Genomic DNA, 72,089 nt, shown 5'->3' with positions numbered 1-72,089 from the left:
TTAAATCTGGTTTTCCTTTTTGTACCTTTTATATTATGTTTATTACTGTAGTTGGTTTTGGGTTTTGTTTTTGTTTTAAAACATGTTTACATGAATTGCAGGTTTTGTAATATTGTATTTTTAAAAATAATTAGGTTACTAGCTTTTGCATTATACAGGACTCTTAAAAACATAAGCTATGTACAAATAATACTGTATGGACCAATGACATATGAGACCTCCATGTTTTATAACCAATGTGTGACTGATAAACATAAAAATCTGTTTGCAGGGGTTTATCTCTGTTTTATACGGCCAAATGGCTTTATGATTCTCATGTTGGCCAATTTTTAGGAATGTGTCTCCAAACACAGTAAGTTGACAGGCTCTTGCTGCCCATGACAATGTTAATATCCCTACGATTTTTTTAAGCTTTTTCATCTGTCAGTCTAGTGTCTGCCCAGTGATTGACTGCTGTTAGATATAGCAATAATTCTACAAACAAACAGTGCGGGTGTCCATCTGTGTCTTACAAGCACAGTACTCATAATTCAGCAAGTGTACTTGAATGAATTTTAAAGTCCCTGTGGACCAGAATGAGAAAAGGATTGCTGGGAGAGGTTACATCCCTTATTATACTAACAGATACTGTTGGAAAAAAGCAGGCTATCAGACATGCAATTCATTCTTCAAGTCTAAAAGAGAAACAACAGGTTTCTCTTCAGGCTGGGAACAATTACTATGACTTCAAACAAAAATCTTTCAACCAGTTACAAAACCAGCCGAAGAAAAAGAAGGAGGAGGGAAAAAAAGGAGCTTGCTTACATAAAAGAGCAAAGAAGCTTATTATTAACAGGGGAAAGGGTGTGATGACCATTAGTACTTGAAGACAAGGGGAGAGAGAGAGGTCTTTCGCAGCAGGGCCCTGATAAGGGTGAGTAATTAGCTGGTGATGGCTTTGGGGAAAAATTCTAACGCATCATAAAACCAGGGGCTCTACTGAGTTGGTAATTTTCAGTCCCATAAAATTAAATATTTTATTTTTTAGTCTATATTGATGCACTGCATTCAGCTCATTGTTATAGTTCAGTGGCCCAGGACAAAAGTGTATTCCAGTACTATTTTCTTTCCAACTTGTGGGGAATAAATTACTGTTTAACTTTCCCTCATAAAAGAGATTATCTTCCACAATCACATCCAGTGAGCTGTTTTCCTTGGGTAACAGGTAACCAGAGCTTTTCCCACACCTGCCTCTTTCTTTTCTCTACACCCACGGTTTCAGTTCAGATGGAAATTTTTCAACAACCAAACCCACTGTTTTCCTCTCAGGAACATCACCGAAATCTGAACTACTCCTTATTCAGCAAAGAATGAGTAAGAGGACTGAAGACTTTACTTTGTTAAGTGTCTCGGACTAAATGCAGATCAGCTTGCTTATCTGCGCTCTCCTCAGTCATGTATATTATCACCATAATCATCACTGTTTGTTTGTGTATTTTGGACTCACTGCCACTGACAGCTGTCCACACAGAAAATGCCCAAATTCAGTGGCAATTTCTCTTTTTTAATTTGCTTTACACCATTTTCAGTCAAAGTTGCAAAGTTTTCTAATTAGCACTTATGCTCTTCAGAGTGGGTGATATGTGTAGCTCTTGCTTTTTATTGTCCCCACAGCTCATATCATTACTTGAACAACCATTTAAATAAGTTCTAATGACTTTTTTTGCAGGAGGGTAGACAATAGAGTGAATAAATAAAACTTCTTGAATAAGTAAGTAAAAGAAGTTGGAATTAAATCCTTAGCAGCACTTCATATGAGTCCTATTTCTCAAAGCTCCCTTCTTGGCAAAGGACTTAAACACATTTAAATCCTACTGGCTTCAGTGACACATTTAAGTATTTTGTTGGTGGCTGGCCACCACATTCTGTACCTTGCAGAATGTAGCTTTTAGAGAGATCTACTGGGAGAGGGGATGGGGAGGGTGGGTATTAAAATATAGGATATCATCACCCATAACATTTTTTTTCCAGATACAAAGAAGAAAAATTCAAGAAATATACTTTTGAAAGTGAATGCTAAACTTTGAAAGTTTAGAGGAAACTTTGAAAATTGGTTTCTCATATTACCACTATGAGATAGCACTGGTAGGAAAAAAATAATTATTAATCTTTTAAAAGAGTATATCACCAGATGTCTTTCTCAACTACTCAGTATCCATATGGCAGCCTTTCTTAAGTGTAAGTGTATTTGTCCATATACAAAAGCAATCTCCTTAGATATTCTGAGCTATCAAAACATGACAGAAAAATGAATGTGCCCTTTTCTGTGCTTTCTTCCCTTTAAATCTGCCTCCTCAAAATAGCAGATACTTCCAACTGTATATTCATGAACTGGCTTCGCAAGTTAATTACCAGTGTTCTGGATCATTGTATATGAAACTTAAAGGCCAGTCCAATCTATTGAGCTGCAAGGGGAGTAATTTATTTTATAATGTATGACATATCTAAATATACTGTGTAATTACAGAAAGTTTTCTGATGCAATTTAGTTTCAGCTGGCTCTGTATTTTGATGAAAAACTTAAATAATATAATGATGAAGTACATTTCATGTATGTATGTAGTTTGAAAAACTTCCAAAAGAGAAGGAGTATTTTGTATGAAGATAATAATGCCTACTACAATCATATTACACTCGGAAACATGAAAGGAATACTAGATTAAAAATAGATTACCACATACGTATATATATTTCATTGAACAGATAAAAGCAAAGAAAAGCAGTGCAAGTTTTGATATATATTCTTGCTGTGATGACTATTTATCCAAAACTCAAATGAATCTGTAGCTCTTTCCTACAGACAACCTGGTCCAGACTGTTCCTTGTACAGTTCACATTCTGCAGTCCAATGCAATTCTTAGTTGATTTATTTTCAGTTTGTTCACAGATGGAGGCAGAAGCTGATCCTCTGACTTTGAATAGTTTGATGTTCATTTGGAACGTGAGAAAAAGCTAGTGGTGCCATGATAAAGCCAAGACAAGATTTTAAAACGCTGACAGACAGCTTTTCTGACTCACTGGGAAGTCTGCAGAGCCAGGACAGACTATGCAACACGACGCTTAGTCTTAACTGTGCTTTCACCTCAAGTTGGCAAGCGATGCAAGATTAAGCAGAACAAGTGGCATCCAAAAAGAAGAACACATAGGTAATTAGGCAAAGGCAAATCTCACTCAGCAGTGGTAATACTGCTGTCCTCCAGAGATTGCTGCTTCACCGTTGTATACATAAAGGATTCAAAATAATAGCCATTCTCCAGGAACTTGCAGGCTGCAGACAGCATGAAATGCATTGTACAAACCCACAATCGAGGCAATGACTAAGGCACCTACTCAAAGGTATCTCCCCAAAAATGTCTGCTGTAATGGGTCTCACAAATACTCACAAAAAGAGATATTCCAAAATATGGAGCAGTGTTGAGCCAGTGATTACGGGCTTCTGACACCTGATCACAATGTGCAGCTGCACCGAATAATAGTGAAATTAATTTGAAGTTTATCCATGCAGTAACAATGTTTCCTGGAAAATGTATGCATATTGTTTCAGATCAAATACGTGAACAACTGGTCAGTCTCCAAATAGGCAAGTTTTACAGCAGCAGTAACAACTGTTTATACAAAGACAGCCTTAACCTCTGATAAAATATAATGTCTACTTTCAAAGAAAAGGGATACACTGATATATTCTGTTGAACAAGGTAGAGAGGCTATGGCAGCAGCGACTAAAGCAATAAAGATCAATAAAAGTGACAGTACAATTCAGAAATGAATGTGATTTTCTGGCAGAACAAAATGGTTTGCAATAGGCACTATAAAATGTAATTGAAAGTTCTGTATATGCCTACATTAGGGGCTTAATTCTTTGGAAAAGAGTATAGTTACTCTAAATGGCAATTCATGTTTCAAAGGTGCTTAAATTAATAATTGTTCCATTCTGATTATATGAAAATTCATGCTATATTTCGAAAGATTTAAGAAGTAATGAGTGTTGGTTTAAGAGAAACAGAAAGTAACAGACAGTGTTGTGGAAATCCTCATTATAGGTTAGCTTGTGTGCTGGTTTGAAAGCACGTCAGTACACACTGATTACATACAAGCCAATTTTTCTATTGTTATTAAATATACCTACTCCTACAATGTTTACTCCTACTACTCCACAACTAGTACTACCACTGATGATAATAATACAAGATGGAGAAGCACAGTTTCATTTAAGCAAACAATTTTCTGTTTTCTATCATCGTGCTTCTATCATTCTGGCAATTTACCCAAAGGAATAGCATAGCTAATTGATCCCATCACAATTCAAAGACCTATTAGCCTCTAAGCTTAATTGTATGTATTAGTACAGCAAAGAGCAGAAATCCTTTATTTGCAGTGTTGACTTCTGAGAATCCAAAGGCAGAACAAGGACTGACAAATAATGAAAATTGCTCCAAAATCTTTAGGTGTTATTATGAATGGAAATCTATTCTGTCTATTGCAATGAACTGGTCATATACAGCCTTATTTTAAATAAAATAATTGTCACACAAACAATGAATCCAGAAAGTGTGCTTTTTGTGCTATTCCTACTGTCCATAGAATTTAACAGCTGGGAACTCAAAATGAGAAAGGAGGTAATGAAAGCCTTAGTTAAAATTATGTTATTTAAATAAGGAATGAAAATGAGTTCTCTTGTGTATGGATAAAGTGTGGGAGGACATAAAAAACAAGTCCTAAAGGATCAAGCTGCCTGCCCACCTGGACTCTAATGGGGGCCAGAAGCAGGCAGCTAGAGCAGGGCATAAGAGCAGAGCCATGCAGGGATATTTTGCCAGCAGATCTGCAGGGGCTGCCCACCTCCGCCCCAGGTCAGCAGCAACACTCCTCTGTTCAACAGCCTCTGGGGGACTTAGTACTGCAGAGCACAAGATAGAAAGCAATGCAGAAAATGCCTCAGAGGCAGAAGGTGTCTGCACAAAGAAATTCTTTCTAGTGTATTTGCTTTCTTTTACTAGAAACAGAAGATTAAAGACTAGGGCTTGGATTTTGTCAATCCGATCTCTGGAAAACACATAGAATTTTATTCTCAAACTGTGGACAGGCTTGCACGCATTTTGTAGAGCTCTTTCTCCCTTTTGTACTTATTAGGAACGAACTCCTGGTCAGTTTTGGTGAGGATGGTGCTTATACCTTGCTGAGGTGCTGAGTCCTAGAAAACTTTACCCAGTGTCAGAACACCAAGGGTTTGTTCACAGATTCTCACAGCTCTTATCATTTACCCTCACATAAAGGTCCCAATCCTAGTTAATAGGGCATACCTGCAGAGATCACTAATGCAGCATCTTAATGACAATTCAATTTAAAAGGAAGCTTCGTAGGGTGTCTGCAGTATACAATTTAATTATATTAAGATCAGTTTACTGTCAGCCTCACTGATAGTACTGATAGTCTAGCTATATCAGCCTTATGTTTGAGTATCTATTTCATTTAACTTGTAGGCCCAGGCCAAAATAATCAGGAACTTTCTAAATAAATTGCATGTTCCCAGCAGAAGAATGGTCAATATATCTACTTGATAGCATAGTTCAGGAGAAATGCAGGGAAGTGGAGTTTATCTACTTTAAATCTAGACAATACAGAATTTACCTAATTTTCATCTATACTAAGTCTATGATTTACTATTGTACTTGTGCTCTTTGACACAACATTACAACCAGGCTATTATGCTGGTGGTTTCACAGTCTCTCTTCATTCCTGTTGGACAGCATTCTGCTCTAAAAACACATGCCTCCCACAGGTGTGAGGGAGAAAAGGTTTGCAGGAGGGAAGAAGAAACTCCCTTACTGCTAGTAACACAGCCAAGTAAAAGCTGGGTTAGCTGCTTGGCCCAGGAATGGAGGACAAAATCCAGTTAATGTTATGCACGAACATCTTGAATGACACAATGTATAGAGCATGATAAAAAACATATTGGGAGAAAACACCTGAAGCCATGCTGCCATCTAAGTCCTCCAACTACCTATTTCACAAGATGGCACATGTCCTCTCTTGTTTTCTGCTGCACAATGACACACCTTCAGCAGCTTTCCCACCCACCTACTCTTCTAACCACAGTAGCTTATACACAGGAAACTCTTAAGAAAGGCATAAAATGTGTGTTTATATCCTTTGAGGGGAAGAACAGAACTGAATATGAAAACAGAAGGAAACACTGTAGCTCATTTCAAAACAAGAGTGGTCTGAAATGGGCTCTGAGGAGTTGTCCTGGATTGGTCTGTAAATAACAGCACCAGGTATGTCACCTTTAGGTTCATCCAGGATCAGGCAGCAAGTTAGGATCACCTTTCAAAATCCTAGTTGTAGCTCATGACACTGAGACCTCTCCACACACTAAGTCCCACTTCAGGTGTATAAATCTTCTACCACAGGGCACAGGCATCTCAGTTCACCAGCCAGTGCTGCAAAGGGGCTAAATGGATCAGTGACTCTTCTTGGTCACAGAGAACCTGCTCACAGTGCTCTTTTGTGGAAACCTTCAAGAACGAGTGATTCATCTCCAGGTTTCATCATATGGGGCTTTGTTGCTCTGGGGGAACTATATACATTGTCAATGCCACGGTGAATTTTCTTAATGGCACAGGAACACAAGGCTGTGAGTTAAATAAAGCAACTCTTCAGCTGGAAAAGCTTATGAAAAAATACTAGTCTCTAGGCTCAGGCAAACAATTTGAAGAACTATACAACTGAGAAAGATGGAGACTTTGCTGAAGATGCAGACATTATAATTTGAGGTTAATACATTTCCCAAGAGTTTTAGAGAGTGATTCTGACATTACAGAAGTTTTCAAGCTGTTAACATAATACAGTACTTATAAGATATCTTCAAAATGTTTTAAAATGGGTGTTTGGAAACCTTGATGATTTAATATATTTGATAATGATAGTGCAGTAATTACAAATTATTTTGTTTCCACTGAAGATTATGAATGATCAAAATGAACAAATGAATGAAAAGCAATTTTACAGAATTCAAAAGGAAAAAGGAGCTATATCCAACCTGCTCTACTTCTCCTTCAGATCCTTTAAGACTAGACTTTAGTGCCTTGTGGGCACTAGAATGGAATTACAGAAATATTGTACTTCTTAAAATATATTTTCCTGCATGTTTCAGAAGCAACTTATAAAAGACATTTGGAAACTTATCTAAAGCAGTAAAGCCAAGCTGTAAAGTGCTGGGCCCAAAACCACTGCTTTGTAAAAAGCATGGTCTGAAAAGCTGGTCCTGGTCAAAGCTTCATTAAATCAGCCACTGGCTAAGACAGAGAAAACAACCACTTTATTGAACAGGCAGCAGAAGGAAGGAAAAAATTTGTTATTGCACACATCCACTTGTGTGATGTCATCCATGTACGTAAATAAAAAAATAAAGGTAAAGCAAAATACGGTGTTGGAACAATCATTGAGGTCTTGCAAAAATACTGAGAAACAGATTAAATCCAAGTTTCCAGTGGATGTTCAGGTGCTTTTGTAAATTTAACGTTATATATAAACACAAATCAGTGTTTAAGTGCCAGATGGTTAATGAAGGCCAGCCAGGCAACTTCCATAATTCACAATAATGAGTATGGTAATGAGCCTGCATTATAAACTGAACAGCCAAGTGATACATAGTGCCTACTTGAAGTAACAAAGCATTTGGAGTGTTTGATATTAGCAAAAAAATGTTGCATTTCCACAAAAAAAGACAGGGAATGTAAGTGATAAATTTGGTTAAGTTGAATGAAAGGATCCTCAAAGTTTGTTACAAATACTATAATAAATTTATCTCCATTAATAGCAAGCAACTAAAATTAAAATGAAGTGACAGAAATTTAAACATGAAATTAGTTCCACTAATGCATCCAATAATGATCAGCTTTTCCATTCCAGCATTTTCTGTTTTCATTGGCTTTGCTAGTGGCAACACAGACTCCTACTGCTTTTTTGGGGCTTCATTCTTACAAAGGTTAGGTTTAGTACAACCATGATAGCGGCACACCTAGTCCTGTCTGTGATAATGGATTGACGTAATGATCTATTTGCATGTGCAGTTACAAGATGATACCTGCAAACTACTCCTATAGTTGAAACAAACCATTCCCACCGTGGCCTCCGCACAGTTAGACTTTTTAAAAGAAAACAAGGATGAATTCTTTTGTCCATTGACAGGGACCAGTCTGGATCATAGATCGTGTCTCAAATACTTAGGAGATGGCTGGGTAAAAGGTGATGCTAAGATGCAGTTATGGGGTAAGAAAACCAAGGTCCTATGGTTCTACCTGAAAGCTGATGACTTGTGGAGGTGGTTCCACTTCTTCCATTCATGGATGGTCTCTGGTGGGAACTCTATACTCCAGCTGTCAAAATGCTGTTCCCCTTCCTTAGACACAGGGGTTTGACCTCAGACCACGGCTGAACAGCTGCTTTTATCTTCACAGCAGATGCCTTCACCTTGACCCTTTTTTTTTTTTCAGAAAGCCTTTTAGCCTTCTGAAATGCTCATGTGATCACACAACTGTTTTGCTTTTCCTTCAGAGTAATCTTCAGAGTAGCAAAACTGCAATAAAATACAGGATTCTTCTTTCTTTCCTTGTTGTCTTCAGGGTTTTAACGTCTGTTTTACCACTACTCATGTCTTCATTTTCTGGCTAGCTGTACCTCTTTATGAAGAGATAAATCACAAGGCACTGGCATTTTCATCAATCTACATCAATATGTTAATAAACATAGGCTCAGCAGATCTATACCGCTACCAGTTCTAACATCATTATTATTAAAGCATTTATTCATGGAATAGCTAAAAAGAAGTTAGAATTTGATTAAAAAAAATCTGGACACAGCCTTCTATTTGAGCCATAGGAATGGGGACTTAAGTGTAAAATTTTCACTGGATTCAGTAACCGTTTTATCATTGATTGAAATTCTCACTTTTTCACCAAAATTCTTGCCCTACATCTTCTTGACCTCTTAAAGGCATTAAAGTTTCTGTAATTAATCATTTAATCATTTTCATACCAACAACTTGTAAACTTTCAGGGTCTATTCGGTCACTTCCTTATACCTTGTACTGCCATCATTCAGCTGAGGCCTACAGATTTTTCTGGAGTCTGGGCTGGTGAGAAATATGCTTGACACCATTTTACAAGTCAGTTTGGAAATGAAACTGCTGTTGAAAACAGACTAGTGGCACTCTGCTTCTTCCAACAGCTCTGTAATCTGCCTCCTTTTACTATTCTACATCCTCCTTCCTACCCTTCTGCCTTGTCAAACAGATGCCATGACACTGCTTTATCAATAGAAAGCAGTTTAAAAGATGCCTATATAAAAATACTACACTTCTGCCAAGTGGGTGCTCTCAGAATGACAGTTCAATATTTCCTTTGGTTTCCTTTCACAGAAGGGTATCAGGGTGCAAAGAGGTTGCTTTCTTAGCCTTATGCCTTGGGTTAAACCCCTAGACAAAACCCTGCTTGTTTTAAAGAAGTGTCAAAGCAAAAACAGTGGAATGATGGGCTTTGTGCAACACATTTGCTTTAGCCATAGTGTTCTTCCAGTTCCTTGTTCCCTCTCATTATTATTTTAAGGCACTTCAGGAGCCCATTTTTCTGTCTGCCTTATTAATCTTTTTCTTGTATTTATATATCCTATTTCAGCCATTTCTGTACATTATTGTATGCTGTTTGTATTTGCTTGTTCTGCACAGCATGTCTTCCATTACCCAGTTTGTTTTTCTTTTGTTTCAAGCCATGTGGTTTCCCTGGATTCCTTTCTGGATGTTCGTTGCTTTGTTGTTTCTCAGCATTTCTACATGAGTCATTTCATTTTAGCTTTTGATTCTGTTGTTCAGGTTTGGTATATATTTTAGATATATTATATCACAAAATGTTCATAATTCTACTTTTAAACTGATGACTGCCATTATGATATTAATTTATTTACTTTTAATCTAGATGTACCAAGGAGATTTTGAATATTAGTAATATGAATTCAAGCATGATTTGATGGGGAGAGGATATTATTGTGCCGGTGTTATTAACAGACTTTGAAAATTCTTTTTCAATGTCTTCCATACACAAATGATTTAAATAGGATAAATTAAATTTGATGACTGTAAGATTTCTGTGTAAGCTAAAGAAAAATACTAATCTTCTGTGGGAGGAATAATGATTGGTTAGTAAGACATAAACCTCTGTGACAAACTTGAGATATGTTTTAAAATCCTGGCACTAACAATCTGCAAGATTTCAATAACTGCCTAGAAAAGGGTCAAATAAGAAGGATAACACCTTACTGACCAAAATAGTCTGAAAGTAACTTCAGACAGAAATCTTCACCATAAATACTGGTGGGTTGGCTTTGCTTTCTTCCTTTACTGTACATCTGTCATTCTAACTTTCTTTTCCTTTTGCTTTTTCTCACTCCTTTTCTTCCTCTCCCCCTCTTCTTTTTCTTCTGAACATTTTTCTTTATCTCAATTCACTTCTCTGTATTGATTGTTACCCGACTCTTAATACTGCATGTCTTTTATCTCATTCTGGTTTTACCATAAGGAGAAACCAAAAATGAATACATTTTACAAGCGTAGACATCTAAGACAACATCTTGAATCAATGTTTTCAGCACTCAAATTCTTAATGTTATGAACTATGTTCAGCATAATTTTTCTTCCAAGTTGTTTTTTAAATTGCCAGAATATACCTGTGTTGTTCTCTAGTATACATGCATTTTTCCATTTTAATGGAATGATAATCTGTTGCATCCTAATTCTAATGTAGGAACATATACAACTACAACTGCTGCTACTAAAGCCTTTGTCTAATACATTTGATATGTGCAGTATATGACACTTTATCAAATATAAGATATAAAATTTTAAAGAAATACAATTTACCTCATGGAATACAATATTAATGGTGCTGCTGCTGTTGTTACTACGTTTGTGTAATGAGCTAGGTGGTCCTGGTAATACTGAGCTCTGTATAGATACAGAGCAAAGAAACTGCCTGTGTTTTGAAGAATTTGAAATATATTCATTTCATGCAGGTATACACATTCCACTGTAAAGTTACAATAAGTTTATATACTCAAGATGATTTATAAATAAATAATGTCCATGCTGAACGACTCCAGAAATATAATTTTAAAAGGGAAATTCAATGGGATTTAGTCTCTCTAAATGGGATTTTAGTCTCTCAATGGGATTTAGACTCTCTTGAAATTCAAGCTTTGTGATTATAAAATCGTATTTTATTAAATGTCTCACAGTTATGAATCTAAAATGAGTTGTCATTATTGCTTTTCAGTGTTATTTGTATAATCAACTTGCTTCATTTGAGGGAAGTCAGGGATTAGCTATTTCTTCTTTAATACCTTCCTGAATATTCTGACACTTTGATTGAACACGCATGATTTTTCTTTACATTCCAGGGATTTTTGCTCAGACCTGTTTCTCTAAGAATGGAATAGGAGATAAGTACAACTGTCTTATAAAGACACCGTTATTTTTTGAAGAGCATTAATTACTGTATATATAATTTAAAACATTTAAAATTAATTGTGAAGGACATGGGAAAAATAAAAATGGATTTAGAATACAGAGGCTTTCTTATGTGTGATTTGTGAAGGAGGAAAGCAGGAAAAAAGATTGTTTTCTGTCTTATAATGATTAGATAAAAAGCAAGAATAATTACCAGCTCAGTGGGTAGGATGGTACAAAGAAAGAAACACTCATCAAGCAGTTGTTTTTTCAGCTTTGGCATATTGTGCACATAAACACACACACACAGTCCCCCTTGGTGAGTTTTGCTACCCTGTAAAATCTAATGAAATATCTTCATGGCACATTTTGATGCATATTGTTCCATATGATTGGTTGATGTCATTTCAGGTTTTGTATTGTCTAAGACTTAACTAATGGCTGCAATTCAAATTAAGGGTAACAAGGTAGGTATGGAAATGCCGACTGCATTTTCCTGTCTTTCCAGATTAAGCTTGCTACCAGCATGAAATACAATGGTGACTCTATGAATAATTCTTCATAATCTTGAGTATAAAATGTAGACCAATCTGGATAAACCCTAGTGAAATAAAGCTTATTTTTCCCCACTTGGTATTTTGGGAGTTTGTTCACGTAGGAGATTACTTCTTTTATCAACTATTCATTCAAGTAAATTTCAGAGTAGACCTAGGAGTTCTGTAAATCTGGTACTGAGTAAACACATTAATATTAAATGGTATGGTATTTTATTCAAAATTGCTCAATGTACCTTACCTTCTTTGTCAAAATGCTCTGAACGGTGTCATATGCATTGCTCACAGGATGAGGACCTTCGGAAAACCAGGTTACAGAAATCCAGACTTGGTATCCAAGAAAGGAACGACCAGACCAACACAGACCAGCACAAAACACCAAATACAGAATTAGGCTCGTCAAGTCAGATAGTTCAATGGCTACAGTTTAATTCACTAATGCATGTCTGTTGGGAGTCAAATTCTCCCATAAGTGTTGCACAGACTTCCAAGTCTGAATTCACCAAAAAACTAGGTTTCCTGTCTCCCTAACAGCGTAGTTTCTGAATTTTCAACTGGCTATAATTCTTATGTTGTGGGTATCATTAGTTTTAATGTAAGGACAGGACATTTACAGAAATTAACAATGGAAATATATCAGCAAGTACTGGAAAGGAGGAACAAGGACATTTTAAAAGTATCCATCTTCTAATCATTTCCTCCTAGCAATAGGCATGGGGGCTGGATATTCAAGGGTTAGTATCAGCAGAGAAGAAATACTTACTGAAATTCATGGTTCACATCACCCTGGTACCAAAGCATGCTTAGAAGGTGTTTGCCCCAAGTTTTCTGTTCCCTGTCACTTAAACCAATGCTTTGGAGTACTGGTTGCAACATAAACCAAAGACTGCACATACCCTTTTGTTTTCTATTTTTTTTTAGCTCCACAAAATCTTTCACATGCTGTAACGATTTAAGGAACACCACTACTTGCTCACTAAAACATACAGTGTAACACATGTTAATAGACCGTCCACGCTTCTTTCAATGAAAGACCAAAATGATGTTTCTAATTCCTTTCTCATTGGTACCGATTTTAACCCCATCATGGGAGTATTAGATGACATTTTGCTGTTATTCTAGTTTGTTATTCTCAGTGATGCATACTGCATACCTGGATTTAAAAAGATCTTAAAAGTTAGAAACACTCAGACCCAGTATTTGTTATAGGGAAACACTCATCAAGTGAATTGTTTCGAGATATTAATTTGTGTAAAAATAAAGGGTCTGTACGGTAGAGAAAAGAGATGGGTGCAAAGCATAAGCCAGTAATCCTCAAGCAGATAAGGAAAGTAAAAGACTTTCCCAAAACAGAAAGTATAATCTCTCTTCTATTGACTCACCTAATCTATGCAAATTTGCAATGTGTTCAGCAACCAGTAAATCTGGTCACAGTGAAGATGGATGTCCCATATATGGGAAAGGCAATGCTTATCCAGATGCTGCAAAGCCATCTTAATTTGTGGCTCCTTTAGACCAAGAACAAAGCAGATTGCCTGCAACCATAGCTACTAGTTCAAATGTCAAATTTCTCTCTTAAATGTACTACAGAGGCGGCAGCAGCTGACAGGCAATCCAAGTGTAGAGAATAAGTGGATAATGGATATTCCAGGAGAGATCCCTTACAACAATTGAGGAAAGCCAAAGGTGATAAGAAATGCTACAGTCACTTGGGTGTGAATGTTTGTGAATATTGCTGTTACATTCTGCTGTGAGCAGTGCAAATTCAGTATTGTTTCTGTCATCTTCCTGTTCCCCTGCCAGAATACACAACTCTTCTTCTTTTTTTGCCTTTATTACTGGAAATGCAGACTACAGCAACATCAAGTGAAAATGTGACCCACTCAGCAAAAGAGAGAAATGTAGCCAGGGATTCTCAGTTACTGCCTCACGTCTAAATGAACAGAAATTCTACTCCCCACCCAGGTAGAGCAGAAAGCTGTAAGGCTCCTTTACTTACAGTGATCCTGCAAGAACACAGTCCTTCACAAGTCAGCACCAGTGCCTAGCAGGCTTACTGGACCAGGTGGCAAAACACATAACTTCGAACAGGTTTAACTTTTGCTCTGTTTTATACTGCTTTTGGATGGGATAATACTAATGGAGGTATCTGACCCTCCCATTGCTTTGGAAGGTCATTCCTGTATCTACAACTCACCTTTGAGGGAGCAAGTGAAGATTTATTCACTTTTTCTTTTTATACAGGAGAAGTCAGACAAGAAAGCAGAGGAAAATTCCAGAGAGAAGTCCTGCTGTGAAGCATAGGGGTGGGACAGAACAGTTCAACTAGACAGTATCTTTTTTTTTTAAATGAAGTTCCTTGTTTAATGTGAGTTTTAACCATCGTCACACTGACAGCTGGGGTGCTGAATAAGCTTGTTTGGGATATGGGCTAGCATTTGCATGTGTATGTGCTTATGTGTAATTTACATAGGTTTTTTGAGATACATCACAATTTGCATCACTTTTTCTAAAGTGCTTTCAACATACCAGATGGAATAATTGTGTTTCTTTTCTGAAGGATTATTTTAAAACAAGATCCAGTGCAGTACTTTATTTATTTATAATTACACAGAAAAGTAAGTAGCAAGACATGAAGGAACTGTATGAAATACTATTTTATTTGGTCAGAGTTCTTAGATTACATTTGACCTCTGTGAACAGTTCCTGCTTATGTTCTCTCTGGACTAAAAAACTTTCTTCCATACCCCAGGTTGCATTATAACAAAGTCAAATGTCCTTTTTACACATTAAAATTTGAAATGGTCCTTTTTCACTGGAACTGCAATTCTCTGACAGTAGTACCAGTTGCTTCAAAAGAAAACACAAGTACTCCTGCAGCAAATGGCTTAAGGTGAAAAAATATAGTTCAAGAAACATCTACTTTAACTAGGAGAATGGTTTGGTGTACCACAATCTAAGTGACAGTCTTCTTGAAGGGAAAGTTAACCATATGAAGCTTGGCTTTAGCCACCTTGTTTCAGATACCCAAGCTGGCTCATACAAAGCTAGTCAGGGCACCTCTGTAAGCCACTACAGCAAAAGTATATCTTAGCTTTGCTTCAAAGGTCATACAACCTTTCAAACATAGCAAGGGTATAAAGTCAGTTTGTTTACCGACATTAAAAAAAAGAAGTATTTTTTCTCTGTTTTCAGCACCTTCAGTTTGGTTACAGATCATAAACATTTGTGAAAAACATACTTCACAACTTATCTACAAGCTGATGGGTCTGACTAGATGGTGTAACAAAAGAAGTATCATTTGAAAGACAAGCCATTTGCTCTCCAAGTTTCATTCCTATAAATTTTTGGAGTATGCTGATTTGATGTCAGACTGGTATGCTAGACACACATAAATAAAATTGACAAAGAAATCTCCCACTTGTGAAAGTAGTCAAAAGTCAAAATTTCAAGTGTTATTACCCTTTCCCCCGTATCTTCTGAAGGCCTAAATAGTGCATGCCCACCTCTTTCTGTCACATAGCTAAAATGATGACAGTACTCCATGTGTTTTATAGATTCTTTTGGCTAGGTTCTACATATTTTGAGATTTGCATAATCTTCACGAAAAGGAAAGCGAAATAATCCTTTTGAAACTATTTTGCAAGGCCACCCTGAGAAAAGGAATGGAATTACTTTAAATTGCTCTAAAAACTTTTTGGAAAGCTAAGAAACTTTGTAAAGTATGACATCACCCAGCTCCTTTGCTTGATTAAACTAACCCCTTTGCAAATAATTTTTCTTTTGTTAGAAATGGGAGCTATGAATCTTCATATAATTAAGATTTACAGTAGATTAGGGACAAGGTAACTTTTGCATTTGTTGTAGGTTTAAAAAAATTACCTTTCTATTTCTGGTAAACATACCTGTTTCACACATGCTCCTTAAAATTTTGGAGTAATTCCCTGCACTGGAATCAGTGAAAATAGTGCTGAGTCACAAGGACATTGCTATTCACGGGTACAAACACCAAAACCAAGATACTCCTTTCCAGCAGTAAATTGTAGATAATGCTTTTTTCCATCACTTCTCTCTCCTTAGTGTCTACCTATAATGCAAGCACAACTTACTTAAGAAACCAAATATGAAGTCCTGAAACAAGTCCCATTAAAAATCCTCACAATATTAAAAGATATAATGTTCACTTTGCAGAAATGATGCCAACAGCAACAGCTGTAAGAATCTATCATTCCTCATGTTTTTGTGAAGCTGAGAATATGGATAGCGTATTAGCTTGAGCGTCGTGCCACCATTCCTGAGTACAGCAGTATTGTGAGAGGGAATTAACTGTAACTATACCAGTAGGAGGGTATTTGCATGAAAGGAGTACAGATGTAAGAAAAGACCTTTTAATGTTTTGGGAACCAAGAATTTGTTAGACCAAATCTGTAGCAAAACACGTACAAGAACTGCTGCTGGTGTGCTTTCTTTCAAAGGCAGCATTGCATCTAAGATTAGGACACCATGTAGCACAAAATATCACCAAAATATAGGAAAACCTTAACTTACAATGCTATTTTACTTTAAACAGTATTGTCGTAAAGTGGTTTTCCATTTTCCAGGAAGGACATTGTTTCATTTTGTTCTTCACTAAAATGCTCAGAAAATAACTTACCCTTGAAGGATCTCTGTGGGAAACCTTGCTATGTTATCCTGAGCGGAAAGAGTCCTAGTTGGAATATAAGATCAAGAGAACAACTGGACACTAAACACCCATGGGGAAATTAGGAACAAATTATTAAGCTCTTAAGACAGCACCCTGCGGCCTTCTTGAATCTTCATAACTCCTACCCATTTGTCCCTTACTGGTAGCAGTAATTCACAGACTGTAAAGTATGACCTTTGGAATGGTGTCAGTGCTGGACACCATAGCTGTTACCTGACCCCTGCTCCCAGTAACAAGACAAGTCAACCTTTGGAAGATGTTGATGGTATGGAAGAGCTTTGATAACTATGAAATAAACATAGTACAGTGCACAGCCATCTGTCAGCCACTTCAGTAAACTGCTCCTCAGCCACAAAGCCCTGGCTGCTTGTGCTTAACATGCTTTGCCTCTCTCTCCGTTTATCATCTGTAGGGAGAAAGCACTCCACACTGAATATAGTAATGAAAGTCAGTATAAGGTATATATTGCAGAAATTATATAAAAATATAATTTAGTGAATATTCTATCAGATAGAATTGAGGGAGAAAGAGCAATTAGTGGCACTGACATGGGAAAATGAGATATGGCAAACAATGCAGTTTGAACAAAGGGGGAAGTTAGCAAGATATAGATGGCAGGAAATGCAGAGAAGAAAACATTGACATTAATGGTTTGGACAGTCTGCAAAGGGAAAAAAAAAAAAAGGAAGCAGGTTAAAAAAGAAGAAAAAAATAGAGGAAGTGATGGTGGAGAGACAAGTTAGGGGCTATATCCAAAAGGTAAACTGCAGAAAATCTGTATAGATTTTCAAACGAAAGAGACACTTTGAACTGGATTCTTAAAGGGCTGACGAGTCATTTCAAGGTGATCTGTTTCTATTCTTAGTTCAAGTGGCAAGATTGGTAGCAGAGTTCTGCAGGTAAGAAGATGACACAGGAGTTACAAGGACGACAAAAAAGAATTAAAGGGAATGTAAAGACAAACAGGCCGGAAGATTTCAACACTGTTGGACAGCATGCTCAAACAGAAATACATGCCGCCAGTGGGAAAAGAAGCATAGTTTGGGATCCAGGACTCCATTGTTCTGAGAGAAGTCGAAAACAAGTAAGCAGGCAGCAGGCTCCTCAGAATCCTCCCTACTGCTGTAATACAGCATCTTTAACATTTTCTGGTGTTATTTCCAAATTAAGCCAGTGCACCAGCCAGCAGCAGAAACCAAATACATTTTGCCAGCTATGCACACTACCTGCTAATTGAAAATGGGGCCTGTAACTGTGAGAATTGCCATTACTCAGATTCCAGTATTATTTAATAAACTCTGGGTTTGACAACCTATCTCCAGTTTAAAAATCTATTTTGAGTATTGAAACAGAGTGGCGGAGTAAAAAATTTTCTTCATACCTAATGCTAGTATGTACATTCCTGTTTTACACAGTAGCGTCCACACTTCTGAATACAGATGTTTTCACCATGTGCTTGCATCTTCCTAAGTCAAATGCTTTGGAGTATCCAGATGTCAGTAAGGTAGAAAGCTGAAAACAGTGTAAGTATTCACTGGTCTAAGGAAGAGTTAAAGTCCTACTGACACACACACGATTTCTAGCCCTTTCACTTTTTAGAAGACAAGTTGTGTTGTTGCTGTAATGACAATTACTCAGCTTAAGAATTACACACAAAGTTTGCTCTGCATTAAAAAACACCAGGCAAAAATACTTTTGAAATAAACTTCTCACCAGTCTTTCTGAAAAAGCCTTTCTCGCTTCTTGGATACACCAGATACTTATTTCCAGCTTCCTAGTTTACAGAATTCTCCGCATATTAACTTTTTGGTCTGTCAGCCCTATGTCTGTTGACCTTATGGTCTGTTGCCTTTATGGGTTTTAACCATATGTCCGGCTCTCACAGCAACTGCAGCGGTGGATTATCACAAAGGCCTTAGAGATAAGGAGTGACATCATGCACTATTGTTAGTGCCTTTGCTAGCTCAGCGATACACATATCCACACAGCCAAACATTACATGGACTTCCTCTCCATGTTGCTTTTCATTTGTTGCAGACATGACCCGTAAGATAGTCACAGAATTATCCAAACAGTTCTTCATTAGCAGTTCTAATTCTGATACAAACTGCTTGTGTTAGATATTTCTGTGGTATAAGGGCTGTAATCTGTACATGTAATCCTCTTTATGTTGTGACGTAGCACATCAGTTGTCTGTCTGATACCGTATTCCTGTCCTCTGTGGACACAAAAAGGCAGCTAGATCACTGTAGTATCATGAAATTGCAGCATATTAAGCTGTTTGTAGCACAATGCTTTGGATACTTTCCACATTCTGAAAAATATGGATTAAATTACATTTCCCAAATCTTACCCTTGAAAGAATTAAAGTGGTAAATAAGCATATAAAAAATAATCATACCAAGTTTACAGAAACCTATGTAACTGCTGCACAGCTCCCAGAGGCTCCCCACGCCTTTCGCTGCTTTTCTCCTTGTGTATAAAGTGTCCCTGGACATGGTGTCCTTTGAAGGTGAAGCCCAGGAACAGAACTTTCTTCATCAACAGCTTCGTTTTCCTGGCATCGTACCAGAGTCAGTACTTCTAAAACACAACAGGGATTGTATTATAGCAAGGGAAAATTTCACTATGACAAGAAGGAAGTGAAAGAGTTTACACATTAATGGCTCCTTATAAAAGAAAGTAAAATCCTTTATTATTTCAATACCCGAGTACTTCAGAATTCCTGAATCTTACCCTCTTCCTCTCTTTTCTTTCCTATCAAGAGTTCTGCACCTTTTAGAAAGGCTCCTTTAGTAAACGCTGCGGGCACCAGAAGCGCTGGACTGACGGGCACAGAGGTTCTTCGGCCTGCCGGTGGAGAGGCGCCGGCTCCCGCAGGCACCCGCCCGACACACAGGACCCCCGGCCCGGCCCACCGGCCGACAGCGCCGCACTCACAACATGGCGCCCCCCCGGTGCCGGGGATCGCTTCAGGGCTTTCTGGCGAGGCAGGCCCACCGTGGGTTCTTCCCGCCGCGCTTGCCGAGTGGTCGCGGCCCGGGGGCAGCGGCAGGCCGCCGCCGCCACCCCGCCCCGCCGCCGCCGCCGCCGCCGCCGCCCGCCAACGGCCGCCAACTGCCGCCGCCGCGCGCGCTCCGGCCCCACAGCGGCGGCATGTCGCCACCTGGCGGCCAGGCGGCGGGGCCGGAGCGGGGGCTGAGGGAGACGGGGGGAGCCAGGAGCCCACCCTTACCTCGGGTCAATTAAGCTCATTAACTACAGATGTAAAGCTGCTGTCCGCATTCCCAGGGGAGGCTTTCCCTTTCCTCACCGAAAGTCCCTCGCGGGGTGAAACAGGTCCCTGCCGCAGCCGGGGCCTTGGGGGCCTGGGCTTGGCCACCTCACCTGGCCAGCACAAAGGCCGCCTGTCCCTGTTAGGTGCTCTGGCAGCTCTCTGGGGCCGGGGTTTCAGGAATAGTCGACAGGACGAAGCTTGAAGGGGAATAAAACATCCTTGAAAATGGCTGCAGTGCAAGGTTGAAGCACTGAAGCCGGCTGTAAATTCGCCCATGCAGGTGCTGGCTACAGGCGCGGCGTCGAGGAGCTCAGCAGGGTTGGCTCACCTCCTCCCATGACCTACCACTGAACCCACCAGTCAGCCTCATGAAGCTGGATCCATGTGAAGCTGTCCAGGTGTGGTGGTTTTCTTCTGGAGCTGAAGATGTCAACCGTTTTACATTGGCTACAGCTGCCTCCTCTGAGAATTGATGTCAGGCGCAGCCAGGTGATGTTGCCCCGGCACCTCTGCAGCTCAAGTCCTAAGACCTAGATCTGTTACTGACCATCTTCATCTTTGACCAAAACCTCCCAGGTTTGTCTTATTTAATAGCTAGATACTTTGGAGCATTGCAATAACCTGTAGGCTATGTGAGATCCTTAGAGTTATCCTTCAGTATTAGCTTGCTTTCTTGTAAATGGCAGGGGTAAAGTGCATATGGAGACTCTGCTGGAAATCTTGACATAGCTGGCTAACAGGCCCATTAGATAGCAGTGCAGTTCACCCCTTGGTCTTCTACAGGTCTATGCTCTGAGCAAGCGGGGGGATAGTCTTTCACCATAATAATTGGCTGCAATTTGAACTGAAGTCCACAGGAGTCTAGCTGACCATTAGTGACAAGCTGTAGGAATACATTGCATACTGAATTCTTTGAAAAATATCCTTCCATTTCTAAAACTTTATATTGAGTGTATGTGGCCAGTCACCAGCTGATGTTCTTTTCTTGTACTGTGAGATTTCTCTTCGCCGGCTCAGTACCTTTACACTGTGAGCTCTTCAGGGCTGGGACAAACATTTATGTTTTGTAATAAATAATAAGTATTCACAATCCACATATTCATACAGGGTAAGGGTGTGCTCCAGGTCTGTATACAGTTGCAGATCAGATATGCTTGAAAATTATCTCTGTTTTAAAAATACCAGTTTTTCAGAATGAAAATCTCTGCAGAAATGTCTCCATTCAGAAAAAGAATCCATTTACAAATCAATAGATAACATGATGGTTTCATAAGGTGAAACTGTCAAATTACATTTTGGAAAGCAGGATTTAACTTTTTTCTGTTTCAAAAGCATATAGTATAATTTTTAAATTTTCTATAATAAAAACCCTAAAAGATGGAAATATACATTGGTTTGCAAACCATTCAGAATCTTCACTCAATTTTTTTTAGCTCTATAAAGTTTTGCTGAAAGGATTTACAGAGAGTTTTTGCAGGCAGAGGAGATCACCAGGGTTTCTTTCAGGAACGTCTGCTCAAGTGAATGACACTCCAAATTTAATTGTTGAGAACTGCAAATGTTGTGAGGTACCTAATATTATTTTATTCTGTCTTTGTAATAGTGCTGTATTTTTTCTATGTTCACTTTGAATAAAGAGCTTCTAATATCTGTAAATTATCTACATATAATATTGTTGCAATATTTTCCATCATTTATTTTAACATAAAAGGTAAGACTTGGGAGATTCTGCAAGCCAGTCTTCTATGTGGTTTGTTGGTTAGTTTGTCCCTAAAGCCTTTTTCTGAAGGCAGAGCGCCAACTAGTACCACCATCTTTATTTTCTATTCTGATTTACATATGGACAGTAGTACTGGATCTCATTCCTTAATGTTATCTCTGGGGCACACAGGACTGAATGCTATCTCTTCAAATCTGTCCTGTGGTGCAGCTTCTTAATCAGAGCTGACTGGTAGCTCTTCCATTTCTATATACACGATAGGTGGAAAATATCTGAACTTACATTTTTATAAAGGTAGAATGGTTGTTGGTAGACATTTCTCCTTTGAAATTAGATGAGATGTTGCTGTAGCAAAAACATTCTTTCACTGTTTGTTTTCTGGATGATACATTAAAATTTTGTTATTGGGAAAATCAACACATTTTATTTGAAAGTGTACAGAAGCAGTAAAAAAAGATAAGGAAAGCTGAGCATAATTTTGCATTTTACAGCAATTGTTTTAAGTGAGATGACTGTGTTTTGTGTCCTTACTAACTGGCTTAGTTTGAATAAGCTATCTGACTGGCCAGGGAAGATAGTGAACTCAATAAATAAAGAAAATTCAGACTGTATATATATTCCACTTTCTTTGCCAGGAAACAAATTAGCTTGAAGCATGTAACAGAATAAACAAAATAGACTTGGCTTTTGCAGTATGATCTCCGAGGGTTGCAGAAGTTATGCAGAACTCAGATTCTACCAACGATCTCCTGACGGTTTACACATAAAAGACATGAATACAGCCAGGAGTTTCTGGAGGATAGGGAAGTATCTAACAATCAATAGTATAGTAGATTATCAACAAATATAACAAGGTGTCTTGATTGGAAGTAGGTCAATATGTATATCCAGTTTAATATTTTCAAGTTGTCCTACACAATGACCATATAAAAATCAATCACTTTTTTCTCCAAGATTTAGCAAAATTGCCATCTGGTTTGCTAGTTACATCAATAAAATCTTACGGGTGCTGTTACTGAAACAGAATGAAGATAAGGAGCAAAATAATTCCTTTAATAACTCCTAGACAGATTGTGGTTGGTGAAAAATCAATCTCTAGCAAATGAATTATACCATCCTATTTAATTTGGAAACTTTACATTCTGAATTTTCAGCCCCTCTGTTAATTATGTTGTTTGTATCATTTTTAAATCAGTTGTTCTATGAAGAGAAAAACTGACGGGTCTGGTCTCCTGTGGAGGAAAGAACTGATGCTGAACAAATATGGGAGTGTTTCCACAAGGGGTGGATTCTGGAACACGTAGAAGCCAGAAAAACACTGAGGCAGACAGACAAATAATTGGATTAATTAGGACACCAAACTGCAGATATGACTTATTTAACCATAGAATTTGAATATTTTAACTTTCTAATAGGTAGGCAGCATCAATTTTTGGATCAGTTAACTTTTTGATGAAGCTGTATCTGAGAACTGTCACATTTTAGCCTCTTCATAAATTAGTTTTCATTACAACAATATTTGCCTTTCTTAGATTTATTTTAATTGAAGGGATGAAAATTTTGGTTTCCAAAACAGGTGCAGACTTTGTCTGTAACTTCAGCCACAGTATCCAACACATTTCTGCTATGCAGTGGCAAGGAAGGAGGACCTTGTGGTATTTTCTGTGCAACAATGTTATCATTGTTGGGCAGTTGTCCTAGTTTCTCTAGGGTGGTATGAGCAGAGGCTACATAATTACAGGATGGGTACCTATAGGGAGACATCTAAATTCCTCCTTTGCCATTCACATGAAGACTTGTTATAGCACTAACTGTGTGGAACAAATCGTAAAGATTCAGTCAGTCTTAAGTTTGAGAAGAATTGTACACTAAAACGTAAGAGAGACCAGAATCTATTAAACATAAGCTACCTATTTTGGTGATGAAGGGACTGACACACCTGTTTGAAAATCTTAACCACAATATCTACAAGTAAGATCGCCATTGGTGTAATTATCATCTAAAGTAGGCTTATCCCCTTTTGTTAAGCCAGGACCTATTTTGGTAAGTATGATTGTGGACATACTTTGAAAAGTTCTTTACAGTACCCACATTCAGTAAGGAAAAAAGTACTAGTGAAAAATAGATTCAAAGCCCTACACAGTGGTTTCACTGTACTGGCTAGGGATTCTTTAACTTCAGTAGCTGAAGATGGAAAAAAGCTCAGTCCACTTGATCACGAAAAAAAAAATCTGTCCTTTGTTGACACAAATACATACATCCTCACAAAAAGCAGTCAGTTTTCAAAATAATAGTTTTTTGTAGTAATTTCTGAACAACCATTACATACACGGGTTTGAAAGACATGCCTGCAGCAGCTACAAAACTCGTACCATTTTTTTCCCAGTTTAGGATCCAGTCTTCACCCATAGCACCTACTAAACAAAAGAGTGCCTTAATGCATTAGGTCTGCCTTCTCTCAAGTCAGACTTTTCGTTAGTTCAAGAAGGGAAAAGGAGTGCCTTGAGAAGTTGTATATTCAAGGTTGTCAATAAAAAGGCTGAAAGAATCATTTGGAACTCTGAAAAAAATACAATAGCTCAAACATATACAGCAAGCAGAATGAAGCCTCCATAATCCAGGAGGAAGCAGTTAATGACCTACTATGCCATCTGGACACTCACAAGTCTATGGGGCCAGATGGGATCCACCCGAAAGTACTGAGGGAGCTGGCAGAGGAGTTTGCCAAGCCACTCTCCATCATCTATCAGCGGTTCTGGTTAACAGGGGAGGTCCCAGATGACTGGAGGCTTGCTAATGTGACGCCTGTCTACAAGAAGGGCCGGAAGGAGGATCCAAGGAACTACAGGCCTGTCAGCCTGTCCTTGGTGCCAGGGAAGATTATGGAGCGGTTCATATTGAGTGCGCTCAACAGGCATGTGCAGGTCAACCAGGGGATCAGGCCCAGCCAGCATGGGTTCATGAAAGGCAGGTCCTGCTTGACCAACCTGATCTCCTTCTATGACCAGGTGACCTGCCTAGTGGATGAGGGAAAGGCTGTGGATGTCATCTACCTGGACTTGAGCAAAGCCTTTGACACCGTCTCCCACAGCATTCTCCTTGGGAAGCTGGTGGCTTATGGCTTAGGCAGGTGTACTCTTTGCTGGGTAAAACACTGGCTGGGGTGGCCGAGCCCAGAGACTTGTGGTGAATGGAGATAAATCCAGCTGGTGACTGGTCATAAGTGGTGTTCCCCAGGGCTCAGTTTTGGGGCCAGTCTTGTTTAATATCTTTATCAATGATCTGGATGAAGGGATTGAGTGCACCCTCAGTAAGTTTGCAGATGACACCAAGTTGGGTGGGAGTGTTGATCTGCTTGAGGGTAGGATGGCCCCGCAGAGGGATGAGGGATCTGGACAGGCTGGATCAATGGGCCGAGGCCAACTGTATGAGGTTCAACAAGGCCAAGTGTCGGGTCCTGCACTTGGCTCACAAAAACCCCATGCAACACTACAGCCTTGGGGAAGAGTGGCTGGGAAGCTGCCCTGTGGAAAAGAACCTGGGGGTGCTGGTTGACAGCCGGCTGAAAATGAGCCAGCAGTGTGCCCAGGTGGTCAAGAAGGCCAACAGCATCCTGGCTTGTATCAGGAATAGTGTGGCCAGCAGGAGCAGGGAGGTGATTGTCCCCCTGCACTCGACACTGGTGAGGCCGCACCTGGAATACTGTGTCCAGTTTTGGGCCCCTCAATACAAGAAAGACATTGAGGTGCTGGAGCGTGTCCAGAGAAGGGCAACAAGGCTGGTGAAGGGTCTGGAGCACAGGCCTTATGAGGAGTGGGTGAGGGAACTGAGGTTGTTTAGCCTAGAGAAGAGGAGGCTGAGGGGAGACCTTATCGCTCTCTCCAACTACCTGAAAGGAGGCTGTAGTGAGGTGGGTGTTGGTCTCTTCTCCCAAGTAGTTAGCGACAAGACGAGAGGAAATGGCCTCAAGCTGTGCCAGGGGAGGTTTAGATTGGATATTAGGAAAAATTTCTTCACAGAAAGGGTGGTCAAGCATTGGAAGAAGCTGCCTAGAGAGGTGGTGGAGTCCCCATCCCTGGAAGTGTTCAAAAAACGGGTAGATATGGCACTTTGGGACATGGTTTAGTGGGCATGGTGGTGCTGGCTTGATGGTTGGACTGATGATCTTAGAGATCCTTTCCAATCTTAATGATTCCTAGTTTTTACTTTCATTATAAATAATCCAGCCACCAAGCCAGGAAACATGAAATTGCTACTCTACCCTTAATTGGTTTAGTGGTGGACTTGGTAATGTCAGGTTAATGGTTGGACTTGATGATCTCAAAGGTCTTTTCCAACCTAAATGATTCTATGATTGTATGATTCTATGATTCTAACTTTACTGTTAGTTACATAAATATAACTCCCAGGATCATACTGTCTTTGCCAGAAATGCAGTCAGAAGTAAAAATGCATCAACATTGTCTGTTCTTGAACCTGCATCTCTGCGCCTGAAAGCAGAATTTTGTTCAATACTTATAAATACATCTGCCAGATCACCAATACGCTAAGACAAGCTCCCCTTCCATGATGGTTTAAACTAAAATGCCAGGCTGTGGGCTGGAGATTGTGAGATGCAGGCACATTTTCCATTACAAGTGCTCAAGAAAGGTAACCTTTATCTTCTCTGGGCCTGGGAATGGTAAGTGTTATCTTCTCAGAGCAGCAGAAATCCTTGCACTGTGCAAATTCAGAAGACACTTCTTTTGAGATTTTTGAGGAGCATTCCAAAACTTTGGCTTTTTCTCCTTGATGAGGCCAGGATTTATTTTTTAATTTAATCATTACCATAATACCAAGAATGGTAACACAGCAGACCTCTTAACTTATATGGCTCCTAACAGATTAAACTCATTACTTACCTCTAATGCTTTCAGATCCTTCACTCAAAAACAAAACAAAACAAAATGCCAGGCTTAAACAGCAAAATTGTTTCTTTTTGCCAGAACAGTGTACCAAAATTGCATCAGGGCACAGTGAGGCCTTGCTGCTCTGCAAAGGAAGGTGAGCCGGGAGCTGAGTGTGACAGCAAGTCAGATGGGAGCAGTGGCCTCGCTGACAACATTGCAGAGGTCAGGATCAGGGCCAGAGAAGATGATCACTGTCAGTCACAGTCCAGTGATGCCCCAGATGGCATGGTGCTGGGGCAGGTGTAATGCTGAGCAAGGAAGCCCAGCCAGCAGGTCCAGGTCAGGGCCAGACTGAGGGAGGTCCAGGACTGGGCACAGACCAGCTGTTGCACAGCTGTGGCACCTGTAGTAAAGCCACAGCTGGAAATGGCCCCCAGGGAAAGGAGGGGCAAGTCCTTGCCTCCAGCTTTCTTCCCTGCACCGGTGAAGGAGCCCACCTTGGACTCAGCCAGCTGAACTTCACTCTGCCAACTAAACACCAGAAGAGGTTCACGCTCACAGCCCTGACAAGTTGGACTTTGTGCCAAAATTTGGAGATGTAACACACATGCATAGACACACACAGTACTTCAATCAGCTCCAGAGAACACCGACAGAATTCCTTCAGCTGCTCTGGGCTTTGGTATCAGAAATGTTTTGTAATTCTATTCTGAGGAGAAAAAAATGAACCATTTTAGAACAATTGTTAGGCCTTTCCCATTAAGCTGGTTAGCTTACTATAAATGGCCAAAAGTGCAAACTCTTGAAACCAGTATATTTAAAAACTAATCCTAGTATCACTTCATTTTTTTGAGCTGACAAACCTAATCAATCGTTGTGACAGTATTCGTTTCTCTTAGTGTGCTTACAGGATATAGTGTCACCATTTTACTGTGTTACAATATCACACTGCCACACCTGAGAAATTTGGTAGAGGGGATCAGTCTTGCCCAGTTACAAGCTTTTATCTCACCCTTTTTGTTGGATCTTTCATGCCTAGTTTTAAAGTGTGTTGCACGCCTAGGATGTAGCAAGTTCAAAGCAACAGCTGTAACTGCTACAGTAGATGAAGAGTAAGTGTAAAAGCAATTAGTTGTCTTTTAACATTTTTTTCTTTTTTCAGGACAGAAAAAGTAGACTGCTTCCATTTAAACATGCTGTATTTTAGGAAGGAGGTACAGGGAGAGATTTCCACAATTGTAAGAAATACAATAATCAAGCTAGAAACCTTTTTGACTTGTTTGTGCATAGGCCTTCATGCATCTGTTTGAGTGCTTTCCTGACAAAGAATGTTTTCCTGACTAAAGCTGTTTGAATTTTAATCCTGGCTAGGTTGATGAATAAACAGGAATTATGTTTCAGAGAATAAACAGGAATTTATTAGGAGAGCCTCAGGTCTGTAGCTATAACTAGTACAGTATCCGTTTTGTGTAGTAGCTTTTTGTGGAATTCTGTGGGGTTTTGGGGGTGTGTTGGGGTTTTTTGCCTTTTTTTTTTTTTTAAATACAGAGCTGTTCACTAGGATCTAAACTTTGATTCAATATATCACTGCTGAATGAATTGAATTAATCAGATACCTTGCTAGGAATTTAAGTTATAAACTGTTGTTATTTAGGGACTACTTTAGGACATAGAAAGATTGCATGCAGTACTTTGTTCATACTTTATAGCCTGTGTATATCTTGGTACATTATTATGAGATATAAATACCTGTAGAGTGTATTCAGCCTCTTTAATGAAACTTTAATTTGTTTTGCTTGCCCTGGGAATTTTTTGGTAGTTAGGATTTCATTTCCTACTCTGAGTCATCCTGCAGAGCTCAGTTTTTGCTTACCCGTGACAAGAGCTATTTTAGGAGGCCTGGGCAATAGGAACATGGCTGAATTGCTAGCACATAGTATACAGATGATGCAAGTTCCTATCTAGCATAACACTGCAACAGGCATCCCAGAGAGGTGGTTGATGCCCCAAGCCTGTCAGTGTTCAAAAGGCATTTGGACAATGCCCTTCATAGCATGCTTGAACTTTTGGTCAGCCCTGAAGTGGTCAGGCAGTTGGACTAGATGATCGTTGTAGGTCTCCCAACTGAACTGCTCTATTCTATTCTATTCTGTTCGATTCAATTCGATTTGATTCGATTCGATTCTTTCTCTCTATTCTATTCTAAGTAATTGCAATATAAAAGATACATTTATTAATCAGTTAGTAATTGCTATGAATAACAATCACCTCTTACCAATAAAGCAACCGTTTAAATATCATTATTTTTTAATAACTGCTTTAATTATTCAGCCCAATTTCAGACTATAAAGCATTTTTTTTTTTATATCTTATAGTTGTGGTTTAGCATCCGAGTAATTATCTAGACAATGTGACCTAGAATAAAATAATATTCCATTTGTTACCTTTTGGGTTTGTTTTGTTTTGTTTTGTTTTGTTTTTGGAGATGTAAAAGGGTCTGAAATAGTTGTCTGAACAGCTTGTTTAGAAGCTCAGTGGGCTGGGTCCTAGTGTCATGAGAAGAACAGTAAGTGATGTTAGCTATAAGAAAAAGAAATTATTTTTATTAAGGTAGTTTAAAATCTTTGTTTATTTGCAGTACTATTTAATTGATTTTAATACAGAAAGAAATGTTTTGTTACACAGAAATTGCAATACTGAATCAAGACAAAACTTATATCTTTTTAAATCTTTGCAATAGTGGCAGGAATCAAAGGACCTTGGGGAAGCACTCTGAAGTACAAGGGTAGGGAATAACCCGGTCATGCTGAAATAATCTTCTTCATCAATTAAAAATATTTAAAAATCTCAGATTCTGAACATGGATTTATTATCCTTCTTTCCATAATTTTTGGTATGCATTTGTTATTTATACTATTGTAAACCTAGATGTTGACCTTATCTATATAAACTGTAAAGTATATCTTGTATTCTGCTAAACACTTGTTCTTAATAATAGTTACAAATAATATTACTTACAAGTAATGCTACCTTGCAGAAATACCCCTTGGCTTAATGTGTCAGCAAAATTAGCATAACTGATTTTAAAATTTCTGCCTTTATTTTATTAAATTGAATGTTTTCTTGTTCTTGGGTGGCAGGTGAATTTTAGTACAATGGGATTATATTAACATTATCTGTGTTTTAAACTGGAACGCACCATGCTTTCCTGAATTTATAGCCATCTGAATTTTTGGGTGAGAAGATTTAATTTGCAGTTCTGTGTTGTTACTGGTGTTTTTACAGCTTGTTGTGCTGTAATTTCAGAGTTTTGGGTATGTATCTGAGTAACTGTACTTGAACAAATCGCTTGTACAGTATGTATAGAATAATTCTCATGCTTCTAAGAAATATTTGCTCTCTGTGAAGTACATATAATATCTCGTTTGCTCAGAAATATCCAGAAATAACCAAACATACAACATTCCTAACATACAACAGTAACTCCAGCTGAAGCTACCATTCATGAACACTGTAGGAATACCAAATGTCTGAAAAAAAAAAAGGAAATTCTTAAAAACTACTGGACAAAATTTCTGGACAGCAAATGGGATGTGTCCAAGAAAACACACAGGCATGACAGTTTATGGTCTGCAACAGAATTTTGTTACAGGAATCATCATATTGTTTTTCATGTCTGCCTTTCAGTACTCTTGTCATAGTTTTCTTTGAATTCCTCAGTGAGGGAGGATGAACCTGGTCATCAAAAAATTCCTTTCTTTTATAAAACCTAATAATCTAGAGTTGGAAAAAGAGGTGGTGCTCCTTGATACAGTGGTATTCTGTATGTTCTTACAGGGCACAGCATCAGTATGTGCAGCTACAGTTTGGTTTCCTGAGAAAAAAGCTTGGTTTGAATGCTATGAACATTAAAAACATTACAAATTTCTAAATGTTCACATGCAGCTCACATGAAAAATCTTTCTACTTACATGTTTATTTAGTCTTTTGAATATAATATGAATGATAGCATGGATGCATCAGTGATATGGAGCTGTCTTATGCAACCATTTAAAATTCATTAGAAAGAAACTGTTAGACTTCATGGACTTCTGGATTACGTCTTTACTGGAGTATAATCATCAGTCAGCAAAGCAAGTATTCAGGAAGAATTCACTCTTGCTCCCCAGCTGAGGATACAAATTCAAGATGTTTGCACAGTACTAGTATTCTTCTATTTAGACTAACATTTTCTGCCAAAACTTTTTGTATTTCCATAGAGTGATGGGTTGATGCACCATGAAAAGTATTCACAGAGACTAATTTTAAACTTTGGTGCCTAATTTCTCCTGTTCCCTTTTATGCCAGTCTGTGGGTGTGTGGGTTGGATTCCTTAAGAAGATGACTTTCAATATAAGCCTAACTTGAAGAGCTGCATCCTCTGCTGCTGAGGGATTTAAGCTCTACTGATTGTAGATAGTCTACAAACACTAGACTATCTTGATCTTTCTGAATAACTCACATCATTGCTTCAAAGTATCTTGAGTTTGGTTTGTCTGTCCAGCAGTCTGTCTGCATACATGCCTATCAGCACTCCTTCCCAATGGTTTTGAACCATTAGCTGTTTTTAGCAAAAATTTGATGGAATGAGGAACTCTGCAATAGAATAGAATAGAATAGAATAGAATAGAATAGAATAGAATAGAATAGAATAGAATAGAATAGAATAGAATAGAATAGAATAGAATAGAATAGAATAGAATAGAATAGAATAGAATAGAATAGAATAGAATAGAGCAGAGCAGTTGGAAAGGACCTACAATGATTATCTAGTCCAACTGCCTGACCAATTCAGGGCTCACCAAAATTTCAAGCATGCCATGAAGGGCATTGTCCAAATGCCTCTTAAACACTGACAGGCTTGGGGCATCAGCCACCTCTCTAGGAAGTCTGTTCCAGTGTTTGACCACCCTCTCGGTAAAGAAATGCTTCCTAATGCATGGTCTACACCTCCCCTGGCACAGCTCAGAATCATTCCCACGTGTCCTACCCCTGGATCCCAGGGAGAAGAGATCAGCACCTCCCTCTCCACTTGCCCTCCTCAGGAAGCTGTAGAGAGCAATCAGATTGCTCCTCAGCCTCCTTGTCTCCAAATTCGACAAAACCAAAGTCCCCAGCCTCTCCTCACAGACATGCCTTCCAGCACTTGCACCAGCTTTGTTGCCCTCCTCTGGATGCATTCAAGGACCCTGACATCCTTCTGAAATTGTGGGGCCCAGAACTGCACAAAACACTCCAGGTGAGCCCGCACCAACACTGAATACAGCAGGATAAGCACCTCTTTTGACTGTCTGGCTATGCTGTGTTTGATGCTCCCCAGGATGCAGTTTGCCCTCTTGGCTGCCAGGGCACACCGCTGACTCATGTTGAGCCTGCTGTCAACCAGCACCCCCAGACCCCTTTCTGCAGGGCTGCTCTCCAGCCACTCCTCTCCCAGTTTATACTGGTGCCTGGTGTTGCTCTATTGCAGGTGCAGAATCCATCATTTGTTCTTGTTAAATTCCATGCCAATGATGATTGCCCAATGCTCCAATCTATCTAGATCCCTCTGCAAGGCCTCTTGTCCCATGAGAGAGTCAACAGCATCTCCCAATTTGGTATCATCAGCAAACTTGCTAATGGTGCATTCAACTCCTAAGTCCAGATTGTTGATAATTGTATTGAACAGAACTGGCCCTAGAATTGAACTGTCAGCAGCACTGCTGGTGATTGGTCTTCAGCCAGATGTAGCCCCATTCACTAGAACCCTTTGAGCTCTGTCCTTCAGCCAGTTCTTCACCGAGCACACCACGAACCTGCTCATCCCACAGTTGGACAACTTGTCCAGAAGGATGCTGTGAGGGACAGTATCAAAAGCCTTACTAAAATAAAAAAAACCTACATCCACTGCCTTCCCTTCATCCAGTAGGTAGGTGACCTTATCATAGAATCATAGAATCGTTTGGGTTGGAAAAGACCTTTAAGATCATCCAGTCCAACCATTAGCCTAACATCACCAAGTCCACACTAAAGCAATCAAGGGTAGGCTAGACTAAACCATGTCCTGAAGTGCCACATCTACCCGTTTTTTGAACACTTCCAGGGATGATGACTCCACCACCTCTCTGGGCAGCCTGTTCCAATTCTTGACCACCCTTTCTGTAAAGAAATTTTTCATAATTTCCAACCTAAACCTCCCCTGGTGCAGCTTAAGCCCATTTCCTCTCGTCCTATTGCTAACTACATGGGAGAAGAGACCAACACCCACCTCACTACAGCCTCCTTTCAGGGAGTTGTAGAGAGCGATAAGGTCTCCCTTCAGCCTCCTCTTCTCCAGGATAAACAACTCCAGTTCCCTCAGCCACTCCTCATAAGACCTGTGCTCCAGACCCTTCACCAGCCTTGTTGCCCTTCTCTGGACACGCTCCAGCACCTCAATGTCTTTCTTGTATTGAGGGGCCCAAAACTGGACACAGTATTCCAGGTCCAGCCTCACCAGTGTCGAGTGCAGGGGGACAATCACCTCCCTGCTCCTGCTGGCCACACTATTCCTGATACAAGCCAGGATGCTGTTGGCCTTCTTGGCCACCTGGGCACACTGCTGGCTCATGTTCAGCTGGCTGTCTACCAACACCCCCAGGTCCTTTTTGGCCAGGCAGCTTCCCAGCCACTCTTCCCCAAGGCTGTAGTGTTGCATGGGGTTTTTGTGAGCCAAGTGCAGGACCCGACACTTGGCCTTGTTGAACCTCATACAGTTGGCCTTGGCCCATCGGTCCAGCCTGTCCAGGTCCCTCTGCAGGGCCATCCTGCCCTCGACCAAGAGGGATCCTGCCATAGCATCTGCTAGATCCTCCAGTACCCTGGGATGAATCCCATCAGGCCTCATGAACTTGTGAACATTCAGCTGATAACAGCCTTACAATTTCAGTGTCTACAAATGGAAAGTCTCTGTTCCCTCACTTGTGGTCCTCTGACTCAGGGGACTGCGCAGCCCAAGGTCTGTCAGTTTTATTAAAGACTGAGGCAAGAAAACCATTGAATGCCTCTGCTTTTTCTTCATCCGTATTAGTCAGATGACCATCTTCAACATACTTAGATTTCTCTAAGTTCTGCAAAAATTAGCAGCTACGTACAGGAGAAAGCAAACAAAGCCAGCACTTCTGTCGAGCATGAACTCTACAGAAATCACATTTCATTAGGTCCAGTGTTCACTTGTTTTCTTACTTGGGGGATGAAGTGTATTCTTGATCTTGGTTGTCATGTTTCAACAAGTAGATATTGGTGTTCATAAATTACTCATTCCTAACTGTAATGGTTAGAGTGCATCCAACAAGGTACTACTGGACTACTAAAAAACTTTTGTTGTAGATGGAAGCAGGCTAGGATACCATCACCTAATACTTTTTTTTTTTTTTTGCAACTCACTTTATTATTGGAACAGAGTGCAGGGATACTTACGCTGACAAGAGTATCGAACAATGTTAAGTGTATGCTAGTTGAAATATTCTACATGAAGTCGATAAGGAGAGATTTCCCTGAGGAATGACTGATTATATTAATAAAAATCAATATTCAAACTTGTAAAAACAGTAGTTGAAAACAGGTGAAGGTTCATCACAGTAGACAATGTACAGCATGTTGTCTCTGGCCTTGTGTTTGTATGGTGTGGTCTATGCTCTATCTTCATCCCAAATGCTGTGAGCTTCTCCTCCTGCTTTCTGTATGCACAGAACACCTGTTCTCATGCGAGGCCATTATTTCTCTTCTTTTCCTTTGCTCTGCCTTTGTTTCCTCTGTACAGTATGTTTTTGCGTATCTCCCTCTTTAGTACAATGTATAGGGCCCAGCGTTGTGCATAGATGTCCTAGCATGTGCCACCCTTTCCCACTTCTCTGTAGTAAAATATGAAATTCTTTCTGCGTTCTTCTGAATAGTAAAGTCTCCTTCTAAATTCAGGTAAGTGACTGGCCTACAGGTGAGCTCACTCTGCATGATTAAAGGACTGATTAAAAGGCTAACAGTAATTTATTCAGTAACAGGCAACAAATAAAGGCCAGAAACAGGAAATCCGGGCAGGAACGCCGCTGCAGGTGAGCGGCCCGGTGGCGGCCGGCGGTGACGGGCACTCCGGCCGCCGCAGCGGCCCTGCCGCGCCTGCCTCGGGGCCGGCAAGGGCCTGCCAGGGCCTGCCACCTCGGAGATGCCCGCCCTCACACGACTCCGGAAGGGCAGGTCGGCGGCCCTCCCGCCGCCGCAGCTGACCTCCGCCGGTACGGTCGCGGTGCGCCGCCGGCCTCCGGAAGTTGTACCTACACAACCTCCGCCCCTGCCGGGCACCCCCCGGGCGGCAGCCGGGCCGCACGGCCCTCAGGAGGGCGCCAGGTCCCGCGGCCGCGGGCTGGGGAGGGGGCAGCGGTGCCCGCCTGGCCGGGAGGGGGTGGGGGGGCCGGGTCCCGCCGCCACCGAGGCTCCGCCCACTCCTCGCCCCCCCGCCGGGATTGGTCGCTGCCGCTCCACCCTGGCCAAATACCGGCCGCCGCTGGCGGCTCTGCAGTGGCAGGATTGGCTGTCGTGGAGGCCGCGGGCGGGCAGACAGGCGGCGGCCACGGGGAGGCGGGTGAGCCGGCTCGGGAGGGGTGAGTGGTGGTGCCCGGGGGCTCGGCTCGGCTCGGCTCGGCTCGGCGGCTGCGGGTCGAGCTCGGGCCAGCCTCGGCTCACGCCCGGGGCTCTGCGTGCGGCCTCCGGCTGGGGAGGGCGGGCGGGCGGTAGTGGAGCCCCGCAGGGCCGCGCCGCGGCTGTCTTCAGCCCCCGGGCAGTCGCTTGGGCCGCGGAGCGGCGGCCTCCCCTCAGGGACGGGCTTGTGGTGCTGTGGCCGAGGACGGGGGCCGCAGCCAGTGGGCCGAGGGGGAGACCGAGAGGGCACCGCGGCTGCCTCCGTCCGACGCAGCGGGCCGTGGTGGCCAGACGTGCGCCTGTGCCTGAGGGGCCGAGGCCGTCGGTGGGCGCGGGGAAGCCGGAGGGGCACGCAGCTACGGAGCAGGCACGAGCAGCCCTTCAGCTGAAAATCTTCTTGTTGTTTTTTTTAGTTTTTTTTTTCCTGTGGGTATCTTGTTTTTTGGCTCCCCCCTCCCCCCCCCCCCGCAACGTGACGGTCACTCAGTGTCCCGGGGCTGAAGCTGGAGAGCTGTTGGCGATGGCGGGCATGGGCTCCCCATCCTGCGCAGCAAGCCTCTGAGAGCAGCCCTGCCAGCTGGGTGGGTTGGGTTCTTGCTGTGCTACCTCGGACCAAATAAAAATGGGTGTGAGCGGGCCCCCTTCTCAAGTAAGTCAAAAGAAAAATGGGTGTGAGCGGGCCCCCTTCTCAAGCAAGCCAAAAGAAAAATGGGTGTGAGCGGGCCCCCTTCTCAAGTAAGCCAAAAGAAAAATGGGTGTGAGCGGGCCCCCTTCTCAAGTAAGCCAAAAGAAAAATGGGTGTGAGCGGGCCCCCTTCTCAAGTAAGCCACTTGACCTTGCTTGAATTCAGTTATGAAGCACTCGCACTACCTGTTTGCTGGAGGAGAGGTCGTCTGAGCTGTCTGTGAGCAGAACCACCAGCAAATTCAGGGACAGAAGGAATGTGCCTTGCGCCCAGAATCCAGAGGAGACTTGTCGAGGTCCATCAGCTAAAAGCTTGCTTTTTCTTACACACAAGCAAAAATGCATTAACCTGTAGTTCCACTGCATAGGGTGGGTTTTGCACCTGAATGAGAGCCTCCTTCAGGGTCTTCCCCCGTATGTGCTTTGGTGTTGCATCTTCAGTAGGTTCACTTGAACTGCTTGTCCTCAGCTGAACTGACTGTGGTGGAACTGATTTCTCTCAGAACAGTGTGTACTGCAGATATGCTTGACTGGATACTGCTGGTTAATTAGCACTTTTTATGAAGAATATATATTGCTTACATAGTATGTGAATCTGCATGGTGCACAAATATATAAAAAGTTGGTATTACAACTGTGGTGCTGAGTACTTTGTAGTGTGTGACTGAAAGCTGAGACTGCATCTGGGTCCTTTTTCTATACTCTGACATGTTCATATGCTTCATGTTTTCAGTGCAGTTCTTGATTTGCATCTGTCTGTCTGCACAGTTAACCAATTTAGAGGAATGATTTTTGATTAAAATTCTGTTACACTGTGTCTAGAAAAAATAAATTATGTCCTGTAGCAATAAAGAGTGCTGGCAGACTGTTACTGTTCTCTGTTAATGCACAAATCATGAAGAATAGGTACTTCATAGATGTAAATTTCATTTAGGAGAAGTATGCATATTTAAATTTGTGTAAGCAAATATATGTAATAAGCGTATTTTTTTTTTGCAGTCAGACTTGCACAGAATTGATTTCCTGGTCTTTCTCACCCATTAAAGAAAGGAAAATGTCTGGAAAAAGTTCTTCAGAACAGTCATTATTTTGAAGTTGCATTAAAATGCAGGATCAGGAAACTTCTGTGAGATATGCCTATTTTTTTTATTTCCTTTGCCAACTAAGTGAATTGCAATGCAGTGTAGGCAGTGTGCAAAAGTTCTTGACTGATGAAAGCCTCATCAAAATAAGACATCTTTATGAATTATCGTCTTGTTAAGTTAGCCGCTCCCATGAACTTGTTTACTTCTGCAAAAGCAGTTTAGCATAACAAATGAAAAATACTGACATGATGTATTGCGTTAATTCAGCAAATACTGTTGCAGGTATTTGTAGCAAAAACTTAAGCTGCCATTGCTACCATTTTTACATAGCAATCTCCCTTGTGGTGTGTAGTAGTTGTTGAGTTCAGTTTGTTTTGATTCTTGGTCTCTTAGGAAGTCTTGAATAAAACAAAAAGTATTACTGTGCTCCACAGCAGTAGAGGCCAGAATCCCATTGTACTGAGGACAATACATTTGTAAGGCAGACAGTCCCTGGCTTATAGTTTGCAGTGTAAGTAGTGTTTGTTTGGCATCTGAGGTAATTTGCCTTCTGGATGTAACTGAAGTTGTGAGCATAAAATTTACAGTTCAATGAAGGTTTATCGTAGTATTTCTGAATAATATTTTGAACAAAGTACGGGGAGCAAATTTGTTCCAATTAGTTATCCACTGGTACATTAACGATCTCCCTGCATTTTTATGGATCAGGCTGTACATCTGGTAGAGTCCACTGCAGAGTTATAATGAAGCTTCAGCAGTCTTTTATTTATATGTTTAGTAGTGTATTTGGACAGGTCCCAAAGGTCTACTTTGCATTCATTTCAGTTGGCAAATGTATTTAAAAACTTCAGGTAATACCTCGAAACAGTATTTGAGTTACAGGAACAACTTTGAACATGGGATAAATATAGGTAAACCCAAACTGCTGGAGGAGGGTAGTGCTAGCTAACCTTGGCATTCTGTTCAGAGCATCGGTGGAGAAGTGATATTTTGAATGTCCTTAAAAGATAACGCTAATCTGAGCTTAGTGGTACTTTCCATCAGTGTTTGGAACTTCGGCTTCTGTGGTTTTGATAGCCTGAACTTGCACAAAACACCCTTCATGCTGTTTATCAATATCCTGAAGTGCTTGGAGTAATGCCGTACACATTTAATATAGGGGCACCTATTTGAGTTGGTAAAGTGTAAAATACAGTAGGTCTTGCAAGAACCTTGGTTCTCTTATAGGCTACAGCTGGCTGACTGTTTTTGTGGTATTTGTGGAGCAGAGCTGTAACTTATTTATACAGGAAATGGAGGTAATTATTAATGAACTTTTAGTAATGAGTGGAATACTCTGCAAAGATGACAGAATGGATAGCCGTGTAAATTGCTAAATGCTCATGTGCCACAGTGGGAGAACGTATTTAGAAATTATGCTACCATATGCATATGCATACCATATGCATACCAATGGTGTTATTCATTCTGAATAGTTTTAAAACAGCTTTTCAAATTTGATTAATGTCAAGTGTGATATTTTGACACTAGACCCTTATACAGCATTTCAGGTAACTAAATATGTGACTATGGAAGCAGAGGGAATTCCAGCTGGCACATGTGTGTGTGTGTCCTTTCATATGTGCTTACAATTATTAAATCATGACCTGAAAAGTTTGTGGCTGTTGAGGTGCTAAAATCCCCTGTGTTTTTTATGTATTGCTGTAACATTGGCAGTATCTCTCTGCTAGGTACTAAGCAGGGAAAAGAAAATCCAAGGTGATGACTGATTTGAGTATGAAATGATGGAACTAGTAGGTACTGTAGGAAAGTAGTATATAGATAAATGGTTCTGATCCTGAGGGTGGATTGCAGATGATTGCTCAGGAGATTATGTCCTACCAAAATGTCCTACCCCATCAGTGTAGTGTCAGAGGTGAAATTTCTGAAACGATCAAGAGAGAAGTTTCCATAACCCAAACTATTTTAAAACAACAGCAAAATGCACCTCTGTTTTAGTGGCTCTGTGGTCAATTTTACGTCTTAAATAGGTGTGTCTTCATCACATGTTTGGTGAACAAGGTATTTGTAGGTTGATGACAGCTTAAAAAAAAAGTAGTGTAAGATTTTGAGCAGTTCTCAAGAGTTGGGAATCTGCGGCAATGTTTTTGAGGCCTAAAAATTGGCTTCTAGGTAATGGATCTGCAATGTTTCCAAGATTGTAATAAATTGCTTTAAGTGAAAAGTGGTTGTTTTTAGAAGGAGATGACAAAAATAATCAAGTATTTGCACCACACCGAGTAAAACTGATGCAATTTCATACAGGATATCAAGTGTGTAACCTTTTAGAAATTTTTAAAGAAGAAAAAAAATTGTAAAAGTAATAGAAAACTTGATAAGTAGCAAAATTGTGATTTGTTTTCTAAGTTATGTGAAAGCAAGCAAATAGTGATTGGGAGTCACATTGTAGGTTGTATCTTGCTCTATACACCAAGCATTTGGAAAAAAAGCACACAGATTTTTCCCCTCCACCCTAACACAGTTATATACAATTGTGATTGCAGCCCTGGGAGTGGAATAAATAGCTGAAATTCTGGAGGGTTAGTTTAGGGAAATGATTGTGGGGCTGGTGGGGATCTCAAAGAGTTATCCTGTCAGGCTTTTCCTCTCTCCCAACCCTTCCTCACGGTGATTCTTACACTAGATGTTTGTTTGAAACCCTTTCTCTGGGCTGCATATATTCTTCAGCCTCCCCAGGCAATCTGTTTAAGTGATATGATATTCCTACTGGTAGAAATAATTCCCTTACGTCATTTCCATGTGTTGTTTCCAAGTGTCAGGGAGATCTTCTTTGCTGCGTTATAAATGTGTTTGTTTTTTTTTTTTTTTATTTAAGTATGGTACTTAAACTATATGCAGAGTGCTAGATCTGATTTTAACATCATCGATCAAAAGGGTTACTTTTCCTGTCTTGTAGTCTTCACTGTTAATACAGCTCTGTATGTTGCTGTTTGCCAAAACAGAGGGAAGTATTGACTTGTGTGTAACTTGTGGTCCTCTATAATCCTCTGCTGCCCTTCTGCTTAATTGCACATTGCCTATTATTCCCCCTTTGGTAATTTGCTGACTTGTTCATTCCTACCTGACAATGATATTCTGCACTTCTGTCTTTGAGAATGATCTCACTTTTTTTGCAGGTCTGTTAGAATCTCTTCACATGCTGTTTTCTAAAATTTAAAAGTCTTGACAACTCAACTGACTTCAGGTGAGCTCTCCTGTCTGTTGGTTGGATCAGAGGCTTTTGTTACCCTTGTATCCAAGGTACATAATTCTGTTTATGAAAGGAAGAGTTTAAAGGAGTGAGTTTTTGCTGTTCTTCAGGAAAAAAATTACTTCAAAACTTGATTTTCACTACTTTTGGTAGTGGGTAAGGATTCATTACATGTTTTGGGTTAACTTTGCTTTATTAAAGACAGTTACGTAAGATGAAAGACAACAATGCGAAAATACGTCTTTGGGCCTGATATTTGGCTGAATTTTATCTCCATCACGTCAGAGTTTCAAGTACGTGAACTTCCACCTTGGGATTCTCCTGTCATCTCTTAGTTGTGTTTATCGGGGAGAAAGGAAGTGACTGTTCTAACTTCTTAAAGTATGCTGAGGTCATCTGCACTGACAAAAGTAAAAGTGAACCTTGTCTCCTTAAACTATAGAAAAGTTTTGGTGTTTTGTTTAATGCTGGCATCTGTTTGCTGTCTTCCAGCTCTAGAGACATGCTTCCTCCTGTAGAAAGTTTGTAATTGGAACTGAAGTATAAATGCAAAATGTGAAAGTCATAGGCAAAGGAAAAAAAAGAGGACAGATATGGGGGGGTTGGTGCTTTTTTTTTCTTTAGTGGATGACTAATTTGAGTGGGAGGGAGAGGAGGATACTGACTACCAGTACACCTTTTATTAAAAATACAGACTGAATTTCTGGATATCTTCTGAAAAGCAGTAAGTAAAAAATTACTACTTCCGTGCCCTTAGTTTCGTACACGTATTTAGAATATGAAAACTTGTGATGTTGGGGAAGGAGAGAGATATGAAGGTTCAGCTGATAATTAGCAGCCCATAATAGCATTCTGTATTAACAGAACACATTGCTGCAGAGGCTACTGGCAAAGTTAGGCTTTTTATTCTTAAAGTTGTAATGCCAACTTTCTAAGGGAGGATGGGACTTGTTCTTAATTGTTTAGTACATGACGCATACACCGTCCTTACCTTTAAAAGCTTTTAGTACTTCAGTTACTTAATCTTTCCTCTCCCTTGAGATTTAACATGGAATTTCTGCTGAAGCTATTTGTCAGGATAAAAACTGGAAAAGCAATTACTGTGGTAAGCCAGAGCTGGCAGTTGGTAGGACAGATTTCCATTTCCTACCAAAGTCAGGGCTGAGTCAAAGTAAAAAAAGAAGAAAGTGATGCATTCAAACTATTTACACTTTTGTGTGAGAAAGTAAAGAGAGCTGGGCTAAAATCAGAGCAAGTCAGTGCAAATAAATTGGAAATAGTGGAGAAGCTGATGGTCAGAGGACAGTGAAAAACCAGCGCTGGAATGGTTACAGTTCAGTGCCCAGCGAACAGTGGGTCCAAGGCTCCAGGATGCAGGGGCTTCAACAGCAGAGTTTGCATAGCAATTCCTGCCTCAAGCTGCTTGCATCTGGCTTGGTTCTACCACCTCAGCTGTGCTAATGCAACTATCTGCTGAGCTTTAGAAAAAACAAAGACAGAATTAGACCCTCAAAGAAGGGGGTTTGGTAAAGCTGAGTAAGTTCATCAGTCCAGTTTACAGCTTGACAACCAACTGTTGCAACCATAGCTGAAGCTCCGCCAGAGCAAGCCAGCCTAACCCTGGCTCCTTGGCTGAAGTGGACAGAGGGCAGACATCTGTGTAGAGGGACTCTGTGCACCCATGTTGGTCAGAAGAGCCTCAGTGAAAGAATAGGAACTGTCCAGGATCTTGAACTCTAGGAGGATGTCTAAGGATAGAAAGGAACTGTATGAAGATGGTGGTTTGTAGCAACTCACACATTCAGGCACCTCTACCTGGGAGATGGTGACTGGGCTCCACTTGTAAAAGGAGTTCTGGACTTGAAGCAATTTTGTGTGTCTATTTTTCTTCATGACTTTACTAAATACTAATTGTCCTGTGAATATATCTGATTCATTTCATTCAGAACAACCACTAGACTTTCCTGCATATAATTGAATTCACTATTTTTTGTACAGTGCCAGCACCTGTTCCCTTTAAAGTCTGGCAAAATTTTTCATAACTTGGATAGAGTTATGAATTGTATATGCTGATTATGGGAGGTCATTAATTGAGATTAGGAGTATGCAGGCAATGTCCAAAATACTAATTGACTTGCTTCTTTTAGCCTGCATTTTGACTAATGCTTTGATAAATGCAGAAATTGAACTATTCATATTTGTATGCCTAATGGATTACAATATTTCAGAACCTCAGTTTTGCATTTATGGCACAAAATGCATACAAAACTGCAAACTTTTTGGGAATTGCAAAACAGAAACTGTTTAGTATTGAAGTAGAAGAAAGCTGCTATCAGCTTGCTGGTGTTCAACCCCTCTCTTTTGGTATTTGGGAAGAGACTCAGATCAGTATCAGAATATTTTGCAATGATCTTGCTTTTGGGGATCTTTCCTTTTAAAATATGTGTGTGGAGGTGGATGCTAGTAGTTTTTTGTTTATATGTATTTATTTATTACCTTTTCAGAGTATGTCAACATAACAGACACCCCTTGGAATTGCCTAACACTTAAGCATTTGTATGGCATTGAGCTAAGACAAATTGTATTCATCAGTAAGGAAAAGAAGAAAAAGACTTAAAGCCTGCTTCAAATTAATCTGCAGATCTCTTCTGTTGAAATAGAAAGCTTTTTTCTGAAGCAGTGTTTTAGAGTTTCTGCTGTCTAACTTGTTGATTACTAACTGTTTACATCTTAAGCACAAATAATATGCTTCATACAGTATCACCAAATATTCTACATTGAAATGCTACTAAATGTCGGGGAGATGGGGTCTGTTTGGTGGTCTCATCTTCCTTCTGTCTTCCCAAAGAACAATCTCTTGCTGCTCTTTGATCTGATTTGATATTCCTTGGAGACTGGGAATTTGGCCTGTGATAAAAATGGCAGTGGAAGGGTGCACTGGAACTAAATCCGTCCCCTCCCTTTCAGCCCAGGGAATGTACGGCCTTCCTCTTCTTGCCTGTTACCTGGTGACTTGCTGTGCACTGGTGCTGTGGTTTCCAGCCTTGCTGCTGCAGGGATAATGGTCTGGTTCTGATCTCTTCTTCCTGCACTGGAGCTGAAAGCCTGTGCCAAGAGCCTTAGTCTAGGGATAGGGCTGGAGGGCTGTGTGTGGATGAGGGCAGTACAGAGCAGAGGGTGAGTAAACTGTTTTAAAAGTGTCAATACCTAATTTTGGCACTGTATATGCTTAGTGTCATAAGACCACCTTGTGTCACTGTTTTACTGTTGCTTGCACTGATTCTGGTTATATCAAAATTGATAGGGTCAGGCTAGTAGTGCAAGTATAAATGTGTTGACACCAAGTGTGCATGCACACTTCTAAGTTATAAGTTTAGTTTGGTAGTGACTTAGCAAGTGAGTGTGAAAAGTCCAGCAGTGTTTTTGAAGTTCACAAAATATAAATTTGCTGTGATTAATATTTTCATTAGCTTTCTAAATAGTGCTAAATGCAGAATTATTTTTGTCATTAAAGTGGGCAAGGTGACAATAAGCATTTCCTTTATTCAGAAAGGTATTCAGCTATCTTTAATTGCCTATGTTGTATTTCCAAAGTTAGGCCCACAGTGGAAAAAATACCTGATTCATGTTTGCTGAAAGGATCCTCTCAGCAAAATTGAGATTCCAGAGACCTAAACTGGTCAATCTGTTTGAAGGTGCAACCAGCTTCTGTTTCAGCCGTTAACAAAATAATCAGTTTCTGTAATCTTAGAAGTTAAAAAAAAAAAAAAAAGTAGTTTTACTTAAAATTAAAGTGAATTCAGTGGTAGGCCAGCCTGCCAGCTTATTGAACTTGGTCCACAAGCTACTGCCAGCCTCAGGCAAAGAGAAGGAACTATACTAAGTAAAACATTGACTTAGTGGAATCTATAGCTCAAGGAGAGTGCAAAATGACCTTGAAGGTTAATGAAAAGACAGTAATTAATACCTGAAAAAGAAATCCCTGAAGCATATTCCATATTTCATTGTGCATGTAGCTGAGCTGATACTGCTTATGGAAATAATCACTACTGTGTTCTCAGATAGCCTAGTGAGCAGCCTGTAGTCACTGCTAAACCAAAGACTTTGAAGAAGGAACTTTTGGATTAATAAATCTGATCCTTTAGAAAAATCTGTAATTTTTGCTTATGATATCGTGTACTGGTTTCAGCTGGGATAGAATCAAATTTCTTCACAGGAGCTTGTATGGGGCTATGTTTTGGATTTTTTGCAAAAAACAGCATTGATGACACAGGGATGTTTTAGTTACTGCTGAGCAGTGCTTAAACAGAGTCAAGGGCTTTTCTGCTCCTCAGCCCACCCCACCAGCAAGCAGGCTGGGGGTGCACAAGGAGTTGGGAGGGGACATGGCTGGGACAGCTGACCCCAGCTGACCCAAGGGATATTCCATACCATATGATGTCATGCTTGGCCATAACACTGGTGGAGGGGAAAGGAGGTTGGTCAGGCTGCCATTACTTTGGAACTGCCTGGGCATTGGTGGGTTGCTGGTGAGTAATTGGGGTTTTTTTCATCACTCTTTTTTTCTTGCTTTTGTTTCTTTTCCTCTTTATTCTTTTATTTTTTCCTTTTTACAAAATGGTTAAACTGTCTTATAAAACTCATCTCAGCCCATGAGTTTTCTCACTTACCCTTCTGATTCTCTCCCCTATCCCACTGGGAGGGCGAGTGAGCGAGTGAGCAGCTGTGTGGTGCTTACCTGCCTGCCGGGCTTAGACCATGGCATACGGCTTTCTGAGGTTTAGATAAATCCCAGATAGCAAAGGTAAGTTCTAAATGGATATTCATTGTTTTGAGTGGAAATTGGCCAGTGTATGTAGTTTGAAGCTTGTGAGCATAATAAAACATTTAAAGAATTTCAGTGTTAATCTGCCCATACTGGCAAGAGAGGGACATTGTGACAGTAATATGTTGTTTTAAATGATTGAAATATTTCTCTCCCTTTTTGGCATTATTCCCTGCCTTTCTTCTTTTAACTGAAATGGGGTAATCTCTGAACAGTCCTGAGCAGTGGTGCTTACAAAACTGAAAATTCTCCATTCCAATTCAAATTTCTTTTTATTTCATCTGCTTTTGGAAGCTTTCAATACCTGCAGGACAGAAAGACGTAGAATATTGGTTACAGATAAAGAATATTGGATAACACAGTTTAAAAGATAATGTGAATGTTTTTACGTGCAACTTTTATCTAAGTTGATCAGGGATATGCTTTCATTATGATTCAGAATTAGTCAGGTAAGGGAGAGGGTGTCAGGAATGTGAGTTGTTTTTAGGTTTCACCCATTTGACAGCCAAATGCATTCATGTACTTCTGGGTCTAAATGCAGGGGTTTTTCAAGACTGTAACCTAGAAAATAGTAATTGTGCCAGTATTACATGCATTTCCTTTTCAAACCTTAAATGTGAGATCCTGTTCTTGCATTGTGGAAGAAAATGGTTTCTGTAAATCATAAATGTAAAAGAAAAGAAGAGTAGCTAGGTAGGATAAAGGAGATTTGTTTTTCCTTCTATGTCAGGTGTTGGTGAGACTGAAACCAGAATATGCATACAAGTTTTTTAAGAATGCTGGGAAAAATCTGAGGAAGAATAGAAAAAGTTATGAGTTATTGAAAAAGTGAAAAAAAAACTTCTGAGAGGTATTTGAAGCTCACTTTACATTTCTTTAAAAAAAAAAAAGTGTTAGTTAATACCTTCTGCAGCAGAAAATGGTGACCCCCCCCTTCTGTTTTTGGGATGAAAAACACTTGGGACTGCTTTGCCCCTGCTTCCCTCTGCCCCTGCCTCTCCCTGTGCCACACAATCCTAATTTTGTTTTCCCCCTATGAGGTATATAATAGGCCTAGGAGGTGACTGTGTGGGTGGATGAATGGTACCAAGGAAATAAAATTGGACATAATAGGGTGAAAACAAGATCCAGGGAAATTTGATGAAATACTTAACTGAAAGTGGCTTTGTGAGGCTTCTAGGGTTATGGGATGTATTTTTTTTCCACTGGAAGTTACAAAACTCAGGTTTTTTCTCCTTAAACTACAAAAATTGCTAGGTATGTAAGGGAAGGCTTTTGGCTCTTGGAAAAAAGGCAAGTTTTTGTTCAGATGTTCAGAACTGCTTTAGATAAACTGCTATTTCTTTATGTAATTTTTTTTACCATTGTTTCTACAGATTAGACTCTGCTCCAACAAAGAGGTGCCATCCAGGTACATTAGAGCAGTTCTGGGAGTCACGAATAAGACCAGCCTGCCTGCCTCTGTGGTAGTCAGCATTGTGCCATTCAGGAGTTAGGTGTATGCCCCAATTGGTGTCTTACATCTGCATGGGTAATGGTGATTTGTCTGAGTAGTGTTGTAGATCTAGGTCATGCACTCCTTGGTCCCAGAAAGCTGCTTCTCTTTTTTTTCTAGTGTGCAGAACGTGAGGGAGTCAAGAGGATAGGGGAGAACGAAAGGTAATGGAGAGGAGATTAAAGGGAGGTGGCTGGGTTTCAGTCGGTGAGGACTGGGATGCTGTCGGAGGACTCAGACTGTTAACAGAGCAGGAGACTGCAGTGGTCCTAAATCTGGCTCTGCAAATTAGAATGGTTTGAGATTTATGTAGCATTGTGGTCAAGAGGATGGGTCATTTCTGAATGCTCAAGTTATGGTGCTAGGTTGTGAACACATGTATGCATGCATCTACAGTTGACCTTGAACATGTGTTACTTCTGGAAAAAATGTTTTTTTTCTGAGGAGAGGACAAGTTGGTTATGCAAATCAGATGGATTCAGTCTAGATTCTCACGCTTTCTATCTTACAGCCTGTAGTTTGCTGGCTCCACTCCAGGGAGTGGAGGTCTTAGTGCAGTATTTGTAGAAGTAAAGAGGAAGTATGCACCAGTGCCTTAAGCACTGCATTGGTGGTTAAGGCAGTGCCAGGGAAAGGCTGGACCTACCTGTTTGTGCACTGTGTATTTTAGGAGACACTCTCCCCTGTTTTTTTAATCCAGCTCTGGTAATCTAAAATGCTTTTCTGTTTTGACAGCTGCTAATGATCCATTGAGGAATGCAGGTGACTGTAGTACCCTTTTGAAAGAATGGACGTGTGTGTATAAACATCTTCAGCCTGAGAAATGAATAAATAGCCTGTTTCCCCTACCTTGATTATTTAGTCACTGGTGTGTTGCATGTCTAAGACTGGTCAGCTTTGCAGAACTGTGTCATGTCAGCAGGTATTGGGTGTATTTTGAACAGGCCTACTAAACAACTGAGCTTCTGAAAGAAGGTAGAGCAATACCCACTTTTAAGGTTGGGTTAGCCTGGAAGAAGGACCTGGGAGAGGATGTGTGTCTCAAACTTAATTGCCTAAGGGTTTCTTGTAAATCAGCCTCTGGATTCAGATGCCTAAATGCTGCTCATTTTAGGCATGTAGGCAAATAGATGCATGGCTCCATCTCTTATTTTGATATATTTTGTATCTGCGTAGAAATTAACCTCTCCTGTAAACCAAATGTGACATCCAAACTCTCAGTAAACCATGAAAACTTTCACTACATTGATCCAATAAACCTTTTCCAGGGCAGAAGAATAACTGCATGATGTATCTTTCAAGAACAATTGAATATGAGATGAGATACTCTGTATGTGAAAGAATTATTTGGAAAAAAAAAATGCAGTGCATTGTACCCAGCTTTAAAGATTTTGCATGCTGTGAACATCAATTTTAAAAAAATAAACATTTGCATTCAGAGAGTTTGAATTTCTTGAGTGGACATCTGGTTTTGAACAATACTGGTGTTTTAGAGAACAAACTAAAATTAAGAATTGGGCAGTTATGTTGTATCTTTACCTTTTTTTGTTTCAACTGCTTGTATTGCCATGTTTGAGGGCAGATTTCTCTGTTGCTGTGCTGATTTACTAATGTAACTGTTGGATTCTGCTCTGCGAGTTCGGATGTGGCTGCTTATTGTCAGCGCCCTCTGGCAGTCTGCTAACCAGCCATGTTATAATCAGTGGAAATTTAAGAATTGTCAGAGCTTGCTTGAATAAACATGACTTGCTGGTTGACTTAACTCAGCCAGTTCATATCCTTACTAAGAAAATTAATTGTCAGCCCCCTTTTTCTTGCAGAGACTTTTTGACAAAGATGGTAGAGAGTTTTCACCTTTCTAAGGATTGCAGGAGTAGTATAGTTAATAACTAATTGACCATTTTGGCTTCTGTTGTTTAATGTGGGATGGGCAGGTTTGGATGAATACCTGAAAATATTTTCAGGGGAGATTACGTGTGATCAAACTACATAGAGCTTCATAGATAAATGAGAAAAAAGCATCTGATACCTGCTATTTTTTTCTGCAAAGGTTCAACTGAGTTGTATTCCAGGTCTGTAGAAATAAGCAGTGTCACCACATTGCAGCTAGTGATAGATGTGTTTGGACTTCTGCAGTGTTCATGGAATTGGGCTATGGTTGGAGAGATTTCATGTGTGGGAAGAAGAGTGGAAAGAGACATAACTAGGATTACATGTTTTAAGGGAGATTTAGAGCCATAGATACAATGTGGTGAGTTAGAGCAGAACATTTTTGTAGCAAATGGTTTCTTAGAATTGTCTAAAGATAACAATAAGTGAAGCTGACAACATTGGGCAAAAGACTCCTCGTTATAATTTGCTTAGATGTTGCAATTTTAAGCAATTGAATTGTAAATATTTGCCTTTTAATTTTAAGCACTGCAAGTATCTTCACTGTTGCTGTCAATTCACCTGGGAATGAAACAGTAATATTTTAGACTCTTGTGGCAGGTGTGCTATTGTGAGTGTAATTTTGTTTGGTTTACTTGAACCTTATTTTTTTCCCTGTCAGGCTGAAAGAGAAAGTGATTATTTTTCTTTTCCTGGAGCTGGCATTTTTTCTGAGGCCTTGAATCTTCTATCATCATTATACTACTCATGATCCTTTTTTTTTTTTCTTTAATTTTCTCCGACCCCACCCCCCACCCCGTGGGGAAGGTCAGGCAGAAAGTAGTTGGATTTTTTCCACAGAAATTTGACTGAAGTGCAGATTACTAGGAAATATTTTCAGAATTGCCATGCTGGCAATTGTAGACCAAATTCTTGTAGGACGTTATGTGTCTGAACTTCTTAAGACTAGCTTCTACTAGAAGCTGTAGCTTACAATAGGTAGCTTTCTTCTGTTTGGTTCTTCATTAAAGCTTTTAAGGGATCATGTGATTTATGAGAGTGCAGCCCCAAGAAAAATATCTTTTTTTCCTTGCATTTTATTTTTCATGATTTATGTTAGGTAGGCAGCAACAGAGTTAGTTTTCTGTATGTCAGTCCTAGCAAAATGACAGCTTCAACAGTAATGCTAGTTTAAAAAACAAAGAAAAAAACCACCTGCTTGGACTCTTCGAGAGTTGGTACATGCATGAAGCTGTATCTTTCAGGCAGCCCACATATTGCAACTACTAGCCTTACTAGTGGCTGTACCACTCAAAGCTGCGTAAAATTACTAATAAATGGTGTGTTTGCATATAGATATTCTCTTTTTAAGGGTAGAGAAGAGATTGGCTTAACAGCCAGAAAAGAAAAAAGCTTTCCTCTTTTTCTGAAGTTCAGAAAACTCTGTGTTAATGGTTGCAAACTTTGTCCTCCTGGACTTTAATGCCTCCTTTTCAGTTTGGTGAGTTTCAGAAACAGAAAAGCTACTGTTAATTCCATATCTAGTAAAGATTAAAAGTGACTTAGGGGGTCATGAAAAAGCCACTGAACAGCTGAAATACTGAACTTCTAATTGAATTTGTACAAGCAACAGCCTTTGGACATGAACACTTGTGTTAGATTATTAGTAGCTGATACTACTGCTGTATTAAAATCTCTCTTCATTGTAATATTGGCAGCTTTCCCCCACTGTTTTTCACATTTCCTTGTACTACTTATCCCATGTTTTCTTGGTAAAAGCATTAAGATCTATTAATATGGAATACTGCTATAATAATAGGAGCCATATGTGGGCAATTGCCTTGCATGCCCATGCCTGAACATACTACCTAGTGTAAAGAATAAAGCCTTCTCCATGGGACTTGGGACTTTTCTTTAGAAGGTGTGATTTGGTTAATTATACTTTTCCGGCCACAGAGATAAGCTAGCTAGGGCTGGCTGAATTGTGCTGCTTTACGTGAAGGCTTTTCTATTATGGTGCTTGCAAATGTTTTTTGCATTCAGGCACCTCTACCTGGGAGATGGTGACTGGGCTCCACTTGTAAAAGGAGTTCTGGACTTGAAGCAATTTTGTGTGTCTATTTTTCTTCATGACTTTACTAAATACTAATTGTCCTGTGAATATATCTGATTCATTTCATTCAGAACAACCACTAGACTTGTGGCTGTCAGAGCTATATGCAGAAATGTATCACATTAAAAAAAAAAAACAAAGCCATGTGACACCTGGCCTGGATTTTAAATTTTTTTTTAATAAACTCAGTTTTTACTACAAACATGTTAGGATGGGGGCAAGATAGGTGTTTCTCAATATTATTTAATGTAGATTAAAATTCTGTTATGTGCTTTCATAGCATATGTGCCCAGAGCATTTCAGGTTCTTAAGAATCTTACTGTTTTGAAGCTCAAGACTTCAGAGCAATGGGAAATTCCTTGCTAAAGAATTGTATCAAAGTGTTAGGGAAGAGGGGAATTATAAAGACATCTTGTTGTCTAATACAGTCTCTCTGTCTTTTTCTTTCCTCCATCATCTCATGTAGCAATGGGTCAAGAAGCTGGCAAACCTGCCTGGCCCAAACCAGCAGGAGGATATCAGACTATTACAGGTAGAAGATATGGAAGACGACATGCCTATGTTGGGTTTAGACCATCTTTGAATAGCCAAGACAGAGATGAACATCAACACAATGAAGACTCTGAAGAGTTAGAATTGGAGGATGTTCAGAAAGAGAATTCTTTATGTATGTATATATCTCTCTGTATGTGCCATTTAAATGCAAACAGGGATGTGTGGGGGTGGAGAGGGAAGGCACATAGAAATGTGAAGGGAAGAGAGTAGCCACTTAAATAAGTTGTGTAAAGTGTATTTCATATGCCTTTATGGAATGAAACTTGGCATGAAGGCAAATTAAAGTATAGTCTGTCTTAGGCTATTTAATTTTGCCTGAAGAAGTGCATTCCTGAATGAGTTAATGCATTCTAACCAACTCTATGGCCATAACATTGTATAATTCAAATTATTTTGTCTTCAAATCAAATTACAAATCACATTTGGAAGAGAATGCATATTCTAACCTTCTATTTGGACTAGGCTGTGAAATATTTGATGGTATCATGGACCTGCTTGTTCTGTCCTTCTCAGCCTTAGTGTAGTTACAGTGGAAATTAGTTTAAGCCTATAAAACATCTTTAAGGCTTCTCTTTTTATTTGCTTATGCCAGTCAGACCACTTCCCTTTCTTGTTTAATGAATATTGAATGTCAGTATTTCCCAAAATGTCTCTTGTGACTTTAGCATCTGAATAATAATTTCACAGAGAAATACAAAAGAGCTTGCTGGATTAGAAACCTAGTCCCATCTCCTTGAGTGTATGAGGTTTTCTGCTAAAAAAAGTTTGAGATATATATATATATAGCCTCAAATCTTCCAAAGTAGCATTTTTTTCTCCTTCCTTTATAGACTATTTTGCAACTGCTTTCTCCTTCTAATTTTCTTTTTTATAATAGCATAGTGTTAATTTAACTTTGTCATATGCCAGTGTTCTTGGAGACTGTTATGTGATGTAGATCATCTTGGGGTGGTTTTATTTTTTTTGTAACTTGAACGTTTTTGCAGTTGTCTGTGTTTCATACATTTTCTGCACTTTCATCTAGCTAAAGGTTTATTTCCTGTAAGGCAGTGTTGACGCTTGTGGAGATCTTCCTACTGTCTCTCTATAATGCTACCACCTTTCTTGTTTCTGTTACTCAGAAATGAGCATGCTATTATTTTAGGGGTTGTAAGAAATAGGCAGTTTAGAGTGTATTATCTCCATGTTCTTAATACAGTTACTTTGTATATAAATTCTGAGTGACTCACTTTCTACATTAAGTCTAATAACAAAATGCCTTTTCTTGTATAGTTGGTCTTTTTTTTGTATTACAGCTTTTCAAATTTCTCTGAGAAACGTTTTGGATTGATTTATTTCCCTTACCTCAACTAGGTTACGTTTTTCCCCAGTCGATACTTATTTTTTGATGGGTGGCTACTACCTAAAATATGCTGCATATTTCCTTGCTAATTGGCTTGACATCTTATATACATCTAAGCATGTGGAAGATGGGTGGAAGGAGATATCCTTGGAAATATTAAAATCTGACTGGACTTGGTCCTTAGTAACCTACTATAGGCAGCTCTGCTTGAGCAAGAGGGGTGGACGATATCCAGAGGGGCCTGCTTGCCAACCTTAGCTGTTAGCAATTTTGTGAAGGATTTTCAAGATTTTAATCAGATAAAATGTGATGTTACAGTATTGCTTCCTGCAAGCCAGACTCCTAGTGCTGAGAGGCACAGCTCTCATAAGATTTCAGTGCTGTGAATTCACCAACCTAGGCATGGATTAGCTATTTAGATGAGATTCTTTTTTCTTTTTTAATTTTTTTTAACCCTGGAACACTGATTTTACATGGTTTCCTACCTCTACCTGTTTTTAAAATAACATGCTAGGGGATCCCTTCAATTAACCATGCGTGTTAATTTTTTTTTGTCTTGTAGTTAAGTTTCCAAATCTCTTAATATTGACTTAAAAACTTTAAGTACTCTCATGAAGTTATGCAAGTCATTTTATGTTCAAAAATAGTTCAGACTCTTCCTTTGCTTAGTAGTTTACAAATGACCTGAACTAAGCATTAATTTTGTAGTAGCAGCAGTATACATGTTTTTATGTTCTTTAACTCTTGCTGCTGGGGTTGATATTTATTGTCCCTTTATGCAAGAGATTTTCAAGTGTAATATAACCAGAGTGAATTTGTGATGATGGTAACTACTAACTGTAATTCTGCATTCATCCCTGCTATTATTTTCTTCTTATGAAGAGTTGCACTCACAGCTGCATGTACAAAATATAGTGCTATTAGTATGTGATTTATAGTAGCAATAAACGGCTTTATGTGAGTGTGGCAGGAGGCACAGTTTAGCCAGTTAATGAATGGATAGTCCAATTTTTAACTTGTGGAAAGAAATGTTGCAGCTTCTTTAATCTTCTAGTGTTTTTTCATATTTCCTGTTGTCATCTTAAAATTCCCTTTTACATAAACAATGTAAAAATCTTCTTATGAACATGTTCCTTTAATACTTGTTTTTTCACTGTCACAGGCTGAGCTGAAATTGTATCATTTAAGTCTATTTCTATATACTTAGTTTATATAAATGAGAACGTAAATTTATTAATGAAGAATGACTGCATCTCTGGTAAATGTTTCTCTTTATCAAATTGCACTGCAGTTCTAGTGAACTACCCTTTATTTTTCATGAGTAGTTGTTGTAGATGAGAATATTTCTATTATTTTTTGATTATTCCAATGCATTCTTTCTTACACCTTTCTGTGAAGGTTCCCATCCATTGGCTCAAGTTTCTTCTGGTTTATTTGATGAGCCTTTGTTAGAAAATATTGGAGCTGGAGAACCTGTTTGCCGAAGTGTATCGAGCCGAACTTTTGAAGCGAACAAGTCACCATTTTCTCTATTCTCTTATGGTCTGGAAGGCAACAAAATCTCAGGGAACTTTATGAGTTCTTATGAAAATTCTGAGGACCTTGGAGAATATGAATCTGGAGGGCATAATGATTTGAATGGTCAGAATGGAGTTGCTTTTGTAAACATTGACTCTTATGAGCCAGATAGCAGTGAAGAAGAGGAAGGTGATGCTCAGGACAAATTTTCTTTGGCAGGAGAAGAATCGGATATATTTCAGGAAACACTAGATGACGTGCTTTCTGAGTTAGAAAAAGGCATAGAGGCTTGTACTGACTTGCAGTCCCAATTTTCCGTGCTCAGGCACAGTGTTTCTAGAGAATGTTGTGAAGAAGTAGGACCAATGCCTTTAATGAGATATTTTAGCATAGATTCAGACTTGGCTCGTCCAAACAGGACATTTAAATCTTCAGCTGAAGATCAAGCTGTACCAAAAAGTAACCTGAGTGGTGCCAATTGTGAAACACAACAGATAAAAAATATAGTGGATGTTGGACTCAGAACCCCTATAGCAATTGCTGATGAACTGAACGTCAATGATGGGAGGACTGACCAAGGATATTCACCTGAGCTAGTAGTGAGACCTAAAATAAGAAAACAAAATACTGCAGACCAGTTGGAGAGAGAGACGCTTCTCCCTAATGATGATGAAGAGGAAGGTGGTTCCTGGAAGAGAAGTGAAATTGCTGAAGTCCAGCAAGGCCAAGCTGAGTGTGCCTTGAGAAATAGCAAAGAGGAGATGAGTTCTAGTATGTTCTTTGACTCAAGAGAGTATGAAGGTCATCGAAAGAACACAGAAATAGACATAAGGAAAAATGCAGCAGCTCAAGACCAAAACACTATGCTAGGTTATAGCACTTTTTGGGATGAGTTTGAAGACCGCAGCAGACGCTTCTTCATGTCCCACAAAGATGAAGACAGGTAAAATTTCATTTTTATATCGGTATTAGTATTGAATCTTTTGTGTAAATAATGTGCAAATCTGAATAATTCATTAGAAAATGGGAAGTAAAACTTCAAGCAATTTCAGAATATGATCAGATAACAGGATGCCAACTTTTCCTTTCAGTGCTCCTTCACCCTTCCTCAAGTTCATCTAAAGAAATGGTAATGTATGTTCTTGTGGTAATGTAAAATGCCTTTCCTTATGTTTAGGGTCAAAGCACCTTACTACTAAGGAAGATTGCTTGTTTATTTTTATTTTATTTTTACTGAGCAGGTGGAGGGTAGAGAGGGAAAACCTTGTTCAGCATGGTTTTTGGCAAATTATCGGTCTTTGAAAGTTCCCTTCAAGACTTGTTATTTTCAGAATTTTTTTTCTTTTTGCCATCAAATCTGAATATTCTGCATGACAGCCTATGTATGTTCTTGTCTCCAGTCTTTTGAAATAAATTATTCTTCCTTGTCCTATCTGAAGAATAACTTGATAGCATTGCTTATCCCTTTTAATGAAAATTCTTTAGACTAGTAGGTGTTTCCAAAGTAACTGTTAATGAATACAGTTTCAGATCTACAAATGACTCCAACGTGGACACCAGGAGCAGTATTCAGGCTCCTCCTGTTTTGTGCTCTTTACCCAGAAGACAGACTTATTTGGATAAACCTTATGTTGATTAACTTTTAGTCATACAATGCTGGTTAAGAACTCTTCACTATGAATTCGAGTTACATAACTGAGCTATTTGAGGGTAAAAGAAATTTCTAACCTTCTGTTCATTTATGGTGAATGCAGTAGTGTTTGTGATGGCTTTTGATTTCTTTTTTTTTTTCCTATTTTTCTTCTAGTTTGCTTTTATTTTGCTGATTCTGTTCCCACTGCATTCTTTACAAGACATGTCTTCTGGATGTTGATGTGGCTTTTCTGTGTGTGTGCTTGCCATTAGGCTTCATAAGCTAACCTGCTTAGTAGATTGTGTTTCCACTGCTTTTGTGGAGAGAACAGCATGAAAATTAATCTGCATAAACTCTTGTCCCTAAAATATTGCAGAGTCCTAATTGTGAGGGAGCAAAATCCTTAAGGCATTGTAAAATGGGTTAGTAGGCTTAATTTTTTTTTTTTCTTATTAAAGATACAGATGGACTTGCAAATGAATCCTTTCCTTCCTTGTAAGTTTTACTTAATGAAAATTTTGTTACTGCATAATCTTTTCAAATTCTGATGCTGCTACTAGATTAAAATGTAATGGAGGAAATGGACTGTATTTTACAATTATAGCACTGGCTTCCAGGATGCAAAGTAATGGATTGTTGCAGCATGACAAAAACAAATACAGATTGCATATCTGAAAGTGACTATGTTTGTCATGATGGCAATAACTGAACAACTAAACAGGAAGCATGTGGTTTTTAATGTAAAAAAACCCCACCACGTTCTAAACCCTCAAAAGACTTAGCCTTATGAAGTAAATTGTTGGTGATTACTCTGTACAAAGGAGTAATGTGTTTTTTCCACTCAGAAGGTGAAGTTTTATGTTTAAAGGGTTAATCCATATCACATGTTTAAATATACATATATAGCTGCATAAAAAGCAGAACTGACATATGTGTCAAACTCCATCCTGCAATTCAACTCTCATTTCATTCCAACCCAGGGAGAAATTCACCTTGCTGATTGCTGCAGCATGGGCCTTTACTTCACATTCTTGCTTCAAGGAAGTGCCCAGCTATTATGGTGTTAGCATGTAGAAGCTATTTGAGAAGGAGAAAGTCTTGCATGTTTGTTAGAACCACATGTGCTCTAAGTTGGAATGGTCATGGTAGGTCCTCGGAGGGCAGAGGTGGTGGGATAACTCCCTCCATTTATTTTTGGATTGTATGATAAGTACAGGCAAGTTCATCCAGGGAAGAGACTATTCTCAGAAAATCCATGTGCAGGTGCTAAGTTAATGTGTTATGCTTTTGGCAAGTGACAAGTTTATAACTAACCATTAAGTGATGCTCTGCTTCTCTGCAGCACTGGGCCCTGTTAAATCCTAAGTTTTGAAATATACACACTCAGTGTTCTTCCTTTGTTCAGTATTAATGACTTTAGGCATATCCTCTTTTCTGGTTTGAATTGGTGTTTGTGTATGAACTTTAAAGAGGACAAATTTGACTAACAGCATAGGACTATTACTATAAACTGTGGAAATCATTCCTGGATTGTAAAATAGAGAAAACTAAAATAAGAGACTTGAATATTTGGGCTAGTTTTAAAGAATGCTTAATTAACCTTTTTAAAACAAAACCATCCAAGTAAAACAAAAGGTTCTAAAACATTAGTATTCAGCTTTAGATGGTGTGATGTGTTGGGCTGCATATCAGAATTTCTTAACAGATATGATTTCTACTGTAAAGTAGAACTTTAAAATAGTCCGGAGTTAATGAATCTTCTCATTTCCATCACTTTCCCTAGCCCTGCTTATTGTCTATTAAGAAAGTGTTGGTGTTCTCAGTGTCACTGTTGCTGTTTTCTTTTTGTGTGCTAGGAGAATGATGTGTAGAGTGGGTCTGGGCTTATGTTCCTGAGTTGTTATGTACTCTGCAAATGTGGAAGGGGAAGAACAAAACCTTTTTGCAAAGTGGGATGGGCAGAATTTTTTCTTAGGAAGTGATTTTTTTTTTTAATCAGCTCTTTATGTATACTTGCCTTATAAATACATCTATAAATAGTACAAAATCAATTTGTCCTTGAAAAAATAGTCTATACTGAGAGCAATGTTCACAGAAAAGTAGGAAATCAGAGAATGTTTGTGTCTGTTTTCTTTCCTCTAAAGCAGGGTTTAAATTCACATCCTGTTGCCTTGTTTAAATTACAGCTCAGAATGGAGTGATGGAGAATGGCCTACAGCTGTGCCTACCTATTTTACTGCTACACAAAAAGACCAGTCCTCAAGTGATGAGAGCTGGGAGACTCTTCCAGGCAGGGACGAACATGAGCCTGAAGTGCAGAGCAGCAACAGTGGTGTAGAAGAGGAGAACACAAACTTCTCTTTCCAAGGAGGGTATGGTTGTATTTTGTTAGCTGACTTCTGTAAGTTCTGACATCAGCGGTAACAGTGTCCACACGACACTGCACAGAATAACATCAATTCTAAAAGTCGTTACTATATTAGCAATAATCATGTGCCTACATCAATATAATCTGAACAGTTGTATGTATTTCAAATTGGGGAAAAAATAGCATGTCATGCAAACAATTCTATTTCATGAAAGGTACAGAAATAATGAGAGGTCATTGACATGTAGTGTCAGTAAGGCTAATAGGCTGGATATACTGACTTTAAAAGCCAGATTAGGCAAGTTGTTTTTAAAGACACATACGTTACCTAGGCATCTTCTGATACTGCTTAGTACTTGGTGCAAAACAATTGCTTATATCTTAGCTTTATTTCTTCTTATATTCCACTGCTGCTCTTTATTTCTGCAGCCCTGTCAGTGATTAAAGTAAACTTGAACTACTTGCTTGCTGAGAACTCTACTTATTTTTCCAGTCGTTTGGTACTATACTTTATAAAATGTATCTGCCTTTGTTGCAAGGCAAAATTTGTAGCTATAAATAGCCAAGGAAAGTTTTTTTCTTTTTTCCCTAAGCATCTAATACTGACCTTAGGTTTTTAGTTTGGGTCTTTGTAAAGCAATAAGCCATGCTTAGTGTTCTTTCAGCTTCTTCCACTCTCGGGTAGACAGTGCCTATTACCAAGCAGTCCAAATCTCCGCTACTGCTTTTTTAGTATTGCTGTCTCTTGAGGTTTGGAGAATTATTGTGGCTTTATGAAAACATTATGAAAACTCATCTGTGTCAGAACAACAGTGGAGTTGTGTAGTCTTTAGCTTTTTCTTTGAACAGCCTGCAAAGGTACCCATTTCTAACTTGATTCCTGTTTATTTGCCCTTTGATAAGGAAAGTGGTACTTGCAGCCCTGTGGTTCTAAACATCCAGATGACTTGTGCTCCTCTAGAAAATCCAGGAATAGAGAAATCTCTTTCACTATGCAAATAACTTCTCTTGCAAATAATATCTCTTTGAATTCAGGCCAACTTTCCCCATGAAGCCTGTTCCAGGGTGTCAAGAAAGCCTTTCTTTTTAGTGGCTTTAGGACCTTGTAGATGAATAAAAATATCTTTAGTACCAAATTTACTAGCCCTGGCAGGGATGCTGCCTATATTAGGGAAAATGCAAAGCAAGATATTTACTGTACTGCTGGCCCTGAGCATTAGGCAAATAATTTTGCCACAGAATTGTGGGCGTTACTGGATTCTGAGTCTGGAGGTGATAACCACTGGGAGTTTCTTAGTTTTTACAATAAATACTAAATTCCTAGTCTAAGGCTCTGCAGTCTGGGAAACATGCAGCTGCGCGTAATATGTATAGCTTCTGGTGCTTGCATGTGTTTGTAAAATTTGTTAGATTTTTAGTCTTACCTTTTTTCATTTATTTATTTGAAGGGAGCAGACAGTAATGGAGGAAGGAGAGATTCCTCGGTTACAGTACCGAGAAGTAGAAAGTAGCAGTGATGAGGAGAATAATCCAGTAAGTGATTCCATGCGTCCAGGATTCTTCATGCTGGATGGAAATAACAATCTTGAGGATGACTCCAGTGTAAGTGAAGACTTGGATGTGGAGTGGAGGTATGCCTTTGATATTTTTCCCCATTAATTTCAGAGGGTTTGTAGTTACTCTTTGCTTTTTCTGTAAGATGTCAAAAATACTCGTGGCAAGTACGCACTTGCTTCAAAGGCTGAGAAGCTGAGTTTTAAGGCTTAAGGTACTTCATGTGCTATGTTTCTTCTAATGAGAGAAAAAGGATGTAGATTTGCTAAATCTGGCTGTGATCTGAGAAAATTCTGGTATGCTGAATATTCAAGGGATGGGTGTACTTTTTCAATTAATTTTCAAGATGGTAAGTAGAGTGGAAGTATAACAAAAGTAAAGCAATATGAATGTAATCAGCATTCAAGTCAGTGCAATTTTATAATTGGTCTTTTCCTCTTTTGCAGCTGGTGTAAGTTAGATGTTATAAGCCTATTTTATTTATCTTTGAAATGCCATACGCTTACCTAATACTGTCATAATTTTGAATGCCTCACTCGATTTTTTTATCATTAGATTACTGAAGAATATTGCAATGTATTTATCACAAAAATTCTGCAAATACCAGGAAGAATGTGATCAGAGCCACTTGCACAGCCTAATCCTAGAATAGTGTAGTGAGTTTGTTTTAAAGTAAGAGTGAGCTAGACAGAATGCTTTCCAGTGAGAGACGTAACACTTGCTCTCTTCTGCTTATTAAAAGTACTATAAACTACAGCAGAGACATACCAAAACCACTGGTATTTTCTCCTTGTGAAGTTATAGTCTGCAAAAGCACAACAGGGACTAATGCCTGAGAGTCCAAGCTAGTAGTAAGGCACGTGTTCTTACAGTGCCAGGCAACAAGCTAGGAAAAGAATTGTAGATATGGACAAACCTCTTTTTTAAGTGTTGGGTGTTAGCCATGGTAAGCTTCCTAATTACTCAAAATAGGAAGGAAGATGCTTCTGTAATAGTCTGTTAAGTTTTGTCTGTTGAGCATATGCAGATGTGTACATGATTTTGCTTGTGCCTGTTTTAAGATTTGATCTCTGAATGCTGAAAACAGAACTCGAAGCAGCTGCCAAGCTATGAACTGTGACACATGATGTAATCACAATCTGAATGCTAGTTGTAAAATGAGCTTAATAGCATACATATGAAATTTATTAGCTGAGCTCTATGCCCTTTTACTCTGGAGTAGTCAACAGTAAAAGCTCCCATCATGTTCTTCTGAAGTCTATATTGTCTTAAGTGTACCTCTTTACTGGGAGCAGGTGCTGGCAGAGGGGAGGAGAGGCTGGGGCTGCCACATGTGGGACACAGATGACTCCAGCTGGCCCCAGCAGACCTACTGCAGGGTGGTGCCTCTAGGAAAGTGTATTTAAGAAAGCATGAAAAATGCTGCACCACAGAGTGTGAGAGAAAGGAGTGAGGGTGATGTGAGAGAAACAGCCCTGCAGACACCAAGGTCAGAGAAGAAGGGTGAGGAGGTGCTCCAGGTGCTGGGGGAGAGAGATTCTCTTGCAGCCCCTGGAAAAGACCACAGTGGAGCAAGTACGTATTTGCTGAAGGAACTGTGCCTGTGGAGAGCCCATGCTGGAGTAGTTTGCGAAGGCCTGCAGCCTGTGGGAGGGACCCCACACTGGAGCAGGGAAACAGTGTGATGAGGAAGGAGTGGCAGAGAGGTACTGCAGTGAACTGACCACAACCCCCATTCCCCATCCCTCTACACTGCTTGGGGTAGGGGGACATAGAGGAGTTGGAAATGAAGGAGTGAATTTGAGCCTGGGACAGAGAGGGAGGGCTAAGGGGAAGGTGGTTTACTTTTTGTCTTTGTTTCTCACCATCCAAATCCATTTTTATTGGTAATAAGTTCATAGAATTGTAACACAGACCAGATTGGAATGCACCACAGAAGATCATCTCGTTCAGCCTTTCAGTTAAATTAAGGTTCCCCCTTAAGCTGAGATTGTTTTGCCTGTGATGGTGATTGGTGAGTGATGTCCTTGTCTTTAGCTCAACCCATGAGGTTTTAAGTCTTAATTTATGTCCCCATCCAGTTGAGGTGAGGGAGTGAGAAGGCAGCTGGGTAGGTATCTGGCAGCCAGCCAAGGTCAATCCAACACAAGCACTGTATGAGAGTATACGCACACAGTTGTTAACAGGTGATGTGCAGTAATTTGATGTTCCCAGCCTTCATGTTATTACTATTTACTGTGAAATGAAGACCATGTTTCCTAACTCATGTTTTTCAGAGTACTTGATGAGTTCGGTGATGGCCTAGGACTTGCTCAAGCCGTTCCTCATGTAGGTTCTCAGTTTCTCACATTCATGGCGCTAGAAGGGCACTTACAACAAGCTGTGGAGGTATTAAAATATTCTTGGTGGTATTATCAGTGATGTTGTGACACAAGTTTTTATTATTGAACACTTTTTCAGCATAATCTGAAAATCAGGAGAATCAGGGAAGATATTACTTTCCTGTCTTAGCTTGAACTTTCAGGTCTGCAAGCTTGAAAATAAATGTTGGAGGTTCTTTTAAATGATGTAGTGCCAGAAGTCATTGGTCAGTGCTACTCCTTTTAGAATATTTATTTATTTTCTCTTAAAGGAAAAAAGATACTGATTTCTACCGGTATAAACATGTGTTATTTAAATTATATTAAAGAATGTTGCCAAATTCCCTACATAACAAAGTAAATTTCATATCTGGATCTGTGTCTATGGATTGTCCCAGCTTTTTTTATTTGCAAGAGTACAATTGGATGTCTCGTATTTTTATTCCTCAGTAGAAGACTTTTCTGTGTGTGACAGTCTTGACTCCATGTGTTCTAAATTAAAAAAAAAAACTAAAACAAAACCAAAAACCCCCACAAACCACTCAAAAGCAAAAAGCCTTTTATCTTTTCCTTGTTCTAATCTCATCTCATCTTTCTAACTTTGGATAAACCAGAGCATTTGTTACTGAGACCAAGCATGGTTTCGATCTTTGTCTTTTCTGGTCGCTGTCAGAGTGAATATGGAGCCAGCTGAAATTCACTTTGATACAACATGACAATTTTTGCACTGCCAGAAATCTCCCTTGCAGGGAATTTGTCAAAATAAGAGTAAAATGATGTGTAGATGTATAATTGAATGTTTTGTGTGTGACATAAGTTTAGGGGCATCAAGGGGCAGTTTGACAACTAGCTCTTAGTTAAAAGGGGTGAACAGGGCAGACTGTATGTCATAGTGTGCTTGCAGACAAAATACCAAGGGTGCTTTAAAATGCTTTCTCAAGCTGACAGTGGAACAATCAGAGATAATTTTTTTTCCATGGATATGTGCAAAATCAATGATTTTGTGAATAAACTTCATGGGGATTTTCCAAGGGGGTGGAAGGTTTGTTCCCTGAAGCTGGCAGTCCTTCAGTTTCCATGTATTGTGCATCCCCCAAGGTATATGGGAGGTCAGCATAATTCATGATCAAGTACCATAGGGTCTTCTCCAGCTGTGTAGAATCTTGTTAGCATTATTCATCCGGAGACACTTCAGAAGTGCTTATTAATTTGTAGGAGGTCTGTTGATATCCTTACTATAAGGGTAAAAGAAGTATTTTGAAGTTGTATAGAGAAAATTCTTTGTCTCTCTCATAGCTGCTGGTTCTCACTACATCAAAAAGGACAGAACTACAGAAGTAGTTGACCTCTTCCCTTGCACCAAAACAAGAGGATCTGTGTAGAGAGGGGAAACTAATCCCATCATTTCTTTTTTTCAGTCTGTATGTTAACCTTAGTCTCCTCTTCAGGTGTTATTATGGTTCCGAGTTGTTCTTTCTCATTACTGTGTAACATTTCCCTAGTTACTCTGTCAGAAGAAACATGTGCACTCTTGTCAGGCTTGACCTGTAAAAGCAATCCTAGGTGGCTATGTGCATGGCTAGCTAAGAAGATGCTGTAATTATGTTAGTGTCACCAGGAACAGTGTCATTGAACATACTTGGCAAGCAGGTAGATGACTACAAAGGTAGTTATTCTCTGGTACCTGTGGTACAGGTCACCGTGGATGTTGGACAAGAGGGAAAGCCAATTCTCTTAAATAGTATTTGTGCTTGCAATTGGTGCTTAGGTGTCTGAAACTTTATGGTGGGCATAGAAGTCTGGCATAATTGGAATTAGCAGAAAATGGTAACTGAGTAATAAAAGCAACAGCTGTGTTGATTGTGACTAAATGGACAACACAAGTTTTGCGTAAGAATTCCAAGTATTTCCTCCAAATCTCAAGCAGAATATATAGAGCACCTCTCTTTCCAGTGTGAAGATCATTCCCAAAATTGTTCAGAAAATAAGCAAGGATTACGCAAAACTGTTCAATGTTTCTCTTAGGCAATATTGCAGGTATTTCTGGAAGTTGAGAGAAAGCGAGCAAAAAAAGGCTCTGTAATGTCTATCTATCCAGAATTCATTTTAATTGTTTGCTGAGATCCTGTCTTTTAATGACCACAGCAAGATGTAGACAGGATCAGGACATAATGTTTTCTGCTTTCTAGAAAATAGGACTTGCAAATGGCTAGTCCGGTGTAATCTCTTAATAAAATATGATATGACTCTGTCCCTGACTGGATTAACATAGGCTAGGCACTTGTGTTCCTGGAAGGATATTCAGAACAGCCTTTAAACACAGCTTTCGTGGTTGTCAGACAATTGTAGATTAAGATGTAGAAGTATCTTCCACAAATTTAAAAAAGTAAAATCTTTCATTGAAATACTAAATATCGCATAGTGTTACAAAGCCTTTTCCTTATCTTTGGTACTGTGGTCACAATGCTTGCTCAGATATCTAAAATGTGGTGTACAGCATTTTTGAGGTGGGGTGGAAATTTCTGTTTAAAAAGACAGTTTCTTTTGTGATGCAAAGACCAAACTGAACTAACTTTTCAAGTTTGGGCAAGAGAGGTTGCTGAAAATGCCTTTGCTTTCTTCTAGAAAATGCAACTTCTGGTTTTCCATTTCTAGGGTGTATAGAAAATGTAATACAACAATTTTTGTTCTGTAGGTTGTTGCAACTATATATATGTATCAAGTAGGGAGTTAGAGATCACTGTGAGGAGTATCTTATTAACTAGGGTCAAAGTGATCAGGCTTCAGCGCTCTTTGAGGGAAGTGAGAACTGAAGCTAGTTGTCTGTCTTCCTCATGATTGGTATTTTATGCTCCTCATACCTCTCCCCAAGAGTAAAGGGGGTGACTTCATCTGTTCTTGACATAGTTAATCTTATTTTGGATATCAGGACTTGTTCTGGTTTTGCTAGGCATTTTTCTGCAAGATGATTAGATTTTTCAGTTTCACCAGATACCTTTCCTGCTTGTTCACCTTCCAGATCTTATTGCTTGCGTGTGTGTCTTCCTTCTCTGCTTGAACAATTATACCCCGAGCTGGTTTGCCACTTTGCAGTTACATATTATCTATGTATTTATACTCAGCTTTCTAACAGGCTAGTTGTTGCAAGTTGTGCTCTTTTAGTATTATTTAGATCTGGTTTTAGGGCAAATAGCTATTACTTAAATCTTGCTTAGTCTGATTCTACCTTATGGGTGCAAACATACCTCTGCTTTTGCTTCAAGCTTAAAAAGTGACCCATCTGCTTCCTGGTAGTAAGTATTTTTGCACCTGAGGTTTTGTAATGGAGAAGTCTGAGCTTTGACTAGTTTTAAGTATTATTCTGATTTGATGAACAGATTGGGTTGAGTTTAATTATAACATCATTAATAATCTGTCTAGTGAATGTGACTTCATTCAACCTGTTACTGATTTACTTAATCCACCTCCTTAAGTTTCCTAAAATTCTGTTATCTGAAATAGTATATTCACTAAGCAGATCTTTTTCACCTGTAACAATGTAATTTATGACGAGAGTCTATTACAGCTCAAAATTTTCTGAAAATTTCTCTATCCAGCAAACTAATTTTCTGTAGCTATGAAACTCTTGAAAGGGATGTAACATGATAATGCATCCAAAATTCAACTGTATCTTAACTGGGGAGGAGGAGACATCTGTCCCAATTAATTGTGACACTTGGAGGGGAGAAGTAGTGAATACTTTTTAAAAAAGCTATGTTCTATAAGACTCTGGGATTCTAAAATGTAATAACCTGAATGTGTGACTTTTTTTGTTTGTTTAACTTCCATTTATTTTAAAGAAATTACTTAGCTGGGAGTACTAAGCTGGTTTACTTCATTAGCATTATAGAACAGGTTGGCTGTGCGCAGTGTCAGTGACTTCATTTTTGAATATTTCCTGTGTCGATTCACAGATGTGAGGAGCTCAAACCCCTGTAGGCTATAGTACTCCTGTTTTTTTGGCAGTGTCCAGCATTTGGTTTATGGTACATGGAGCAGTAAGCAGTCGCACAAGTAATAAGAGGAAGGAAATAAAGGTGTCTTTGAAGTTATAAAGGTATATTATAAAAGTTGTAAAACTGTCCCTTCTTTGCTCTGCTTTGGTTTTGAAGATGTGGTTTTAAGTGTCAGAGTCACTGTGAGGCTTTGTGTCTGTGATGTTTCTTTTGTGTAGCTTTCAAAAGCAAACAATACAATGCTTTTGTAAATTCTTTTCTGTTTAAGAGTACTAATACTGGATATAGACACAGAAGTTTGACACATAGGTACTACTGCATCCTTCTGTCTGCCTGGGGTCTTATCTAATTTTTCCAGCTGTAGTAGGTAATCTAATTAAGCATTGTATTTTTACCTACAAATTATTCTCAGACCATTGCAGCTGTAGCAAAATACAATTACAAATACTAAAATCACCTTAATGTTAGTAAGGCAGTATTGTTTGCTGTAGCAGAACTGAATATTTGTAAGCTGTTAAATTTGAGGAGTGTACCTGTTTTGCAGGTGGACTTGCATGCTGCACTAGGGATAACTGTCCCAGGATTTCCTTTAAATTAGCAGATTTCTAGATGAGAATATGTGTGGCAGTAGGAGCTGTAAATATTTGTCTGTTAGCTCCTGCTGATCTGTCTGCTGCCACAAACATTTGACTATGTGTAAACCAGCTAGTTTGGATCTATGGTGGGATGATTGCCTGAGCTACCTTGCCACTGTGATAAAAGTGCAGGCATGTTTTCAGGCTGCAGCTCTAGTAACTTTCTGTAAAGTTTAAGAGGAAAGACTACTGAAGATGTTTCTGTGTAATCCAATGTTTCTTTAGTGTATTTTTTTTAGTTAAGTGTACCCCCAACATTACAAAAATGTCAGGTTTTCTTAAACTTCTTGCCAAGGGAGTTTTGTGGCCATTAGAATAAATAATTTTCATGCTGATTAGAGCAGTAACTAGTTGCACTTGAGGCATGTGACTAGTTCATGAAGGATATGAACTAAGTGCTTCTGTGTCCTTGGCTCTTCAGTTTCAGTTTGTTCTGCTGTTAAAACAGGTGTATCTAGTACATTTCTTAGCGAATATAACCAATCTGAGTTCTGTGTTGCTTTTTTTTTTTCTACTGGGGATCCTTTTGGTGTCTTACAGGGTTGAACGTATGATGTAAACATCACATGTGCTTACTGTAGCATCAGTCTAAAAGATTTTGTATGGTGAAAAACTTAAGTTTCAAACAAGATGATTTCAGAGCACTATGTCTGTCTTAAGTCATTATACAGATGAAAGATCTGTGTGGATCCTGTTTTCTTCTGAAAGCTTACATTGGTAGTGTAGCTGAGGTACTTAATATTTTTGTTTGTACCTGAATAATTCAGTAGTTGAAGCTAGGAAACACATTAATGAGGCTTTTATTTTCAGACAGCGAAATGTAATGGAAGTTTTGTACTAGAAAGCTTTATTACACTTTTGACTTGCTGCCTTTTCTGAAACTTTATAAAATGAACAAATGTTCATTAGAGGGTAAGTTGTGACTCTGTCCTGATACTGTAAGAAGGCTTAAAAAACAAGCTGTTACTGTTTTGACTTTCAGTTTCATCTCATTCATTATGAAAATAAAAATGATGTAATAGTCTGACAGATATAACTTCCATTTAAGAAAGTAATACTATTAGAATTGGATTCCTTTTCTTGCTTTTTTGTTTTTATATGGAATGTTACATTTGTGAATAAGAGAACTTGGTCTCTGCTCACCCTTTTCAGAATGCTTTGGCACACTTGGAGTCTCTTGGATTTGATGTTGAACAGGCTCATCCACCAGCTACTAAAGAAGCCATAGATTGTCTGCCACAGATTATTGTCACAGATGTCCATGAAGGTATGGAAAAACAATTAAGAATTAATTTCCAAAAAGTTTATAAGAACAAATTTAGCTTTCTGTAATGCCATAGGTGCAGTATTTAAACATACTCACTGTGCAGCTGGCAGTGCTGTTCTAAGAGCTTTTGAATCTTGAATCAGACTGAATATAACTTTGGTCAGTTTGGAAAACTAATCTTTACTGGAGTAAGTGTGATTGTATTTTGTAATCGTTAGCGGTACTGTCAATAATACATGTATTTTAATTTCAGCGCATCTTGGTGTAAAACAAGATAATAGTAATAAAGCTTTCTCTTCATTGTGGGTGTAGGTCAAGAACAGTGTTGTACTATCTGCTGCACTGAATATGTGAAAGATGAAATTATAACAGAGCTACCGTGTCATCATTTGTTTCACAAACCTTGTGTAACTCTTTGGTTACAGAAGGTAAGTACTACTGGACTGGTGTGGGGTTTTTTGAGTGTTTGAATTCTTCTGGGAAGAACAGTTTGTAACTCTTTGAAAATGTGGGATGAAATACCAAGAAATAAATGGCTGTTAATTTTATGCATTTTGGAACGAAATTCTAGTGCAAATGAGAAAAGTAATTTATAACCTGAAGGGCAATTTCTTGACTAAATGCGGTATTTTTGTGAGGAAAAACATGGTCTGCTTTTAGTAAGAATTAGAGATGGATGAATTATAACTTGTTTTGGTATAAGAAAAGCTTTCTTTACTGTACTCATACCTTGAGGTAAAGATGATGGCTTGATTTTCTCTGAGAAGAGCAAAGGATCTGATCTGTCTTGCCAGAATGTCAGGCCCATTTATGGTGACAGCTAAGGCTGGCAGGAGAAATACCGGAATGCTTGTAGATTGATTGAAAAAAATTACCTTTGGTAAATCTATATTGTATTAGATTTCGTTTTCATAATCTGTAATCAGTTTCCTTCCAAGTGTCTTAAAAAGGCTTACATCATATTACGGCTAGACTAAAAGAACTGTAATGAATTGGTACTTTTTTTTCCTTGCACTTGCATTCTACTTTACGCACAGTATGTGCCTGGACTTGCTAGTTTGCAGTGAGCCTGCAGTGTAACATGTCATTTCCTCACAAGGTACAAGAGGAAGATTAATTGATTCAGACTAGGGAGATGAGAACACCTCTAGCATGGGTTATTGGTGGGTTTATTTTTTTTTTTTTACCTTGACAGTGTTGATTACCACACTGATATTCCTTGTATTACATGTCTTGCCTTTTTCTGCTGTCACAGTAAACTGCTGTTGGTGAAAACTAGAGCAAAATACTTCCTGTTAGATTTGGGCTGTACCTAGTTTATATTTAATCCTTGCCTCAAAAAAAAAAAAAAAAATTCCCACCTGTAAAATCAATCTTTGAAGAAGACCTTGCAGAGAGCCTGATGTATCTGCTGTTTGGTGCTGTTTGGCTTTGAGACAGTGCTGTTGTGGAGACATTAAATACTTTGTATATAATAACCTTTAGCTTTTCAATAAAATTGAATGCAAACTGTGCAAATGACCTGGGTTCTTTTCTTTTTTTTTTTTTTTTTGTAGTCGGGAACATGCCCAGTTTGTCGTCATGTGCTTGCACCTGTACTTCCTGAAGCAGCTGCTGCCGCCATTTCCTTTCTATTTGATCATGATTCTGCATCTTCTGTTCCCAGTGCTCCAGAAGCTTCAAACTAGGGTCTGAAATTAAGTCTTTGCCACCAAAATAAAAACGTAAATTTTGCCTGTTTAATTAGTGTGAAAATAATTATGTATAAAGTATGTAAAATACTACCTATTTTATATATTTTGGTTTAGAAAGACAGTGCAAGACACTTCAGACCCTTTAGGCTGACAATAATAGCTTAAATTTTCAAACTGTAAGCTGGAAGAATGTGCAGCCTTTTTTTTCTTAGCAGAATGTTGCTGGTAACTGTCATGTCTAAAGCTTGTGTTATGAGAAATTTTCCCAAAAAGATAATTAATGTGGCACTTTGTTAAAGTTCTTGCAGCTGCAGTGCACTTGCAGCTTGTTAAAGTTATGCTTATAATCTATTTTACCTAATATAACTGAACTATTTGGTTTTGGTCAAAGTTAGTGCCACTAAGTGACTTTGTAATTGATCTCTCATATTTGCATCAAATGGGAAGATGTTTTGTGATGCCAGCAGTGGTAGTATTTGATTTCACTGGAAACAAATTGCATAATGGAACAATTTACCAATTTATTCTATAATAAACTTTTTTCTTACTGTCCAAAGTGATATTAAATTGCTGCGGTCTCTTTTTTTTTTATAAATGCTAGCACCATTTTTAAGCCTGTGTCCTGAATAAGTATATGAACTATGGAACTCCAACATTTGAAGTTCTACATTTCGAAGGAGTTGCATGTATAAGAAATGGGCAGATGGTTCCTTCAATTTGTATTTAAATTCCATTCTACTAATTAGGTCTCCTGCACTCTCTCCTGCATGCATGCATGCTCTCTCTCTTTCTAAGATGTATTTGTTTTTATATATATCAGGGGTGGGGCTGCTTTCTAATGCAGATATAGTTAAAATATTTTTGGCTCTTGCACTCTCAAGTCTGAAAAAGGTAGTAGAAACTTCACATTTGAATACATTTGAATACTTGGCTATTAGGATAATTGTTGTAAAGTTATTTCAGAAATTTAAAAATTAGTAATGTTTCTGGTATTTGCACTGGTTACAGTGGGTTATGCTACACTTAATATTTTAAAGGACAAAAGGCTGATTTCTGAAATGTATTTCTATAAATAATACTCCAGTATATGCAAAAACTTTAAGGGACATGGAGTTAATTATTACAGGACAGAAAGTTAATGTGTATTTTTATATATATATTTAGATGTGTATATATCTACTAATGGCTGCACAAAAACTTTTCTGTGACTGTTAGACACCCAATTCCTAAAATGTTGGTGCATGAGAATAATACACAAGGGGTCTAATCAAACCCTCTTAAAACAGTTACAGATTTTTCCAGTAACTTTGAAATTAAGCTGAATTAAGCTCTTGGAAAAGTGATTAATTAAAAATAGATAATCTTACAGTAGCTTTCCAGCTATTCAGTTATGATTATGGCTGCCATCATAGTATCTCATTTCTTTACAAATATTAATACATTCTTTTATTAGCAGTAGAAGATAAAATATTCATGTTTGAGGGACGCAGAGTTGTGTGATGTACTTTGCAGTATAACTTGTGGACTGAAGCAGAACAAAGAATTGGTGGAAGTTGCCATGGGTCTGCTCCTGAGGTTTTCACTTATGTAACTCCAAAACTTAAAAGTACACGGAAGCCAAAACAATAGGATACTGGTGAAAAGTGGCAGGTGTGTAGGTCCTTGCCAGCTTATTTTCCTGTATTAAAACTTTACATTCACTGAAGTAGCCATCAGTAGGATTTGGGGAAACATCACAAGGAACATAAAAGTTCTAGGCATACTCCCTGGCAGAACTCACACTAATCCAAGAAGTGCTATAATCTTCAGCATCTCTATTACAAACTAGTGCTGTGGAGAGTGGTTGACAAAACAGTAATGCAACCTTTGAAGCTCATCTGAGAGGTGTGTATGGGATGTATGTAGATTTAAGAGAAAGTGGAAATGAAGACATTTGTATTGCATGCAAGGGACTTAGTGGTATCAAACTTGTTCTTTGTTAGGGCCTTTTGTTTTTCAGTAATTCTCCCTGCAGCAAATGTTACCAGCCTATACTTTGTTTCTTTCTGGAATGGCACAATATGTTGGCCTTCATTTAATCTCTTAAGCACAGTGTTTTATAGAGAGAATTACTTTCACTTCTGTGGCAAGATTTGGAAATCCTCTCGCTAGCAGCTTTTGATTCCAGACTTAAGTAGCAGTGTCAAGAGCTAAGCTAGAAGCTTTTTACTTCCTTCATTATCTGTTGCTGGCCTCAGAGCTGACTTCTTCCTATTCCTAAACAGCTCTCTAAAAGAATAGTGTTCATGTTCTCTTTTTTCTAACTTCAATGTGGGGGGGGATGTATTTGCAGATCTTTCTTGGCTCCTCATCTGAGGAAATAGCAGATGAAAGGTCTTTCTAACAACGTGTCTAAAAAAGCATATGTTAGGTCATACTCAAAAGATTACCAGTAGATGTGTTTAACACAAAATAGAAAGTAAAAAAAAACCAAAC

At 39.1% G+C, this 72,089-nt stretch overlaps 1 protein-coding gene across 1 annotated transcript; it reads left to right on the top strand.

The window, feature by feature from the left end:
- The first annotated feature begins 40,353 nt into the window (after nucleotides 1-40,353).
- On the top strand, nucleotides 40,354-69,622 carry PJA2 (praja ring finger ubiquitin ligase 2). The gene is made up of 9 exons (XM_075726563.1): nucleotides 40,354-40,385; nucleotides 51,160-51,360; nucleotides 53,989-55,051; nucleotides 57,928-58,113; nucleotides 59,558-59,740; nucleotides 61,940-62,051; nucleotides 67,806-67,920; nucleotides 68,233-68,348; nucleotides 69,477-69,622. Exons 2-9 carry the CDS (start codon nucleotides 51,162-51,164, stop codon nucleotides 69,606-69,608), a joined length of 2,106 nt encoding a protein of 701 aa, XP_075582678.1. The 5' UTR covers nucleotides 40,354-40,385; nucleotides 51,160-51,161; the 3' UTR covers nucleotides 69,609-69,622.
- The last annotated feature ends 2,467 nt before the right edge of the window (nucleotides 69,623-72,089 follow it).

Source organism: Pelecanus crispus, chromosome Z (assembly GCF_030463565.1).
Source record: "Pelecanus crispus isolate bPelCri1 chromosome Z, bPelCri1.pri, whole genome shotgun sequence".
NCBI lineage: Eukaryota > Metazoa > Chordata > Aves > Pelecaniformes > Pelecanidae > Pelecanus > Pelecanus crispus.
This window is presented reverse-complemented; position numbering and strand designations above follow the sequence as displayed.

What these genes read in the sequence shown, in the direction of transcription:
- PJA2 (XM_075726563.1), top strand. Translation starts at nt 51,162, where the DNA reads ATGGGTCAAGAAGCTGGCAAACCTGCCTGGCCCAAACCAGCAGGAGGA. An exon ending in TGTCACAGATGTCCATGAAG is followed by an intron (nt 67,921 to 68,232) that starts GTATGGAAAAAC and finishes TTGTGGGTGTAG; the next exon opens with GTCAAGAACAGTGTTGTACT. An exon ending in TAACTCTTTGGTTACAGAAG is followed by an intron (nt 68,349 to 69,476) that starts GTAAGTACTACT and finishes TTTTTTTTGTAG; the next exon opens with TCGGGAACATGCCCAGTTTG.